General features: G+C 42.6%; 2 protein-coding genes across 3 annotated transcripts; both read left to right on the plus strand.

The window, feature by feature from the left end:
- The first annotated feature begins 5,453 nt into the window (after window positions 1–5,453).
- LOC147425487 (uncharacterized) lies at window positions 5,454–53,975 on the plus strand. Of its 2 annotated transcripts, none has more exons than XM_086499801.1 (4): window positions 5,454–5,610; window positions 5,703–5,806; window positions 6,763–6,817; window positions 53,601–53,975. In XM_086499801.1, exons 1-4 carry the CDS (start codon window positions 5,546–5,548, stop codon window positions 53,716–53,718), a joined length of 342 nt encoding a protein of 113 aa, XP_086355927.1. In that variant the 5' UTR covers window positions 5,454–5,545; the 3' UTR covers window positions 53,719–53,975. The 2 variants fall into 2 exon arrangements, with proteins under 2 accessions (XP_086355927.1, XP_086355929.1); XM_086499803.1 differs by having other exon boundaries at window positions 5,706–5,806.
- Window positions 7,383–13,985, plus strand: LOC147425488 (uncharacterized). The gene is made up of 2 exons (XM_086499398.1): window positions 7,383–7,592; window positions 13,301–13,985. Exons 1-2 carry the CDS (start codon window positions 7,383–7,385, stop codon window positions 13,982–13,984), a joined length of 894 nt encoding a protein of 297 aa, XP_086355524.1. The 3' UTR covers window position 13,985.
- Window positions 53,976–72,089: the final 18,114 nt, after the last annotated feature.

A 72,089-nucleotide genomic window follows, 5' to 3' on the forward strand; every position in this document is an offset into this window, starting at 1 on the left:
GAGTAGTGGAAAAAAAATATCCCCTCAAAATGCCAACCATACTTTGCTTCACCAACTCATTAATGAAATTCAACTCTATACAAGGCCATATAGAAGATTCTTGCTAGGACCTATGACTTTTGAAACATGCTATCATCGAAACCTCCTTTAAATCAATTTACTAGATCTTCTTTCCATGTGTTCCTTTTGTTTTTGCATTATGAGCATATCGACCTTGATTAGAAAATAGTATATTTGATGCTCTTGGTTGTAGTATAGTAGAATTAACAAGATACACATTTTTATAGTAGTCTTAAAATTATTGCTTCATTAGACTGTGTCCAAAGTTATCTCATAGGTATTGTGGTCCTTACACAATGTTCAAGAAGATAAGGAACATAGCCTACAAACTCCAACTACTACCGGAGACAAGGAAATAGACCCCTTTCATGTTAGTAAGCTTAAGGAAAGACTTACAGATTCCGATAATTTGGTTGTAGATGATTCAATACTCAAGAGCTTGAGAAAATACTAGACACTTAAGAAAAGAGAACTAGACATGTAATATATAAAGAGCGTTTGGTCAAATGGACAGATTCCTCTGAAGAGAGTTCTACATGGGAGCAAGTAAACACTCTTCAAAAAATATTTCCCAACATTAGGATTATTCCTTCCAATGAAATTGTTGAGGACGATATTGTTTTTAAGGGGCAAAGAATGTGATATATCCTATAATTTGGGCACACGGGCACACATACAAGAGACCTAGGGTCATAGCTTGCATGGGGACCATCTCTTAGAGTTGGATTGAGGCTCAAGTAATGATTATTTAATCCAGGTTTCATGTTTTTCCCATGCATAGGAAGACGAAGACCCACAAGCTATGAGAAGGGGCGATGAGGTGCTCTCGGTGTGTGTGTGTGTGTGTGTGCGTGCACGCACGTGCGTTTAACTCTCTGCTACATAGACAAGCTTCACATGCTACATGCCACAAGAGTCATTTCCAGACTTCTTATCAAATGATCAAAATCCAGCTAGTTGCCAAGAAAAGCTGACAACGGTTCTTAAAGACCGTTCTAGGTAAGCAACGTGCTTTTGACTATGAAGGTAAATAATTTATGTAGCAATTCCAAGTATCAATGGACCGTCAAGGAACTAATTACTCTTGCAAAAGTTGACAATATGCCCATAGGAAAAAGATTCAAAATATTTTATCTCAACTCGATCAATTGAGATGATTTCATTAGAACAAACTTCTATAAACATGAGAAAACTAAGTGTATAGCTAACCATATATCTGAAAAGGTTGCTTTATAGTGAAATCATTGGCACTCCAAACTAATGAGCAAGAGTTGAAGAGTCCTTTTTCTAGGTTTCATCTTCACACATAGCATGCTTGGGATGATTTTCGATGGACCGATCATGAAACTCTCTTTAAGTACATCATTTTTTTTGGCAGATTGTTTTTAGAAATGCTAGAAGATGTACTTGATCACATGCTTTAGTAAAAGTAGCTATATAAGCTAAAGTGTATAGTTTTATTTCTATGAGGCTATTCCTTTTTACAATGATGCCAAAAAGAGATTTTCTTTTAGAAGGTAGCTACAAGACTCTAACAAAAACCTCTCTCTGCGACCTTATATTTATCCAATAACTCTTACAATTCAATTATTTTTCTTTTTAAATCGAAGTTTAGAAACCAATATTCTAGACCACCATGTGCACTGACCTATCCCTTTAATAATATATAATGATAATTTTGTGTCAATTTTTTTCCATGTGCAATCTCAAATCAACATTTTTTTGCTTGATTCTTCATTCAATAATAATGGTGAATGGAAGCTATTGCTTTTAGACATGCTAACTCACAATCCTATCAAGGTCAATTAACGGATATGGTAGCATATTATTTTTTCTAGGAGTGGAAAGTGAAGATTTGCAAATGGAAGCCAAGATACTCAAAATGTGACTCTAAATCTCATACTGAGTTTGTTCCATATATCTTGGCAATTTTTGACATGCCATGGAGAACAACTTGCACCTATAAAGAGCTGGGTGATTAGTCATTATATGGATATAGAAGCATATAGCAAGTTTGTTATGCAATCTAGAAAAATGTAAGTGTTTCCATTAAAAAGGTAATTCATGTTTGCTATTGATTGTCCATACTTGGTAATGGCCAAATTGGACAAGTTTCAGCTTGAAGCAAGACAACTTTCAGCTAGCAATATGGATGAGTCTAGTTCCAACGTGAGTATCAAGACACTAGATTTGGAATATATTTTCAATGATGCTAAGAAAGTAGTAATTAATGAATTTAGGTTTGTGAATACACTCAGCCAATGAGGAGCTAACGAAGGTGTCAAACTACTTGTGACCATCATTCATAATTGATAATGATGCAAAGTTCTAAAAAATGGCCACCAACCTTGCAAGCCCTATCATATATTCAATACAATATGGAGGTTGACATAAATTCAATAACAGTGCTATTTTCAACACACTAGGGTACAATGATGATAGTCTAGATGATACTTTTACTTAATTTTTGAGATGGAGGTTGATCTGAATCACTTTGAGTATTTGATTGCTCATGATGAGGATGATGAACTAGTTTCAACCATCCAAATTACCTATTTAAAGAACGAGGCTAACTAGTGTGCTGTTGAACATGCTTTTATTTTTGCTCAAAGAAAAGGTGGTAACAACAATGTAGCCACTTCTCATGGTTCTTCAATGAGTTGCAAATCACTTGTTCCTAATGCTTCTGCTAGCAACACCTCGTATAAGACTTTTGGTGAAAAGAGCAAGAAGAATTTGACTTGCCATTATTACAAAGCTAATGATCACTTGATAAGTAGTGTCCTAAATTGAAGGCAAAAGCCAAGAGGAAAGAGGCTGGTTCCACTACAAGTGTAGCTATTATAGAATCTTCTGTGAAAGGAGATTGTGATGCTGATGTAGGTGCAGCAACAAATCCCAAATAATCAAGGGTTTATTACCACAAGAGGTAGACAAAGTAACATCAACAATGGTTATTTTGATCACGTAATTGCCATTAATGCATTGTTGAGTGTTGAAGGGGCAAGTGAGTGGCAAAATTTTGCAGCCTATGGCTAGTTTGAATTAAAAAATGAATGGCCACCAACCTCGCAATGATGTGATGATCATATATATTTTTTAGTCTGATTCAAGCAAGCAAGGATTGCCAATTCCATTGTGGACTTTAAGCAAGCAATATCCCTTGCTCGGAGAAGCACATCTTGGTACGCTACAAAGTTGCATACTTGAGAAGATCTAACAAAAAAGGGGGAGGGGGAGGGGGAGAGAGAGAGAGAGAGAGAGAGAGAGAGAGAGAGAGAGAGAGAGAGAGAGAGAGAGAGAGAGAGAGAGAGAGAGAGAGAGAGAGAGAGAGAGAGAGAGAATTATCATCCACGGAGGTCAGATATGTCCATGGGACCAAAAACAAACATTACAATGGTTTCGTCTAAGCAAATGTTGACGATATATATTAGTTAAGGATTGACGATCCATTGGGAGGGTAAAAAGAAAGGGAAAGGAAAAAAAAAACCTAGGGGGGGTCAGCTGTGGAGAGAGTTGATTTGGGATTTTGAAACTCTTGGATGATGGCTTTACCACCTCACGTGGCACATGCTTGTGTGTGTCATGGATCCAAGAAATGATTTCAGGCTCGATGTTGATAGGTTGAAGAATGTCATTGAATTTGGTGATTGCCGCTTCAAGAATGTCCTCGCTCGTGCACCATGGTGAGTGAAGTCCTCCAATTCTGACCTTAAGGCCAAGGGATTCTTGTAGTTTGCATTCTTGTAGTTTGCATTCTTGTAAAACTGCTTGTATTTTGGTGTCAATCTTCTCGTGTGTCGCTTCATGGGCTTCCTTCACTGCTTTGACAGTCTGAGTAAGGGAGGCTTCAATACCTTACGGTTTTGCATGTAGGGCTTGGCTCTCTATCTTCGTCTCCTCTAACTTAAGTAAGAGTTGCTCGAGTCACTCATTCTCTCCAATAAGTTCTTGAATCTAAGCTTCGAGAGCAGTAATCCTTGCTTCTTGGGACCTGCGGGATCCTTTCTAGGTGTAGTAACCACTGCGAGGAAGCTTTTGTGTGGGATTGGGGTGCCAAAGGAAGACATTCTGGCTCCCCTTTGAACAAAGTGTGAATGGGCTTGTTGTTGATTTCTCCAAACCTTCAAAGTGAGTGGAGTTCAACTCACTGTAGGCTTATATCTGAAAGATTGCACCATCTTTGTGAATGGCTTACAGTAATACTCTTCGAGCAACACAAGTGGTTGGGCAGAAGCGCGCAGGGGTGTAGTTGGCTGGCATGAGTAGAAGCGTGAGCAAGAAGGGACGGAGTTGGTTGTTAGTGCATCTGCAGTCAGGGGTAGAAGCGTGAGCATAGGGGATGGTTTTCAACTTGAGCAGAGGGGTGGGGCTGTATGTTAACGCCCCCCACAGGGCTGCCCTCGCCCAGAGGGGAGACATGCAGTACACAGACCCTAGGGTTAGAGAGAGAGAGAGAGAGAGAGAGAGAGAGAGAGAGAGAGAGAGAGAGAGAGAGAGAGAGAGAGAGAGAGAGAGAGAGAGAGAGAGAGAGAGAGAGAGAGAGAGAGAGAGAGAGAGAGAGAGAGAGAGAGAGAGCATATTGGGAGCTCTAGAGCCAGGGGATAAAGGAGATCATGGTAAGAGCAAGAGTCCTTGAGATAGTAGATATTTGAAGGCTGGTGTAATTACCAAGGATACTCACGAGTTGCTGATTGGTTTGTTGTTGTGGCTATTGGTGTATTGGCAACACAATGAAGTAAAAGTGAAGTGAACGACATCAAATCAACAAGAAATTTAGGTTTATCATTTTGTTTTTTATTTCCATGCCTATGTAGTAGAGTGGACTTGACTATAGGATGTGGCACAACTTTTATCTGTGGAGAGGGACCATGCCAACTCCCAATATACATTTGTTTGGTGCAAGATAAGAGTTTTTCAGTGATATTTAGAATTTTGACAAGATAAAAACTTTGATAGGATTTTTTCTGCGACACACCAGAGGGCCCACCGGGGGAGGTGCTTATCCCTTCCAAATATTAGCCATGTTACATGGTCGGGCAAGGGCCGTGTACCATCGGGCAAGAGCCACGTGTAGGCATCACCATAGCCACCTAATTGATGCACCACGTGCTGGGAACGACGGAGAGAACTCATAGCAACCAACTAGGAACCTCCTCCTCGGATGACCCACCCGAGGAGGAGGATGCACTCGAGTGTCCAAGGGCAAGAGCCCTAGCAACGTGAACACTAGGTGTCCCTCTAGAGTGTGACCCAAGGGGAGAGTTGAACCCACAACCCGTAAGTTGAGACCAACTCTTTAGGGACAACTGTGATAGTATTCTGGTAGGAATGAATTCAAATGAACACCATGCGAGACCAAGGAATGAATATTTTTGGCTCTATCTAAGTATTTGTAAAATGAAATAATTCAGCAAAAGCATGCATAATTACTCCAAGCAGTAATATATACGACAGCAAAGAACTTCAATCCTGCGGCATCGGCATGGACAAGGAGACCCCAAACGCGCATCGGGGCGCTCATACCAGAGTTGCTCGAGCTGCCCCAGAGTAAGCTTCTAACACACACACATCAGAGAGAGAGAGAGAGAGAGAGAGAGAGAGAGAGAGAGAGAGTGAGAGTGAGTGTATCTGCAATCCAGCAGTGACGAGTCTCAAGAGATTGCAGCCAAGTATAGGGGATACGAGAAAGAATATCTTCGCAGGATTAACCACAAATACTTCTCAGGAGCGACGCTTTCTGGAGGTATGCTCTATGTGAAGTATATACTACATTTGGTGCCCTTTATGCAGCTGTCTGATAATGCTTTATTTGTAACTTTCACATTGTACAAATTAAAGCATTTAGAAAACTTGCTTATGGATTGATCAATCCTTTAGCATCCGGGTCGCTAGAAGATAAAGCGATTGCCAGTTTTGTGTTTAGAGAAACATGGATTATGATGTTTTGTGCCAAGAAACTCAGTTCTAGTGTGATTTGTTACCACCTGTTTAGATTTGGTATTGATACTTGATGTAGTGTCCATTGCTCTGATTTTTAGAAAGGTGGGTTGCCCAATAGTGTGCCTTCCAACAAGAGTTCAGATTTTCGCTACATTAGACACAAGTAGATTTGAGTAAAGGTGGGTTGCCAATAGTGCGCCTTCCAACTAGAGTTCAGATTCCCCCTACACTAGACACAAGTAATCTTGATTACAATGGCATATACAAGGGAATCTAGCTAAACAAGGTACACTCTCTTATACCAAAAGTAAATTATCTCACATAACAATCACCTAATCTAGTGATCACAGGTGCACCAAGAAAAGGTTGATGGCCTATGGTCATGCATATGAAATAGCTCATTGACATGCTTCTTTTAGCAATGGTAACGGCTTCATGCTGCAAAATAGAAGGATTTTCCTAATGCTCAAAATGCATCGAGCTATTGACTAGCTGTTGCTCGTATGCTATATCCAACGGCTTTAAACCAAATTATTTATATAGAAATGCTATAAGGATTTCAAGGAGAAATCCTATTTTCTTGCTTTGCTCATTTGATTTTGGATTGTGAGGGCCAAGACATTGAGTACTTGTGCAATACTATGGAATCAAGTTCTTTGGGGGGCACTTTATGTGTAGAAAATAACATTTAGTTTTTTCGATATTTCATAGATTGTTAAGAAGTAAGGCGACATGCTTAATTAACTCTGGTTTATGCAGATCAAGTGTTTGAGAGTAGTGTTACAGTCGATGGCTTTGGCTTTAAAGAAAGCAAGTAGGTTCTTTTCCTTTTAAGAAATTAATCATGCTTAGCTTTGAAGGGATGACACCAATTTGATAGGTTTTGAATGTTGGTCATTTTTAGATGGCAAGTTTAGGAGGTTTGTGTTTGTTTGTGGTGGTGAGTGGAAGTAGCTCAAAAATTTATCTTGCTGATTTTTTAAGAAAAATCATTTTATGGAGAAATGTTATCTCTGTATTACCATGTACAAAGATTCCTAGAGATGCTAAATGAAGCCTGACTCATGGGGTGCACAAAACTGTATACATGATTATAAAACATAGTAGATGGCCTAAGCCTTGATCAAGCTATACATCAAGGTGGCTCATGCAATGAATATAGTAAGAGCCAGTGAGGTGGAGTAGATTGCCAATGTATCTGTCCTCTAGGATTCAAAAAACATAGCTAATTTGCATCAACTTCTAAGAAAAGCATGCCTTCGCTCCCCTACTTGAGGGACCAGAGCTGATCATATCCCACCAACTTTGAAGGGGAGTGGATAATATTGAGCAAGTTGTTACCGAGAACCTCCTGCAGAGCTGACAGTGCCGCATTGAGAATGTGGAGCAATGAGCCTTTTAACGTTCCACAATATGATGCTCCCTATCGTGGAAAATATCTCATCTCTGGACTGCGGATCACTCTGTCTGGTTATCTCCAGGATCATGGTCAAAGTGCCTATGTTAGCACGAGCACCGGATCTGTCTTCAAACCTCGTAAAATAGACGTGCTCATGGAAGGTTCATTATCTTGGTACTTTTTAATGTGGGTAAATCATTTTGTCGAGTTCAGATTCTTCTATCAGTTGTATAGTGTAAGCTGCAAAATGATAATAGAATTTGTAGCTTTTCTTGGGGAGCGGACTCCAGACCTGAAGACCAAGTGTTTTCTTCTAGAGGAGTCGTCATTGATTTGGCCATTGCAAGGCTGATCTGCAACCATCACCGATTTGGCCCATAGCCATGGACAAAGCTGAATATCTGCAAGTGATAGGTGCATTTGATATGCTTGTTGAAATTTCGCAAGAACCACTTGAGAAGATGTACGAGAGCTGTAGGATTTTTTGCTGCTTGTGAAGCTCTAGGTGGTTGACTTGTGCAAGGCTCCTAGGAGAGAGTGACTTGAGCAGATGGTCACATTGGTGCCATGGAACTTGGAAGGCATATGGAAGCAGGGCGACCCATAGCGGAGCAAAGGATGCAGAGAAACGAGTAAGACCACTGGCGCCTAGCAACTGGCAGAGTATGCAGGGCAGGTGGACACTTGGAAGGCCCATGCGTGGCACATGCAAGGCAGGTAGCTTTCCATGTGTGTCAACCATTGTTGCCAGGTCCATAGTACGAAATGTAAGAAACACGGTATTTAAAAAATTCAAAAATATAACCATATTTAATCAATCCAATGAAATTTCCTTTTAACATGGTTCAAAATACTCAACCTTATAGACACAATTAAGCAGAAAAAGTTACAAAGAACATGTCACGTGATGCATCTCATTGGCAACTGCTACCAATATGGTAAAATTTCGAGGTTCAAGCAAACACATGTTCATAGCTAGAGCATGCCACAAACTACAATCTCCACCATTTGAAATGATAGTCTGATACAACATAGAAAAAAAGATAGCTAAGCTATCAACCAATGAGCATTCAAATACTCAAAATAAGAACGATGTGACTCTCCAAAACGTACGAAATGATTGGGCGTAGATTTCCACGATAGAAACCCCTTTCAAGTAGAGTAGAGTTAAGGTATAGAAAACGTGTTTTATATAAAAGAAACGTTTCGTAAGTTTCATATGGGTATGAAACGCGTTTCTATGCAACACTGATGTCACTGTCAACTGGAGTCCATGCATAGCAGGTAGCAGTCCATGCAAGTCAATTGGAGTCCATGCATGGCAGGTGGCAGCCCATGCAAGTGCATGCATGGGAGGTTGCACTTCAAGCATGGCAAGTACCAGACGACGCTAGTAAAGGGTAGTTCAAGCATGGCAAGTACCATCCGACCCTAGTAAAGGGCAGTTCAAGCATGGCAGGTACCAGGCAACCCTAGTGAGGGGTAGTCGAGACTCGAAGCATGGCATGTGCACACAAATCTGCCATATTCAGCCAAGGCGACGCACACACAGAGACGAGGAACCGACCATTTGTCCAAAACAGCCCATTAGAGGCTTAGGCAGAAGAAGAAAGTGTAGACACTTGGCACTTGTGTATGACACACACACACACTACTCTATTTAAAGGGCTGAATTTAAGAATTAGCCAATGGAAGAGGCTTCTAGTCCGTTGACTCTCTCTCTAACAGGTCTTGAGTTCAACTCTCTTCGTCGGATAGATCTTTAAGGTCTCTTGGGATAGTTTCTTACGATGTTAAAATTCTCTTCTTCTCGGGTGTGTGTGCGCTAATAAAAAGAGGAAAATGGTATAACCTTTCTATCACCCAAGTGTGGTAGATTGGTTATGCCATTTCCCTCTTGAATAACAGGTCTTGAGCTCAACTCTCCTCGTCGGATAGATCTTTAAGTTCTCTTGGGAAAGTTTCCTACGATGTTAAAATTCTCTTCTTCTTCTCTCTCTCTCTCTCTCTCTCTCTCTGTGCTGGTAATTCTGTAAGTAATTCTGCTGGTGGCTAAACCGTGCATACAAGGTGCACCTTGCCTTCAAATATCGAAGGCAAAGCTGTGTGGGGGACACATTGCACTTGTGACGGTTACCATCATGCAAACCGTCAACATAGCCCCAATTGACACTTAGAATGGTGTCCATTGCATCTACGTCAACTTCTTTGCAAACAAACATTGTCGGTGTTTCCACAATCGGCAGAGAGCGGAATGCATGCACAAACAAATGGATGGGACAATGCCAAATGAGACCCACCGATCTGGTTGCCTTACTAAACTTTAGGGACCCTTGGAAATCTTGCAGCACCTTGCGCTTGAAAGAAAGCAAGGCCCAATGGTCTGGAGTTGGCTATTCTGCACTCTGCAATGAGGGTGTCTTCACGGCTTCTAACCTACCATAGCCTTGGCTTGACTTCGGTACCACGTACTTGTGGGAGTACATGAATATTCGCTGCTCGGTAAGTTTTTTCGACGAGACATTAGGAAACATAAGCTCCTCAATGTGAGCATGCACAACCATGAACGTGCCTGAGAGGCACTCAAGGGGCTGCTCCTCAACTAAGTTGGATCTTTACAAATGTCCTTAGTCAAATAAAATGATTGCATGTACGTTAAACATGATATATGCATGGGATAGCTAAACCACGAGGACTTACAATGAGGTGCAAATTGAGTTGAAGCTCTCTGCACGTGGATCTCAGCTGCACTGTACACGTGTTGCACGATGGCCACCATTCCAGACTTGGTTTCTTTGAATGCCAATAGTCTTCCCTTCCAATGGCGTTCCAGTACGCCTCGACATCGTACGCAATGAGGTGACATTGGACAATTGCATGTAGACCCATGAACCCTTATTGAATACCTGTGGGATCCATCCCCCCTCTGAATTTTTTGTGTTGTGCAACACAATCTCCTGTATCTCTGGTTTGGGCCGTTTATGCGTGTGAGCGGTGGACATGCTTGGGAAGTTGGGCTTAGGAAGGGATTGGGAATGGGTGGGAGGAAGGTGAGGGAGAGAAGTGGGCAAGGCTGTGGGCTATTGTGTGTGGGTACTGTGGAGAGAGAATGAGGAGTTGAGGGAAGGGTGAGGTGAGCTGCCTATGGTGGCTTTGACAATAGAGATAGAGAAAAAGGGGAGGAGTGAGAGGTAGAGAGGATAGTGGTGAGTTGTGGGCTATGGTGTGTGGGACTGTAGAGGGTTGATGGAGGTGTGAGAGAAGGGGAAGCTATGGAGAGAGGAAGAGAGTGGTGGAAAGCTTTTGGCTATGGCTTTCTTGACTGTAGAGAGAGAGTGGGAGGAGGGAGAAGAGGGAGAGTGTTGGAGAGAAAAGTAGTGATAGAGGGAGAGAAAAGTGGATTTTGGGGGGGGGGGGGGGGGGGGGGGGGAATTTGACTTTTTGAAGTTAGTATATGTTTTGGGACAGTTTTGGAGGCAAATGAGTCAATTTTGACACTTTTAAAAAATTTTCATTTTTTAGGGTTTTTAAGCCTGCGCATTTTTTCTTTTGGGGAGGTCCCTCCCTCTTTGAAGACACCTCTTTCTCCCTTTTACCCCCCCTCCCTCCCCTCTCTCTCTAAGAACCAACCATTGAAGAGGGAGACAATTAGGCTGCACCCCTATCATTCCTCCCCCTCTAGGTGATATTCCAAGGTGCACCTTGTATGCACGGTCTAAATCTTATGTGCGCACCGGCCAACATTTTGAAATGCTTTAGCATCGATGCCAAATCTATAGCTATAGTTAGCATTTTGAGATGCAAGATATGAGAGGGCTCTTGGGATATCACCTAAAGGGGGAGGAATGGTAGGGGTGCAGCTTAATTCTCCCCCTCTTCAATGCTTGGTTCTTAGAGAGTGGGGGGGGGGGGGGGGGAGGGCGGGTAAAAGGGAGAAAGAGGTGTCATGAAAGAGGGAGGGACCTCCCCAAAAGAAAAAATTCGCCGGCTTAAAAACCCTAAAAAATGATTTTTTTTTAAAAGTGTCAAAATTGATTCATTTGCCTCCAAAACTGTCCCAAAACATATACTAACTTCAAAAAGTCAAATTCCCCTCCCCCCCCCCCCTCTCCCCCCAAAATCCACTTTTCTCTCCCTCTATCACTACTTTTCTCTCCAACACTCTCCTTCTTCTCCCTCCTCCCATTCTCTCTCTATAGTCAAGAAAGCCATAGCCAAAAGCTTTCCACCACTCTCTTCCTCTCTCCATAGCTCTCCTTTCTCTCACACCTCCATCAACCCTCTAAAGTCCCACACTCCATAGTCCACAACTCACCACTATCCTCTCTACCTCTCACTCCTCTCCTCTTTCTCTATCTCTACTGTCAAAGCCACCATAGCCACCATAGCCACCATAGGCAGCTCACCTCACCCTCTCCTCAGCTCCTCATTCTCTCTCCACAATACCCACACACAATAGTCCACAGCCTTGCCCACTTCTCTCCCTCACCTTCCTCCCACCCATTCCCAATTCCTTCTTAAGCCAAACTTCCCAAGCATGTCCACCGCTAACACGCATAAACGGCCCAAACCAGAGATACAGGAGATTGTGTTGCACAACACAAAAAATTCAGAGGGGGGATGGATCCCATAGGTATTCAATAAGGGTTCATGGGTCTACATGCAATTGTCCAATGCTACCTCATTGCGTACGATGTTGAGGCGTACTGGAACGCCATTGGAAGGGAAGACTATTTGCATTCAAAGAAACCAAGTCTGGAATGGTGGCCATCGTGCAACACGTGTATAGTGCAGCTGAGATCCACCTGCAGAGAGCTTCAACTCAATTTGCACCTCATTGTAAGTCCTCATGGTTTAGCTATCCCATGCATATATCATGTTTAACGTGTATGCGATCATTTTGTTTGACTAAGGACATTTGTAAAGATGTTTTTCCATCCAGCTTAGTTGAGGAGCAACCGCTTGAGTGCCTCTCAGGCACGTTCATGGTTGTGCATGCTCACATTGGGGAGCTTATGTTTCCTAATGTCTCGTCGAAAAAACTTACCGAGCAGCGAATATTCATGTATTCCCACAAGTTTGTGGTACCGAAGTGAAGCCAAGGCTATGGTAGGTTAGAAGCCGTGGAGACATCCTCATTGCAGAGTGCAGAATGGCCAACTCCAGACCATTGGGCCTTGCTTTCTTTCAAGCGCAAGGTGCTGCAAGATTTCCAAGGGTCCCTAAAGTTTGGTAAGGCAACCAGATCGGTGGGTCTCAGTTGGTATTGTCCCATCCATTTGTTTGTGCATGCATTCCGCTCTCTGCCGATTGTGGAAACACCGACAATGTTTGTTTGCAAAGAAGTTGACGTAGATGCAATGGACACCATTCTAGGTGTCAATTGGGGCTATGTTGACGATTTGCATGATGGTGACCGTTACAAGTGCAATGTGTCTCCCACACAGCCTTGCCTTCGATATTTGAAGGCAAGGTGCACCTTGTTTGCACCTGTAAGTAATTCTGTTGGTGGCTATCAGGTCTCTCCTTCTTTTTTTAAGAATTTAGATTTATTATTGTTGTCCTAGTGCTATAACTGAGGGACCCCTCTTAATATTAAAAAAATGCTTTTCTCGAAGATGCTTGAAGAAAAGGTCGCATTACTTTTGATCCCCCAAAAAATACCCTTCTTACCTTGTGTGAAGATCAGATAAGCCTAACCAAGCTCGCGGATTTCTGCAGATCCGCCCCTTTCCCCTTTCTCTATCCTGTCCCATTCATGGCGCCCCCCCCCCCCCCCCCCCGCTCGCTCACCTCTCTCCATCGGCGTGGGTCTTTTGCGGCCCTCTGCTCTTCCTCACTCCTTACGACCTGTCCAGATTAACCTCTACTTACCCTTCACCCCTCTCTCATGTGCAGGTTACGGATAATTTGGATGCAGCTCTTTGCGCCTTGGGCTATGGCGAACTTACGCTTGCACCTTCTCCCATCATCCAAGGCCTGCTCTTATGCATAAAGGATTCCCTCTTCCACAACACCCTAACAGAATTGGATCGCTCTGCCTCAGCTTCGGACAGCCATACGGAGCTTCTCCTCCTCAATCTCTTGGACCTACCTGCATGGTTCAGGCTCTACTCACTAGCCCGGGAGAACCCCCGAAGTGCCATCCTACGGCTCAGAGAATTGGCTGCCAACCTAAAAATCATCATGGAGGAAGATGACAGAGAACAAAAGGAGTGGATGGAACACTCCCCAAACCTTATGAGAAGGTTTATGGAGAGCCATGGAAGAAAACTTCGCAACGACCCATTAGCCCGCCAAAGGAAAAGACACCTTCTCAATGGTTTTGATGAGATCTCTTTGTCGCCTCAGATGGAATCCTCTAGCTCTCTCATCCCCAATGATCTTGACGAAGAAGAGCAACAGCTTGCTAACCAAAGCTTCGCCATAAAATCATCCTCTCCATTCTCGGTCGCAAAGAAACCAATGGAAACCTACATTGGCCCTTACATCCCGGGCAGCTTCTTGGAACTTCTGTTGGGTGATGCTCACCACAAACCGTGGTCCCTTGGTAACTTAACTCTCATGGCCCCACTCTCTTAAGGTTTGCTCCTAACTTTACTCAATGGCAAGGATAAGCAAGTTTTGAAGATTGGATTACAACAAATACTAGATTCTAATTCTTCCAATCTCATTGAGAACTCTCTTATTGCTACACCTTTCACAATGTCATGCTTTGACACTAACCGCTGCAAAGCATCTTTTGGTTGCATCGTGGGTGTCAAGGGAGTAATCTCCACCACAGGCAGGGACACAAACTACACCACTCAAGTTTGGAACATTCACCATCCTTTTCTCAAATGTGGTTGTGACTATGTAGGCCAAGCCGAGCAAACCAAAGACGGGAATGTCTTATGGTTTGACCATGCACTGTGGATGATCATGAACCACCTCCTGGTTTTCTTCCCTAGCCAGAGCCTAAAATGCTCCACTATAGCTTTCCTCAGCTGGATTGAAAAAGAAGCCCAAGAAGCCATTAAAGCCATGCTTCTCCACCTTTTTTACAGGCAAAAGCTCAAGGAGGCTATCAAATTTGCTGTACTCTTCAACCAACAGGCCCCTACGGTTGGTCGCTCATTGGAAGTAGACAAATTTATCCACCAAGCAATTACTCCTCCTAGAGAAGCGGAAACCCGCACAAGGAAGAAACCTCGCTTGGAACCAGCCCGTCACAAAACAGAGGAAGAGGCCGCTATACCCTCACCCCACAAAGAACTCCCTCTTCCTCCTCTCAACCCAGATGGAACCCTCCTTCTGTGGAATCCTCTGCCAGCATCTTATCCCCCCAACCCTCCCCTTCCTTCCCGGCCTTCTCTTCTCAACCCCCTGCTCCTCCTGGCTGGTCACGGCCAGCTTTTAATCCCAGCTGCGCATCCTCTGCAAAGGCCCTACTCTATGATTGAGTGTTACCCGCCTTCCTCTGTCCAGTTTTGGAGCACAATACTCTTTCTCCTCTGTGCGTTTTCAGTTCAGCGCAGGCCTTTTTTTTGTATGATGCGCAGGCCTCGTTTTATTTATGTGCAGGCCTTGTTTTATTTATGCGCAGGCCTCTTTTCTTCAGATCCGAAAGTTCCCCCTTTCTTTGTTCGATGGTCTTAACAAACAATACGGCCATATCCTAACTTCCGACTTATCTCACTTTATTAGTCCCGCACTGCATAAAATTCTCTCGCATGGTTTAGGACATATCCCCACAAAACCACCGAATTTTCTTGAAGCTTTCTCGGAATTAGCCAACTTGATGGATCGCCTCGCTTCCCTCGGATGCATTCGCATCCCTCCTAACCTCTCTAGGGACTTCATTCTTCAAGCCCTCTATGGCTTTTGCTCCAACTTTTTACCTACTAAGAGGCAACACAATCCTCACCTGGAGGTTTCACTCGAACTTGCATCCCTCAAAGACCAGTTCTTTATTACCTACCTTGATAAGGCAGCCAATAACCCGGTCATCATTTGTAAACAACTTATCATCTCGGAGGCTAATAAACGACTTAAAAGCCCAGATTTTGAACCTTGGAATATGGATGTCTCTTCCACTCTATCACTTATCCAAGATGGCTTTTCTCCCCTCTTCACCTCGCTTCATCCTTCACTACCCTTCATTACGGCCTCTTACAAAACCCAAAAAAACTCATTTAGATGGCTTACATGTGGAGCTACTTGCTGCTATTCAGAAATTTCCCTATTAATGGCTTGTCTTCTGAAGTCTTGCTCACCTTTTTTAAAACAAAGAGCAAAAAACCTCAACCTTAAAGCCCTCCTTTGCCATAACCTACGCATCCAAGCTTGGTGGATAGTCGACTCTATATATGATTGTGTTCTCAATCTCCCTCATCAAGCGAACTCCCTCTATTCAGGAGATATCAAAAAATGCTACGAGAACATCTCCCATGATGGCCCACACGGCATCATAGCCCACATTACAAAACTCATCAAAACAGCCTTCTCCCTTCCTCATCTTTCATACATCTCCTTAAAAAAACTCCCAACCAGATGTTCAGAGGGTACTTGGTCAGCACACCCCTACAAATCAGGTCTATCATTTAATGAACAACAATTAATAGATCTTAATGCTTGGCTTATTAACATGTTCATCCAACACCAAGAGTCCGTCTACAGACAATCCAACGGAATCCCTATGGGACTTTCATGCTCCCCCCTCTGGTGTAACCTCTATCTCCACTCTTTAGAGTATGACTTTTTGGCCAACACTCTTAACTCCCCCAACCCTAAGCCAATCCTCTCCCAACTGGGAACCCCGTTCAGATACTTTGATGATATTCTTATCATCGACTCAAAAAACCCCCTCGTGTTTTTTGACAACCATCTCATCTACCCCGCTTCCCTCTCTATTGAAAGTGAAGTAGGCCAAAGCACAAAATTTCTTAACCTCCACCTTTCTATTCATAACAATCTCCTCATCAAGCATCTCTCCAAAAAAGAGGACAACCTCCCTTTTCACCCGATCAAATTTCTGCAAAGGGCAAGCAATAGACCTTCGGAATGGGCTCACAAAGTTATCCTATCCCAACTAAAACCCATTCTTTTTTGCAATTCATACCCATCTGAAGCCGCTCAGAACATTAAATCTCTCATTCAAGATTTTTGCAACAATGGCTTTGAAAAAGCCAGGTTATGGAGACTGGTTAGAAGGAACCTACAAAAGTTTATAATCTCTCCCTATACTTGTTCAATCCCGGAAGTCTTAGAGCACCTTAAAATTGGAGGGCACTCCCTAAGGAGTGCCCCCACTAGGCCCCCTAACTTAGAACTAAAGGAAATTAAATTCCTAGTGTGGGTGGAGGAGGGTCCCTCCCCTTTTTTCTCTTGCTCCATATACCCACTCATGGAAAACACCCCCTAAATTTTTACTTGGTTTTGGTACTCCTCTATCCCAACTCAATCTCCCCACTTTAAAGCACAAAGGCTGAACGTGAGATTTTCTTGGGACTAAAGAGATTCCCACCCCTTCAAATTTAAGATACCACTTGCATACCTGACCCCCCACTCAAAACCCCCCTACCTTGTAATGAGTACCCCCCTCTCTCCCCCCTTCCACGACTCAAAATAAACCTAACCTCTTTGGAGAGACCCAAGTTGAAGAGAATCTATATAAACGTCTTACTGTACAAACCTTTTTTTATTCACCACCTTTACACAAAGGCTGCTCACTTCCAAACAAGGATACCCATGGACCCCTCTAACCAGGTGTGATGTGTGTGTGTATATGTTCTTTTGTTTCCTTCTGTATAAGAGCTAGGGCGAAATCAATAACAAGTAGGAGCATCCTATGACACCTGCCTTCCACCTTATGGACTAACTTGACTGTTTTTTTTGTGGGTGATGGTGGCAGGTAACAGGACACTCCTCTCTCTACTTTTTATGCATGCTGGAAACTGCTACACCAATACTTCTTAACCTCCGTGTAACCTTGTTTGTTGCAAGAGCTAATACTGGCTCTCTTTGGATGAGATGAATTTACTATGGGTTTTTGCAAATTGACTCTTGTTCTGATTATGTTTGTTTAGAAAGTTAGAGAAAAAGTTATTTTTACCATCTACTCTCTCTCTCTCTCTCTCTCTCTCTCTCTCATGTATCACAGACTTCTTTAGAGTGGACACTAGGCAGCCAGAGGAGCAGCTACCACAGCAGGGCTCACATTCTCCTCACACCAGAGGCACGTTGATCGATCGAGCGACCGAGCTAGGGAGATATCGATGCCCACGACTACGGAGGACTACACAGCATCGACAGACACTGCATCAAAGGATTCGGATCACTTTGGTCCGAAATGCACGACGCCCGGTCAGACTATTGACCATGGAGGAGATTGATGAGATCCACCAGCGACCGATGATGGATCTCTTATGATTCAGCTCTTTTGAGGATTGTACACCTTGCTCATCTTGTATCAGCCTTTGTATGAGCTCTCACCCATTATATTCCCACACGCACACCCACATTGTGTTGTATTAGCCCCCAACCACTACTCTAATTCACATCTAGCAGTTAAGATTTTACTTTTTCACTTTACTTCATTTTATTTTTGTACCCAGACATTGTATTAGATCCACCAAGATTGTATTAGTTTGGCCTCATAGGTCATTTTGGCCTTTTGAAGACGTTTAATATAACATTTCATTTCATTCTCTCTCTCTCTCTCTCTCTCTCTCTCTCTCTCTCTCTCTCTCTCTCTCTCTCTCTCTCTCTCTCTGTGCTCTCACAGAAGCAGGGCGCCATCTCTCATGGGCACTGTATCGTAATACTTTACAAAAATAAAAGGAATACCGAAAGGGACGCCAATTGAGGGGCCAATACTGCGTAGGGGAGGAACTCCACCTCTCCATCGCTCATCTCTGTCTCTTAGTCTCTCTATCTCTCAAGTACTCTGTCTTATATCTACAGTATCAAAGTGGTGAATTTCTGGTTTTCAAAGCTGAAAATTTCTGTTTATGCTGTCCTGCACCGTTATTTCAACAATGGAGAATTCACGAGATCAACAAGATTGAGTTGGAGGAGAAGTATGATGAGGTGGAGATCTAGGTCAAAGACAATGATGGAAGAGTCTTTTGGTAGAAAAGATGATAGAGAGGCAGAAGCAGAATACCTATCGGCACAACTTACATCATGGGCTGTTCAGAAAGATTACAAGTTGACACCTTTTACACAACAAGTTGACATATCTTTTTCAAGGGGAAATCTCATAGAAGCATCCAAGGTTTAGGAAGGCTTCCTTTTTCTTAAAAGGGAATGCTCAGTAGGGGTGGTCAACACTCTTGTTGCAGACCAAGTTGCCAAAACTTGAGGTGAATTCAAGCAATTTTTTTGTCACGTGCACATCTAACCCTGGTGAGCTTGTACACAGGACCTGCATGTAGCGTAGTTGCATACCCTCTGATTGCACGAGTACAACCAGTGTTTGCTAGGTGTAGCCATTGGGGAGTATTCCCATTCAAGTCTATAGTATCAAGCCTAGGTATTCACCTGCATGTGAAGCACCTCTTATAAGCGAGTTCAATAACGTATTTGTAAGTGACATTTTAGCCAACAATTAGAATTGTGAGGTTTTTCTGAGCATTGCCCGACTCAACATGCATTTCCTATAAAGGTGACCCCCAAGGTCACCATTATGCAATAAGTCAGTATTCACAGTACCTCGTGAGCAGCCAGCCCCGCGGCACCTCTAGGATGGTGTTTTCCCATCAGCAAGACCTTCCATTACCTTGCGTTCTCCATCCGCACATCAGCTGTCACAAGACGGGCACCACGTGCCAATAGAAAAGAACATACTGAACAACTTTAAGCGCTTCACATAACAACTGAACTGAAAAAGATGCACGACACGAGATGGGGAGTGGCGAAGTTCCACCCCAAGAGAGAGCACTGGCCCCAAATGCTACCGCCCCTTTCGGTATTTCTTTATTATTGCTGATTCGCAAAGTACAACAGCTGGGGAGCACCTCCTCTACAATCTGCGCGTTGAAGAGTGCCAGAGAGGGTCCCCAAGGCTCATATTTAAAGGCCCAAAGCCTAAAAGCATCAAATATGAAAAGCCGACCCCAAAAAAACACTTCTCTAAAATTCTGGGATTTTTCTTAAAAATCTGCCGCGAATTGTGAAATGTCCGTAAAGTGCCACGTCATCATATTTTACTGTGCAAAGTCTTCTGAGTGTGTTTTGCTTTATTTTTAATGCCTTTTATGTCACTTGGGCCCCATCGGACAGGGTCCCGTAAGTAGGTGGGAACTATTCTTTAAAAATAGGCCTCTCGTCAAAACTTTGTAAGTCTATAAAACTTCTTCTTCTTCTTCTTCTGTTGCTTCTTCTTAGGATTTTGGCCCCTTGCCGGGATCTGAAGATTGACTCCGTTCTTCAGCGGCTTGACACTCAGTAGTTTGTGACATCCCCCCTTCTTGAAAGAAAGAAAGTAATTGTCTGCGATTACAACATATCTGCAAAACAACTCAAGCTAGCTCAAAAATTTCCAAGGGACAATCAATTTGCTCTTTTTTTTGTTAAGGGGTTGGCTTCTCCTTTCGGCTCTTTTGTTAAGGAGTTGGCTTCTCCTTTTGTCGGTCTATTCGTAGACCGTGCATGCCCAGTCACTTAGTGTAGATGCATAATTTGGTTGCACACAGCATGATCATCGGTATTCCCATCAGAATTCATCAGAATCAGATAGGGGAATCTTCCATTGCATTTAGCCTATTTTCCCTATTTTTGACATTTTTCACTTACTATTTTTAAGTGACTTCCCAACAAAAGTAGGTAGGGCAATTTTGCTAAGTTAATATATAAGCAACCCTAGACTAGCACTCTTGGGCAGATGAGCAAGGAGCACAACAGGCCCTCAGGCAGCACGTACCCCTTCTCTCTCAGCAAGAACCCCTCAAGCACCATCAACCCTAGCGTTTTTGGTCTCCATCAGCTTTCCCCCCTAGCCTTGGCAATTTCAGCCCAGATCATCGCCACACCTTCCACAGTCCCTGGCGTTTTCAGTTGCAGTGTCGCCGCAGTACCAGATCAGCCAGCGTTTTCACTAACGCTTCCCAATCAGCCAAGCGTTTTGCTAGCGTTTCCAGATCTGCCAGCGTTTTTGGTTTTCAGCCCATTCCGCAGTAGATGGTCAGCGTTTTCAGCCTTCAAGGACAGCAGCAGATTCAGCCCTAGACTCATGCAGAGTATCCTCATTTTCAGCCTTCAAAAACGCAGTCAAAACAGTCATTTTCAGCCACCGAAAACAGTCCCGGATTTCAGTTTGTAGCGTTTTTGGACAGCAGTTAGAAGACCACAGATTTCAGTCCTAAAGTCGTCGTCGTCATCCCCGTCGTCGTCACCGGCATAGTCCCAGGTTGCATCAGTCCATTGCATCATCATTGTACCACTTTGTGCAATCAATAAGTAGTCCACTCTCGCCGACGAGAGTGGGGCCTTTGGAGGAGGGTTTTACAACATCTCTGGTGTCGTATCTTTCTTCTCTCTTTCTCTCAGTCTCATTCACTTGCACGCACAGTGTCCATTCACTTTGTTGTGATCATAGCACTTTCCATTAAGAACGTAAGGCTCTACCTTCCATAAGACCAAAAGGAACCTTGAGCACAGTTCGGAGCACTCATCTTGAGCAAAGCGCAAACATTCATTCCGCTGCACCTAACATTGGTATCAGAGCTTTGGCAGTGTTCTGTATCACTCAAGGAAAGAACCACAAGATTTTTTTTTGCTTGTTGAGGTCGCACGAACCCAAGTTTGCTTGGGAGTGTCTATTCCTAATCGTGTTTTTTGAAGAATGACAGGAATCCCAGGGAAGAAGGGCTTGTCCAGCCTCCCCTTGTGTCTCTTTTCACTCATTGAGAGCGGACCGTGCACTTAGCGGCCGGCCAATCGACGTGAGGTGGGAAAAAGAAACCTTGGTGTGAGCGCAAGGTCGCCAAGGGGTGCACCCGCAGAAAAGAGTAGAACTCGGGTGAAGAGAAGATCCTTCTCAAACGCGATTTGCAAGCGAAAGAAAACCTCAAGAACCTCAACCTCAAGATCCTCAAGAACCCAAGTTCCTCGTGAACTTGAGAACCAAAGATCATAGTGCATGGTCGTCACCCGAAGCGGAATGGATACTTCGCATACAGGTGATGAGCATGAGAGAGGCAGCGAAGATTTTTCCCCACTAGGAGATTTTTTCGACCCTCCCTCTTCGCCATCTACGCCACGAGTTTTACTAACTCCTATGGAGATGATGGTCAAGTCGATGTTGGACATGATGGCACAACAACAAGAAACGAATCGAGTTGCGTTGACACAGCTCGCATTCAAAGCAGAACAACAAGAAGCTAAGGACCGTGAGCGCGACGAAAGAAACGCAAGACTAGCCGCACAACAAGAAGACAATCGCCTTGCTTTAGAACGCGAGCGCGAGGCACACAAAGAAAGAAAACAACAAAGAAAGGCGGAAGAGGCAGTACGAAGCGCGGCCTTGGAGATTGAGCGAGAGGCTCAAAGAGGACTACGAACTCAAGAATTGGTTCGACAGGTACTTGCCTCGAAGACTGAACCACCTAAAGATCGTGGGAGTTCATCAAGTGGCGCAAGCGACGACACGAATTCCAACAACCCGGTCACAGAGAAGTTGACTTTCAGTAAGTATGACGGTAAGATGGATGCTACGATTATTCATTCTTGGTTACATCAATTTAATGCTTATTTTGCGACAACTAAGAAGATAGGAAATAGCAAAGTTTTGACGGCAGCTATGTACCTTGCCGGTGATGCCATCAATTGGTACCACGCATGGCAAGAGGCACAGTTAGCCGCGCATCTAGAGGAAGCCGACGAATTCACGCCCCTCTTTTAGTTGGGCTGATTTCCAAGACAAGCTCAAGGCGCGGTTTATGCCACCTCAGTACCTCGCACGGTTGAAGGACGATTGGCGTGCTCTCAAGCAAAATGGTATACCAGTCATGTCTTTTTCTAATCGTGTTTTGCAGTTAGGCACTCAATTATGAAAATCGGATGATGAGCGCAAAGAGGCTTTTCTCTTTGGATTGGACGAGTATATCAAGTACGATGTCGAGGTACTCGATCCAATCGATCTCAACAAGGCGGTAGCGATTGCTCTCGCACAGGAGATGAAGCACAACAAGGGAAAGCCTAAGGAGAACAATACTTCCACAAGTACTTCGCAGACTTCTTAGAACCCTCAGAACGGTAAGAATGGTAACTCTTCTAACCAATCTTCCAACAGTCTCTCAGAAAAGAAATTTTCCAATGAATCTAAGGGTAAGGTTAACACAATTGCTAAACCTAAGCTTACTCCATATGAAAAGGTAGCATAAGGAATTGTAGGAGGATACATCACGTCGGAAGAGCAAAGCACTTATTCTAAGGAAGATGGTTGTTTTCATTGTTACATTAAGGGTCACATAAAAAGAACATGTCCTAAGCTTGAATCGAATGAACCTAAAGAATCCACAGAACCCACTTCCTCTGTCAATGCAATAAATGGTAACACGAGTGTGCCCCAAGTTTCTTATGACCCTCCCGTTGATGATTCTCTCATTAAATGTTATGGTCGTATGTCGGGGCAGCGTTTTGTCATATTGTTTGACCCAGATAGTATGCATGATGTGATCAGTCCCTCTCTTGTTGAGAGAGCCCGCCTCGAAGTTAGTCCGAGATCTCCTTTCAAGGTCTCTGGCTTTGTTCCCGGTATGGACGCTCTCATCACGGAGGAGTGCCTTGATGTGTTGTTTGCAATTCAACAAGCTGCCTTCACTAGAAGATTTGTTGTTTCTCCTCTCTCAGGCTGTGATATGATTTTGGGCATTCAATGGTTTCGTGATAATAACGCTCTCATTGATTTTGAAGCTAACATTTTAAATCTCAAAGTGATTCTCCTATTGTCATTCATGGAGAGGACATTGTTCATTCTCCATCTCTCATTGCTAATATGCAGGACAAGATTGAAAGGATTCAGGAGAAGGAGACTCTCTCAATCTCTTCTTCTCCAAAGCATGACACACAGGATTTGCATGATTGTGATCAACCAGAAAATGATTAATCATGTGGATAAGCTGATACCGACTCGTCAATCTCCTCCATATGATGATAATGATAAGCATGATGTTTTGCATGATCAAGATGTGATTTCTCACAAGCATGATGAGTTGCATGGAGATGATGTGATTGTTCACAAGGATGATGTGTTAGTGGATGCTTTTTCTAGCGAAGCTAACCTCGTTGTAGATTCGATCAATCACGAAGAACCGATCTTGACTTTCGAGTCAAGGTCCAAAGAACCCCCAAAGGACGATTCTATCATTCAGGAAAAACCGGTCTTGGCTCTTGAGCCTAGGTCCAAAGAGCCCTCACAGGAAGTATTATGTGTTCGCATGATTGATATGCACGCATTGTTTGAATGTTTCATTCGTGATCGTTTTGTGTATTTCAGTCAGCATCGTTATGTGATCCCTTTTCCTAGGCATGACATATTGTATGTTGAGCACATTTCTTTCATGGATGAGCATGAATGTATGCGGATTTTATGCGAATGTATGCGGTCCAGTCACTTTACATGGAATAGGTATGTTCATGGTTTTGTGTTGGAAATGGTTTCAGGAATTTTCAGCCATGGAGATTCTTGAAGAAGAAAGACGCATGACTCTCAACGAAGTTGAAGCATCGAAGGAGCCACAAAAGACTGTGTCGCTTTCGGCGGGGCCCAAAGAAGCAAGCGTTGCAGACCTTTATGAAGTTCAAGTACCGCACGACCCACACATCAGAGTGGGCTGGCGAAGAGTCCCTTCCAGGAGTCCGGATGTTATTGGCGATCTCCCTCGACGCCATACAGTTCGGTACCAGTACCTCACTTTGAAAAGGAGGGGATGTCACGTGACACATCCAACCCTATGTGTCTGTGGACAAGTTACAGCATGATCAGGGTTCAGTTAGTCCACTCAAGTCTAGATTAGAAATGATCTGGCACTTTTGTGAGTCTATTCGTAGACCGTGCATGTCTAGTCACTTAGTGTAGATGCATATCCTCTGGTTGCACACAACATGATCATCGGTATTCCCATCAAAATCCATCATAATCAGATAGCGGAATTTTCCAGTGCATTTAGCCTATTTTCCCTATTTTTGACATTTTTCACTTATTATTTTTAAGTGACTTCCCAACAAAAGTAGGTAGGGCAATTTTGCTAAGTTAATATATAAGCAACCCTAGACTAGCACTCTTGGGCAGATGAGAAAGGAGCACAACAGGCCCTCAAGCAGCAGGTACCTCTTCTCTCTCAGTAAGAACCCCTCAAGCACCATCAACCCTAGCGTTTTTGGTCTCCATCAGCATCCCCCCCTAGCCTTGGCGATTTCAGCCCAGATCATCGCCACACCTTCCACAGTCCCTGGCGTTTTTGGTTGCAGTGTCGCCGCAGTACCAGATCAGCCAGCGTTTTCACTAATGCTTCCCAATCAGCCCAGCGTTTTGCTAGCGTTTCTAGACCTGCCAGCATTTTTGGTTTTCAGCCCATTCCGCAGCAGATGGTCAGTGTTTTCAGCCTTCAAGGACAGCAGCAGATTCAGCCCTAGACTCATGCAGAGTATCCTCATTTTCAGCCTTCAAAAACGCAGCCAAAACAGTCATTTTCAGCCACCGAAAACAGTCCCAGATTTCAGCCCCTAGCGTTTTTGGACAGCAGTTAGAAGACCACAGATTTCAGCCCTAAAGTCGTCGTCGTCATCCCCGTCGTCGTCACCGGCATAGTCCTAGGTTGCATCAGTCCATTGCATCGTCATTGTACCACTTTGTGCAATCAATAAGTAGACCACTCTCGCGATGAGAGTGGGGCCTTCGGAGGAGGGTTTTACGTCTCTGGTGTCGTATCTCTCTTCTCTCTCTCTCTCTCAGTCTCATTCACTTGCACGCATAGTGTCCATTCACTTTGTTGTGATCATAGCACTTTCCATTAAGAACGGAAGGCTCTACCTTCCATAAGAACAAAAGGAACCTTGAGCACAGTTCGGAGCACTCATCTTGAGCAAAGCGCAAACATTCATTCCGCTGCACCTAACACTCTCTCTCTCTCTCTCTCTCTCTCTCTCACACAATATCATTCTCTTCTCTCTCTAGTCTGTTGCACATCTATCTCATGAAGTAAAAGGAATCCTCTCATGCACTAAAAGAAACCGTGAGTACTCACTGAGCACTCATCTTGAGTTATCACCATAAATCACTTCCGTTGCACATTACATGGGTATCTAGAGCTCTCAGATTGTGTATCAAAGAAGTTTTGTGTCCCTACCTGAGACTTATTAGCCTCTCCCGCCCTTAGTCCATCGCGCATCGGTCGTGCTCTCGTTTTCATCGCTTTGTCTTAAGGGCCATTAAGCCATAAAGAACCACATAATTTCTTTTGCTTGCTTGAGATTGCACATAACCCAAGACTACTTGGGGGTGTCGATCTCTCTAATCTATGTTTTTGAAGTGGCAGGTAACCCATTAAAGAATGGCTTGTCCAGCCTCCCCTCATTCCTCTTTTCCTTCCATTGAGATGAGACTTTGCACATTGTGGTAGACCAATTGACATGAGGTGGAAAAAAGCAACCTTGGTGTGAGTACAAGGCCGCCAAGGGGTGCACCCACAGGTAGGAGTTGAGCTTGGGTAAGAGAAATGCCGTCTTACACGCAGATTGCAAGCAATGCCAAATACCCCAAGAACCCATGTACTAAGGGCCCAACTACCCCAAGAACCCCAAGGACCAAAAATCTCAAGGACGGAAGTAGTATCCAGGAACCTCAAGTACCCCAAGAACCCAAGTACCCCAAGTACTCGGTGCATGGCCATCACAAGAAGCGGGATGGATATTCAGCACGAAGGTGATGAGAGTGGAATTGGAGAAGAAGAAATCCCTATACCAAGAGGACGGTTTCCGAATCCTCCTCCATCCCCATCGTCACCACGGATTGCACCAAACTCAGTGGAGGCTTTGATGAAGTCCATGGTGGAGTTGATGCTACAGCAGGAGTCTCAACGGGCCACAGTCGAAAGGGAAAGAATGGGTCTAGAGAGGGAATGCGAAGCTCTACATATATGTGCCGAAGGAAATAGGGTAGCTAAGGAGCAAGAGCGTGAGGCCCGGAGAGACCAACGCATGCAAGAGTTGGTCTCTCACTTCCTCTCCTCGAGGGTCAATCCTCCCAAGAGGCCGGCGAGCCATAACGTAGCCTAGGAAGAGACGAAGACTCCAACCACTGAGTCATTGAGAAGTTGACTTTAGTAAGTATGATGGTAAGATGTATGCTTTTGTGATGTATTCTTTGTTGCATCAATTTAATGCTTACACTGCGGACTTCCATCACCGCAGTACCTTGATCGATTGAAAGAGGATTGGAGAGAGCTAAAGAAAAGAGGCACTCCAGTTATGTCGTATTTTGGAGATAGGTATTCATTTGCGTAAATTGGATGAGGATCGCAAGGACACTTTCCTTTTTGACGAGTACATTAAATACGAAAGTCTTACGACCCACTGACTACAATGATGCCATCAGGATTGCTCTCGAGCAAGAAATGAAGCACAACAAAGGTAAGCCTAATGAAATTAAGTCCAGTACCCTGCAGAACAAATAGAATGTTAAGAACAATGGTAAGAACCATAGTACCTCTTCTTCTCAATCTTCCACTACACCAAGAGCAATGAACTCTTCACCTAACAATGATAATAAAGGGAAGGCTAAAACTCAGGAAACCCCGAAGCTGACACCTAATGAAAAGTCTTGAAGAACAAACCAAGTATGGAAAAGAAGGAAGATGTTTTAAGCGTCACATGAAAAGAGATTGTCCTAAGAAAGAACTCACAACCAAGTTTCTAACGATTGTCTCTCATGAAGTGTTATGATCATGTGAATAGTCAGTGCATTGTGATCTTGTTTGATCCTGGCAGTATGCATGATGTGATTAGTGATTCTCTTGTGAAGAGCGCACGTTTTGAAGTTATTCCAATGGATCCCATTGTGCTCTCTCGGTTTTACTCCTGTCATGCACTCCTCACTTACACATGAATAGTGCACATCTAGAAGCTATTCTAGTGGATCCCATTGTGCTCTCTCGGTTTTACTCCTGACATGCACTCCTCGCTTACGCATGAATATCCTCCTACAAGTCTCCGTTCAAGACATAGGTTTTCGTCGTAAGTTTGTTGTTTCTTCTTTGTTTGGTTGTGATATGATTTTTGGCATTAAGTGGTATCGTGAGATTGATCCACAAGTTAATTGGAAAGAAAACACCCTCACCATCACTCTCGATTGAGGGTGTTTCTCCTGTGGTCATCCGCGGTATGCAGAGTCTGTCTTTGTCAGTAATTTCTCACTCATGTTTTGAAGTGGATAAAACATAGTCGAGTAGCATCTCTCAGTACTCAGGCCAATAGTTTAAAAAAGAACCATTCAGTGCATGATAAGGAACCTCTCTCTATTATTCATTCTCCGAAGCATGAGAAGCATTTTTTGAATGGTAGAGATTGCAATGTCAGTATTGATCATCGAGCCCTCAAGTGGCTCCAATTTTTGCCTAGTGCATTTACGAGCAACCGTCAAGCTAGATGGTGAGAGACTTTTGAGCAATTTGGTGGTTTGATTGATTATGTTCCTAGTAAAGCACCTTCTTTGTGTGTTACCTTCTTTTAGGAAGGCCATTGCATGATGTACATGATTCACTCACGGATGAGCACAGAAGCATGAAGATCACTTTAGGAAAGGTAGAAAGTTTGCTTTCAGGGAATACATAATGTTTCACCATTGTTTGTTGTGTCAATACGTTTTGCACGCTTATTCATTGGCAGGACATAGTCTCAATACAAGCATTAGCACGATTGTCCATCAAGCATTGGTATTCCCTTTGTGGTTTGCCAGAGTCGACTGTTTTAGGTACAAAAGTCGAGTTTAGATCATATTTTTGGCAAGCACTCTTTGAAAAGTTTGGCACTCCATCACATTTTTCATATGCATTTCATCCACGGTCCATAGTCCATTGCCAATCATTAGAACGAATAAAGATATGTCTATGAATTTGTGGTTACGTAACTCATGGTCAATGCACACCATTTTTGTGTTTTTTGGTTGACGTTGTTTCAAGGATATCTCCCAAAGGAAATCCTTGAAGAGGACGAACCCAAGATTGTAGATGAAGTTGAAGACATGGAATCAAAACAATTGTTCTTATATTGCTTTCGGTGCGCCTCAAAGAAGCAAGCGCGATAGTCCTTTTTGAAGTTTAAGTATCGTGGAATTCATGCAGCAAAGTCGGCCGACGAAGATTTCTTTGCAGATTTCCTGGAGTTGTTGGCAGAGTTCACGGAAGCCATGCAGCTTGGTACCAGTACCTCACCTTGAAACGGGGGGGGATGTCATGTGCACATCTAACCCTATGTGTATGTGGACAAGCTCTAACTCATGTTTCTAGGGTTTAGGACAGCTTAGGAAGTGTTATGGCACCCTTATGAGCCTGAACGTAGGACTTGCATGCCCAAGCACTTTAGCGTAGTTGCATACTCTCTGATTGCACATGAGCACAACCAGTGTTTGCTGGGTGTAGGCATTGAGGAGTGTTCTCATTCAAGTCTGTAGTACCCAGCCTGGGTATTCACCTACATGTGAAGCCCCTCTTATAAGTGAGTTCATTAATTTATTTATAATTGACATTTTAGCCAGCAATTAGAATCGTGAGATTTTTCTAAGCATTGCCCGACCCAGCATGTATCTCCTATAAAGGTGACTCTCATGCAATAAGTTAGTACCCACAATACCTCATGAGCAGCCAGCCCCGTGGCACCTCCAGGATGGCGTTTTTCCATCAGCAGGACCTTCCATTACCTGCGTTCTCCATCAGCACATGAGCCCCAAGAGGCAAATGCCCTAGCGTTTTTGAAGCACATCCACCTGAGCAGATTCAGCTGTTTTCTGCCAGCAGATCATCTTCATCAGCACCCCTATCTCTCGCATCATCAGATCAGCCCCCAAGTTTTAGATTTAGGTCAAAAGCATTTGTGTTTTTTGTTTTCAACGAATACCCTCGTCAGTGTTTGCAGATCCAAATCCATTTCTCTAGTGTTTTCAATTTTCAGCCCTTACCCTGGCAGATCCAACTATCCACTGCACAAGTGCTTCGGTTTCAAGTGCCAGCTTAAATTATCTTTTTTGTATGCTGTTTGGAAGTTTCACAAAAATCCTATAAAACCTAGAGTTATAGCTGCTTCATGTAACACCTCTTTGACCGAGGTCTCCAAATGGCTTAGTTATTGTCTCAAAGCCATTTTGCCTAGCGTAAAGGAACTGTGGAAAAATCTACTAAAGAAAATAGATGTACCTACCGATTCAAGTTGGATTTTAAATGATTTAGTAGGTGTGAATCCTGTTATAAAGTTTTTGAACTCGTCAAGAAGCATTAAGGAGAAATCTTCTCCTTTGTGTCTTTAAACTTTTGACTTTACAATGCTATATACCAAGCTAAAGTTGGAGGACCTTAAATCCATAGTCAAGTCTCTTATTTCAAATGTTTTCGGATACAAGCTTCAGAAGGAAAGGTATAAGGCATTGCTAGTAGAAAAGTCAGCCTTGAACTTTGACTTCTTATGGTTAAAAAGTAAGAATGTAGTATACAAAGAAAGAAAGAGATTCACCAAGATTGTGGATGACTTTGACATCATGTCATGTGACACATCTAACCCTATGTGTACGTGGACAAGCTACTTCATGACACGGGTTCAGTTCAGTTAGATTAGGAAGTGATTTGGCACTTTTGTGAGTCTGTTCGCAGACCGTGCATGTCCAGACACTTAGAATAGATGCATATCCTCTGGTTGGACACAACATGATCATCAGATTTCCATCAGAACCCATCAGGAGCATTTTTACAGTGCATAGACCTATTTTCCGTATTTTAGCCAATTTTCACTTATTATTTTTAAGTGATTTTTGTTGGGAACTAGGTAGGGTAAATTTACCAAGCATGTATATAAGAAACCTAGCGCTAGCACTTTCTGGCAGAAGAGGCAGCAGGAACCAAGGTGCAATAGGCACCTTCTCAGCAAGACTCCCCCTACATCAGCAGATCTAGCGTTTTTGCATCTGAAGGCCTAGCGTTTTCATCCACAGCATCAGCCTAGCGTTTTGCACAACAGATCAGCCTGGTGACAGCAAGACACAACAAATTCCTCTAGCGTTTTTGCATCTGGACAAATTCAACCCCTAGCGTTTTTGCGTCAGCATGGCAGATCAGCGTTTTGCAGTTCCATCGCGACAAGATCACCTTTAGCACCAGCGTTTTCAGTTTTTAGTAGTTAGATCCCGCAATAGAAGTCCCGAACCTTGTAGATCTCACCTTCTCCCAGCAGATCCTCGCCGCACGGTCAGATCCAGCGTAGTTTGCAGATTCAGCCCGGAAAACGCAGATTTCAGCATGTGCATTTTCTGCGCGTCGTTGTCGCATCGTCGCCATCGACATGGTCATCGACATAGAGTCAGAATTCAGCAGATAAAGATTTGCAGATTTCAGCCCGTCTCGTCGTCGTCCTCATCGTCGGCAAGTCCAAAGCATTGTAGAGATTTGTGCAATCAATAGTAGACCGCTCTCGCCATAGAGAGTGGGGCCTTCGGAGAGGGTTTGACAACATTCTGGTGTTGTATTCTCTTCTTTCTCTATCTCTCAGTCTCATGCACCTTCATTCACAATGTTCATCACTTTGTTTGTGTCCATTGCACTCTCTCACTAAAGGAACGGAAGGCTCTCCCTTCCCTAAGTAAAAGGAACCTTGAGCACAGTTCGGAGCACTTATCTTGAGCAAAGTTCAACATGCACTTCCGTTGCACCTACATTGGTATCAGAGCTTTGGCAGTGTTCTGTATCACTCAAGGAAAGAACCACAAGAACCACAATTTTTTTTTTGCTTGTTGAGGTTGCACGTAACCCAAGTCCTCTTAGGCGTGTGGATTCCTAATCGTGTTTTTGAAGAGTTACAAGAATCCCAAAAAAAGAAGGGCTTGTCCAGCCTCCCCTTGTTTCTCTTTTCACTCATTGAGAGCGGACCGTGCACTTAGCGGCCGGCCAATCGACGTGAGGTGGAAAAAAGCAACCTTGGTGTGAGCGCAAGGCCGCCAAGGGGTGCGCCTGCGGAAAAGAGGAGCTCCGGTGAAGAGAAGATCCTTCTCTAACACAGATTGCAAGCTAAAGAAGAACCTCAAGAACCTCACGAACCTCAAGAACCTCAAGACGCTCAAGAACCTCAAGAACCCAAGAACCCAAGACCCACAAGAACCCAAGTTCTCGTGAACTTAAGAACCAAAGATCTCAGTGTATGGTCATCACCCGAAGCGGAATGGATACTTTGCATGAAGGGGATATAAACACATGTAGAGATTTATAAAAAACCGTTCAAGCATGGAGCACACTTGAAATACATTCAAACCAACCATGCTGAAATTATTGCACGCATGCACTTATATAGAAAATCATTTCATTCACGAAAAGAAAACAGCGTGAATACATCGTGCATAAAGAAAATATCCTCATTATTGGAGTGTGTTGACCAAACACAAGTAGGAGCACTACACTATTGAGGGGCAAAGAATGAAGTTCAACTTCAATAGTTGATTTGTAATTTGTAATTTTCATTTTTCAATTTGTGAGGACCTCAAACAACCCGCAATCACTCAATAGTGCCCAAAATTTTTAAAATCATGATGATTCTGGTATCCTAAGTTCCTTTGAGCCAATTTGAAGTTAATACATAAATTTCCCACCAGGAGGTTTTTCCGACCTTGCCTCTTCCCCATCTACGCCACGGTTTGCACCAAATCCTATGGAGGCTTTGATCAAGTCGATGATGGACATGATGTCACAACAACAAGAAGCGAATCGCGTTGCGATGGCACAACTAGAAAGAAAAGTAGAACGACAGGAAGCCGTGGAGCGTGAACGCCATAACAGACAAGAAACCTTGGATCGCGAAGAGTGCTTGGCAAACAAGGAACGAAAAGAAAGAAAAGCAGAAAGAAAGGCAGCTTTGGAGCGTGAGTGCGATCAAGCGCGCTTGGCGGCCGAAGCATGACAGACAGCTATTGAGGGTGAGCGTGAGCAATCGCGCTTGGCAGCCGAAGCAAGTCAGGCAGCTATTGAGCGTGAGCGTGAGCAAGCGCGCTTGGCGGCCGAAGAAAAACGAGTGGCCTTGGAGGCAGAGCGTGAGGTGGAGAGAGACATACGCATGCAAGAGTTGATCCGACAGGTTCTCACCTCAAAACCCGAGCCGACCAAAGATGTTGGTGGTTCGTTAAGTGGCGCAAGCCGAGATTTGGACTCCAACAACCCCGTCACCGAGAAGTTGACTTTCAGAGCCTCCCAGCTATAAATTCAGCGCTACCTTCTCTTGCATAAGGAAAGTGCACAGAAATGTGCCACTTGGCACAATTACATGCATTTTCCCGTTTCGGGGTTGCCGCCTAAAAATCTCTCGACCGGTTGCCCAGTTGACTTCGCGGCAGAGTTGTAAAGTGTTCCCTTGGTCATATTGAAGGTAATGACGCGAACACATTTCACGGCCCAAAATAGCAGTTCCCTAATTTTTAGGAGATGCTGCCGTTGGGCTTCCACTGGTCTTCTAACCATCTATCCTTATTGGGACCGCATCCAAAAGTGCAATGTGGCTCAACTGTCAGATACTTTCTGTTGGTGATCCCACCTTGACTTTATGCCTTTATTGAGTTCACTTCCTAGTATCCACCAACTTGCTAAGTGCGACGGGGAGACCTACACGATCTTGCATTGAGCCTAGACATCCTCTTACTATACGAATTCCAATGCCGACCACCTTCCCGTCTGCGCGTAAAACTACCGTTCACATTGGCCATACACGAACAACTAAGGTTAGCAATTGCCACGTCCTCATGACATAGTTAATAGCTGCCACGTCCTGGTGACAGCGCACCTAGAGGAAGCCGACGAAGACGCGTCCCTTTCCTTCAATTGGGCTGACTTCCAAGACAAGCTCAAGGCGTGGTTTATGCCACCATAGTACCTAGCGCGGTTGAAAGAGGATTGGTGCAATCTCAAGCAGAATGGTATTCCAGTCATGTCTTTTTCTAACCGTGTTTTGCAACTCGGCACCCAATTACTCAAATCGGATGATGAGCGCAAAGAGGCTTTCCTTTTTGGGTTGGACGAATATTTCAAGTTTAATGTAGAAGTCTTCGACCCCGCGGATCTCAACAAGGTGGTAGCAATTGCTCTCTCCTAAGAGATGAAGCACGACAAGGGAAAGCCTAAGGAAAACAAGACTTCACCAAGTACCACTCAGACTCCTCATAACGGTAAGAACGGTAAGAGCGGTAACTCTTCTAACCAATCTTCCAATAGTCTCTCATAAAAGAACTCTCCAAATGAACCTAAGGGTAAAGCTAACACAATTGCTAATCCTAAGCTCACTCCAGATGAAAATGCAGAACAAGGAATTTTAGGAGGATACATCATGTCTGAAGAACAAAGCATTTATTCTAAGAAAGGTCGTTGTTTTCATTGTCACATCAAGGGTCACATAAAAAGAACATGTCCTAAGCTTGAATCTAAGGAATCTAAAGAACCCACATAACCCACTTCCTCTGTCAATGCAATAAATGAGAACATGAGTGTGACCCAAGTTTCTCATGATCCTTCCATTGATAAGTCTCTTATTAAGTGTTATGGTCATGTGAAGGGTTAGCGTTTTGTCATATTGTTTGACCCAGGCAGTATGCATGATTTGATTAGCGACTCTTGTCGAAAGAGCCGGCTTAGAGGTTCGCAAGACATCTTCTTTCGAGGTGTCAGGCTTCTATGCCGGTATGGACTCTCTCATCACGCAAGAGTGCCTTGATGTTTTGTTCACTGTTCAACAAGTGTCCTTCCGCAGAAAATTTGTAGTCTCTCCTCTTTCAGGATGTGATATGCTTTTGGGCATTCGGTGGTTTCGTGAGCATAACCCTCTCATTGATTGGGCGGAAAATACGTTCACTTTCAATGCCAAAAGTGATTCTTCCCTTGTCATTCATGGAGAGCAAGTTGTTCATTCTTCATCTCTCATTTCTAATGTGCAGGCGAAGATTGAAAAGAATCAGGAGAAGAAGACTCTCAGTCTCTTCTTTTTCAAAGCTCGACACACATGATTTGCATGATAATGATAAGCATGATGATTTACATGATCAAGATGTGATTATTCACGAGCATGCTGATTTGCATGATCAAGATGTGATTATTCACGAGCATGATAATTTGCATGATAATGAGGTGATTGTTCACAAGGATGACGGTTTAGTTGATACTTTTTCTAGTGAAGCCAACCTCATTGCAGATTCGATCAATCATGAAGAACCAATCTTGGCTCTCGAGGCGAGGTCCAAAGAACCCCCACAGGAAGTATTATGTGTACGAGTGATTAGTCAACACGCATTGCTCGAGTGTTTCATTCGTGATGCTTTCCTGTATTTAGCGAAGGAATAGAATTTTTCCAGTCACTTTTCATGGAATCGGTATGTTTATGTTTTTGTGTTGGAAGTGGTTTCGGGAATTTTCATCTCGGGAGATTCTTGAAGAAGGTAGACGCATGACTGTAGACGAAGTTGAGGCATTGAAGGAGCCGCAGATGACTTTGTGTCGCTTTCGGCGCGGCCCAAAGAAGCAAGCGTTGCAGACCTTTATGAAGTTCAAGTATCGCATGACCCACGCATCAGAGTGGGACGGCGAAGAGTCCTTTCTAGGATTCCAGACGTTGTTGACGATCTCCCTCGACGCCATACAGTTTGGTACCAGTACCTCACTTTGAAAAGGAGGGGATGTCACGTGACACATCTAACCCTATGTGTACGTGGACAAGCTACTTCATGACACGGGTTCAGCTCAGTTAGATTAGGAAGTGATCTGGCACTTTTGTGAGTTTTTGTAGGCCGTGCATGTCCAGACACTTAGAATAGATGCATATCTTCTGGTTGCACACAGCATGATCATCAGATTTCCATAAGAACCCATCGGGAGCATTTTTACAGTGCATAGACCTATTTTCCGTATTTTAGCCAATTTTCACTTATTATTTTTAAGTGACTTTTGTTGGGAACTAAGTAGGGCAAATTTACCAAGCATGTATATAAGAAACCTAGCGCTAGCACTTTCTGGCAGAAGAGGCAGTAGGAACCAAGGTTCAATAGGCACCCTTCTCAGCAAGACTCCCCCCACATCAGCAGATCTAGCGTTTTTGCATCTGAAGGCCTAGCGTTTTCATCCACAACATCAGCCTAGCATTTTGCACAGCAGATCATCCTGGCGACAGCAAGACACAACAGATTCCCCTAGCGTTTTTGCATCTGGACAAATTCAGGCCCTAGCGTTTTTGCATCAACATGGCAGATCAACGTTTTGCAGTTCCATCGCGACGAGATCACCTTTAGCACCAGCGTTTTCAGTTTTCAGCAGTTAGATCCCGCAGTAGAAGTCCCGAACCTCGTAGATCTCACCTTCCCGTAGCTGATCCTCGCCGCACGGTCAGATCCAGCGTAGTTTGTAGATTCAGCCCGGAAAACACAGATTTCAGCATCTGCGTTTTCAGCGCGTCGTCGTCGCATCATCGCCATCGACATGGTCATCGACATAGAGTCAAAATTCAGCAGATAAAGATTTGCAGATTTCAGCCATTAGCATTTTCAGATTTCAGCCCATCTTGTCGGCAAGTCCAAAGCATTGTAGAGATTTGTGCAATCAATAGTAGACCGCTCTTGCCATAGAGAGTGGGGCCTTCGGAGGAGGGTTTTGACAACATTCTGGTGTCGTATTCTTCTCTCTCTATCTCTCAGTCTCATGCACCTTCATTCACAGTGTTCATCCACTTTGTTTGTGTCCATTGCACTCTCTCACTAAAGGAATGGAAGGCTCTCCCTTTCGTAAGTAAAAGGAACCTTGAGCACAATTCGGAGCACTCATCTTGAGCAAAGTTCAACATTCACTCCGCTGTACCTTACACATCATAGCTTGGTTAGATTTTTTTTGGAGAGTTTATATATAACCGTTGGTGACTCTTTTCAAGAAAACTATTGCACCAATTGTGTTGTTTTTCTACCTAATTTCTATCTTTTTACTGATGAGTTTGATTTTATGGAGCATCTTGTCCTTGCTAACACTTGCCCAATATTTTTGCACAAGTTATGTAATGTAAGACGCTTTGTAGATGATTTTTTTGTTCCTGACGTTCCTTCTTTTTGAGATTTTATGTGCTTGAATTCGAGTTCTATAGGTAGAGGAATTCATCCTAAGGAGTTTTGTGAAGTTAATTGTACCATAAACAGCGATTGTTGTGCCTTTTTAGACCTTAAGATTTTTCAAACTCCCTTGGGATTGAATGTCAGGTGCAGCGGAAGTGTTTATGGATTTAGCTCGGATCTAGTACACTGCACAAACACAAGGGACACTTTACTTCATTTGAAAGAATTGAACTAAACCGAATGAAAGAGAGAGAGAGAGAGAGAGAGAGAGAGAGAGAGAGAGAGACGATACCGAATGTCAGGTCCCAAACCCTCGAGCCTCGAGGGCCCCCTTGCTCTGTTGCCAGAGCAAGTACTTTCTTTATTCTTGCACAATGCTGATACAATGACTAAATGTTGAGATGCTGATGCTAATGGGTATTGATGCTAATGATAATGGGTACTGATGGTACTGCTGGGTACTGAGGTATTGAGGTATTGAGGTATTGAGAGGTTCTATGTCGACGGCAATGACGACGACAACGAGGTACTGATGGATCTTTCTCGACGACGATGTACTGATAGATCTATGTCGACGACGACGAGGTACTGATGGGTCTATGTCAATGACGATGATGTCGACGACGAGGTACTGATGGGTCTATGTTGATGATGATGATGACCACGACGAGGTTCTTGATGGGTTCTGTGGATCCTTTTGTTGACTCTTGAGCCAAGGCACAAGGGGTACTAGGTGCTGGGGTAACTTTGTCGACGACGACGCTAAGGCTGAATGCCGGATTCTACAGGCGTTGTCGATGGCTAAGGATCTGCAACCACGACGAGGTTAGGGCTGAAATTTATTGGTGCTTCAAAGCTGAAAACGCTGGCTGTCTTGGCTGAAAACGCTGATCATGATGGGCTGAAAACACTAGTGAGAAGGGGCTGAAACGCTAGGTGCTGGCATGCGATTCCAAGTCTGCATGTTGTTTTGGTGTTGTTGCCTCTTTTGCCAAATCCTAGTGCCCAAACGCTCCTTATATAGGAGGGAAAGGCTGGGTCGAGCAGGAGACAGCCCCACGACCTTGCAAATTATAAGCTGAAAAATAACTTATTAAAAGATAGCATGCTAAGAGGTGGTTCACACGCGGCAAATTACCTACATGTTGAAATGCTATCCTAATCTCCCATGCTAGACTATAGCAGAAGCATGTCCATGTAGCGCAAGTGAAGTGCGCACGTGACATCCCTCCCTGTTAAAGGTGAGGTACAACTGTCGAACTTCTATCTATGGATACTTTTCTGTACTGCTGATGCTGACTGCTTCTGATGCATGTGGATGCATAAACTGATGAAAACTCCTCCAAACTGGTGGATACTGCGAATGCAGGTCTGGTGCGATGTAAACACAGACCATACGAGTTGCTGGGTAGCCTTACGTCTGTTGCAGAGTACCAGCCTTGTGACTGTCGCAGAGTATAGCCTTCATGCGAACAAGTACTGACCACTCGAATACTAAATAGTCCTATTGTAAAAACATTGCGGATGAAACTGAAAGGTAAGGGTGCTTGGAGGTATTTCCAAAGGCGGAAGTGGATGCAAGCTACATGCGAATGCGAATGCAGAAGAGGGTTAGGGATCCTTTCTCCAACTCCTTCCATATCCGCGTACGAGGCAAGAAAATCTTGATACTCAAGATTTGGGTTATCGTGCATCCAATGTCGTTCTTCCTTCAAAGACATGGCAATAAAGATGGGACCTAATAAATCCATGATCGGGACTGGAAGATTCTTTCAGGAAAAAAACTGGGAGAGGTTCCTGGGGTTCCTGGTTCTGCTTGGGTTCTTGATGGTTCTTGGTGAGTCTTGGGTTCTTGAGGTTCTTCCCTTGAGTTCGCGAACCCGAAGCGCACGCAGAGCTCTGATACCAATGTCAGGTGCAGCGGAAGTGTTTATGGATTTAGCTCGGATCTAGGACTTTGCACAAACACAAGGGACACTTTACTGCATTTGAAAGAACTGAATTGAATTGAGAGAGAGAGAGAGAGAGAGAGAGAGAGAGAGAGAGAGAGAGAGAGAGAGAGAGAGAGAGAGAGAGAGAGAGAGAGAGAGAGAGAGAGAGAGAGAGAGAATAAACGACACTAAATGTTGGGTTCCAAACTCTCAAGGGCCCCTTGCTCTGTTGCTAGAGCAAGTACTTTCTTTATTCTTGCACAATGTTGATACAATGACTAAATGCTGAGATGCTGATGCTAATAGGTACTGATGCTACTGATGGTACTGCGGGGTACGGAGAGGTTCAATGTCGACGGCAATGACGAGGTACTGATGGGTCTATGTTGATGACGATGATGTCAACGACGAGGTACTGATGGGTCTATGTCGACGACGACGACGACGAGGTTCTTGATGAGTTTTGTGGATCCTTATGCCGAGCCAAGGCACAAGGGGCACTAGGTGCTGGGGTACTGTGTCGACGAGGACGATGAGGATGTCAGTGACGACTGAATGCCCGAATCTGCTAGCGACGTCGATGGCTAAGGATCTGCAACCACGACGAGGCTAGGGCTGAAATCTGCTGGCGCTACAAAGCTGAAAACGCTGGCTGTCTTGGCTGAAAACACTGAGATGATGGGCTGAAAACGCTGGTGAGAAGGGGCTGAAAACGCTAGGTGCTGGCGTGCGATTCCAAGTCTGCACGTTCCTCTGCTACTGCTGCCTCTTCTGCAAAATCCTAGCGCCCAAAGGCTCCTTATATAGGGGGTCGAGCAGGGACAGGGACAGAGACAGCCCTACTACCTTGCAAATTATAAGTTGAAATAACTTATTAAAAATAGCATGCTAAGAGGTGGTTCACATGCGGCAAATTACCTACATGTTGTCCTAATGACTCATGCTAGAGTGTAGTAGAAGCATGTCCATGTAGCGCAAGTGAAGTGCACACGTGACATCGGAAGTAGATATCTATCTTGAACCAGATTATGCCAATCTAATTATCATATGTATGCCTCACATTTCTTCGAACATTTCGCTTTCAGCTAAGTACGATGTCATTTGCTCTCAACTAATTACGTTTTCTTGTCTTTGTTCTAGTAAATCTGCTTTTGTTGTTCACTCCTGCCATCTTATTTCTTTACTTGTTGAGAAAGGATACTCATTCAAAAGAATCATGAAAAATGTTAGTTCATTTTTGCATCGTAGTAAGTTTATTTTCAATGTTTTTTCCTTTGGAATGTTCAAGATAACCAATAATAATTTCAATAAAAGTGGGGAGCTTAAAAGCCCACTTATCGTTTGACTTAGTCACACACGATTTTGATGTTTTAATCTCTAGCGCTTCTAGTATTTTTTGCTCTAGCTTGACAAATGCTAGCCTTTATCATGGCTGAGTATGCCCATCACCTCTAGAGGGTGATAGAAACTCAGCTCGTTGGTTTTATAGAGTACGTTCAAAGCATGAATGACCTCTATACAAACCTGCATCTACTCTTGGGCACTAATGACGTGAGTAGGGATGTCATAGCTATTGTCCAAGCTATGCATGATAAGGTGATAATCGTATACTTCCTGTTTGGACAAGCAGCGAAGTTGAGGTCACATATTGTCAAGTTTGGATCTTTGTTCTTCTTGATATCTAGGATTAAGTCTTTGAGATGTCTTATCCTTTTAGTTTAAAGTTGAGTACTTGTTTCAAGTTTTGGCCAAGTAAGCAACTTCACCTTAATTTTTTATTTTTTTTTGCAAGAAAAAGATCCTTCAATTAGTTAAGAAAAACTGCCCATGGGGCTACAAACCTCCTCTACTAGAGAGGGCTACATCAAAAGCATGGGGAGACTCTCCCAGTGAGTAAACAAATTATGTACAATGAGACTAAATCACAAAATGGGAGGAGGAAAGAGCCACACAGGTGGCTGATAGTGCCATCTGGGCACACCCTGGACCATGGTGGTGAAGGACCTTAGGCGCCAGAGTTGCAGGAAAGCCTCTCTGCGCTCGCACATGCGGTCGGAGCTGCCCTGAAGTCTCTCGAACTGACCCCCTGAGAGTATGGATCAACTCCAGCCAAAAGTCACGAACAGTCTCCGCCGATGGAACAGAGCGAGCCTTGAAGATGCGGAAGCAACGGGCCCGCCAAATGAACCAGAGTGTCAGGCCATAGACAAGCTCCCAACACACCTCTCTCTTATTGCACCACTCCTGGGGGGTAAGCTCTGTAGCAGGCTAAAGTGTAGGTCGACCCTCCTGGATCACTATCATCCTGCTGGTGGTAGACAGCTCAAACTGGAGCGTCGGGCCCATGAGGGTGGACCAGGCAACAACACCCCAAGTGTACTGTCGCACTGTGGAAAGAGTTGGCATCAGCGGAAGAACTCGAAGCCAAACCTGCTGTGCCATGGGGCAGTCCCACAGATAGTGACGCTGACTCTCCAAAGGATGGTCACAAGGTGCACAAGCTGTCGAGGCTCGAAAGGCCACTATGTACCAGCTAGCTCCTCGCTGCTGTAGCTCTGTGTGCAACTAGCCACCGCAACAAAGTGACTCGCCTTGGTTGTCTGGAGTCCCAGAACCGCTCCCAAAAGCTTGACAAGAACTCAGCTGTGAGATCCTCCTCCTGCCAATGAAGTGCTGCAGCAGGACGAGCCTCTCTCCGTGCTGCCAGTATGTGATGCCCCAATCGAACAATGTACCGAAAGAAAAGGAGCCCAGGGTGGTCGGTTGAAGAGAAGGGGTCTCTCGAAAACCACTCTACAGAGTCCCACTGCACTCGTGCCAGAGGGCAGCTCTCCCAAGCCCAAAGCCTCCAGTGGCCTGTCTCAAGATTTGCTGGGTCAGGATCTGTGACACAATTCCTTCCACAGATGCCTACTATTCATGTCCTCTGAAAACAACACTCTGCAACCTGTGGAGCCTCTACTGAGACTCTGTGTAGTCGACCCTCGCCTTGGATCTCAAAGAACATGGGGGGTACAGACTCCGAACAAGCACGAATTGCGATGAGGACCTCCAGTTCCGTGAAGGCCCCCATCCATCTGGGAGTTGCTGTCTCTAGAGGGGTGAGCCACTCAGTTGGTAAAGCTTCTGTAATGTCTTGGCACATGCTCTGCACCCCTCTCATGTCTCCTAGCTGGATGCTTTGTACCTTCTCTGGCAAACCTGAAAACTGAAGCCAGTCACCGAGAGTGCGGGCTCGGCCCTCTGCCATGGGACCCCAAGAAACATGAGGCCTACTACCAACCAAGTGGCCTCTCTGAGTGCTAAACCACGGGGTTCCAAACAAGGGGCTGTCTCAAGCGCTCTTCCGTGCAAGTGGGCTGGTGCTGCTCCAGATCAGCCAGCGTTTTTGCATCTGCATCAGCCTGGCGACAACAAAGGACAGATTAGCACTAGCATTAGTGGTTTGCATCGGCAGATCCACAGCGTGTTTGCAGCAGGACCCATTTTCAGCCCTAGCGTTTTTGGTTTGCAGATCAGCCTCAACGTTTTCAGCCCTAGACTCAGCGTTTTCAGTTTTCAACAGTCAGTTTCCGCTGTAGAACCCCCAAACCTCGTAGATCTCACCTTCCCGCAGCAGCAGATCCTCGCCGCACGGTCAGATCCATTGAAGTTTGTAGTTTCAGCCCGGAAAACGTAGATTTCAGCATCTGCGTTTTCAGCGCGTCGTCGTCGCATCGTCGCCATCGACATCGTCATCGACATAGAGTCAAAATTCAGCAGATAAAGATTTGCAGATTTCAGCCCGTCTCGTCGTCGTCCTCATCGTCGGCGGCAAGTCTAAAGCATTGTAGAGATTTGTGCAATCAATAGTAGACCGCTCTCGCCATAGAGAGTGGGGCCTTTGGAGGAGGGTTTGACAACATTCTGGTGTTGTATTCTCTTCTTTCTCTATTTCTCAATCTCATGCACCTTCATTCACAATGTTCATCACTTTGTTTGTGTCCATTGCACTCTCTCACTAAAGGAACAGAAGGCTCTCCCTTCCCTAAGTAAAAGGAACCTTGAGCACAGTTCGGAGCACTCATCTTGAGCAAAGTTCAACATTCACTTCCGCTGCACATTACATTGGTATCAGAGCTTTGGCAGTGTTCGGTATCACTCAAGGAAAGAACCACATTTTTTTTTTTTGCTTGTTGCAGTCGCACGTAACCCAAGTCCTCTTGGGCATGTCGATTCTTAATCGTGTTTTTAAAGAGTGACAGGAATCCCAAGAAAAAAGGGCTTGTCTAGCCTCTCCTTGTGCCTCTTTTCACTCATTGAGAGGGACCGTGCACTTAGCGGCCGGCCAATCGACGTGAGATGGGAGAAAGCAACCTTGGTGTGAGCGCAAGGCCGCCAAGGGGTGCGCCTGCGGAAAAGAGCAGAACTCGGGTGAAGAGAAGATCTTTCTCTAACACAGATTGCAAGCAAAAGAAGAACCGCAAGAACCTCAAGACCCTCAAGAACCGCAAGAACCTCTAGACGAAGTGGAAGCATTGAAGATGACTTTGTGTCACTTTTGGCGCAGCCCAAAGAAGAAGACTTTGCAGACCTTTATGAAGTTTAAGTATCGCATGACCCACACATCAGAGTGGGCCGGCGAAGAGTCCTTTCCAGGATTCCGGATGTTATTGGCGATCTTCCTCGACGCCATACAATTCGGTACCAGTACGTCACTTTGAAAAGGAGGGGATGTCACGTGACACATCCAACCCTATGTGTCCGTGGACAAGCTACAGCATGACCAAGGTTCAGTTCAGTCAAGTCAGTCTAGAATAGGAAGTGATCTGGCACTTTTGTGAGTCTGTTCGTCGCAGAGCGTGCATGTCCAGACACTTAGATTAGATGCATATCCTCTGGTTGCACATAGCATGATCATCAGATTTCCATCAGAACCCATCAGGAGAATTTTTACAGTGCATAGGCCTATTTTCCCTATTTTAGCCAATTTTCAGTGATTATTTTTAAGTGACTTTTGTTGGGAACTAGGTAGGGCAAATTTACTAAGTTTGTATATATAGAAACCTAGCGCTAGCACTTTCTGGCAGAAGAGGCAGCAGTAGCACCTTGCTCACAGGCAACTTCTCAGTAGGACCCCAAGTTTTTCTAGCGTTTTTGCATCACAGCAGAAGAGCTAGCGTTTTTGGACAAGAACCCAGATTAGCCAGCGTTTTTGCATCTGCATTAGCATGACGACAGCAAAGGACAGATCAGCACTAGCGTTAGTGGTTTGCAGTGGCAGATCCACAGCGTGTTTGCAGCAGGACCCATTTTCAGCCCTAGCGTTTTTGGTTTGTAGATCAACCTCAGCGTTTTTGCAGATCTTCGCGACGGAATCAGCCCTAGACTCGGCGTTTTCAGTTTTCAGCTGTCAGTTTCCGCAGTAGAACCCCCAAACCTCGCAGATCTCACCTTCCCGCAGCAGATCCTCGCCGCACAGTTTGATCCATTGAAGTTTGCAGTTTCAGCCCGGAAAATGTAGATTTCAGCATCTGCGTTTTCAGCGCGTCGTCGTCACATTGTCGCCATCGACATCGTCATCGACATAGAGTCAGAATTCAGCAGATAAAGATTTGCAGATTTCAGCCCGTCTCGTCGTCGTCCTCATCGTCGTTGACATCGTCGGCAAGTCCGAAGCATCGTAGAGATTTGTGCAATCAATAGTAGACCGCTCTCGCCATAGAGAGTGGAGCCTTCGGAGGAGGGTTTGACAACATTCCGGTGTCGTATTCTCTTCTCTCTCTATCTCTCAGTCTCATGCACCTTCATTCACAGTGTTCATCACTTTGTTTGTGTCCATTGCACTCTCTCACTAAAGGAACGAAAGGCTCTCCCTTCCCTAAGTAAAAGGAACCTTGAGCACAGTTCGGAGCACTCATCTTGAGCAAAGTTCAACATGCATTTCCGTTGCACCTTACATCCAATCCTGTCAGAGGGGTCCTCCAACATGTTGAAGTCCCCTCCCAACACACCACTGCTGTGCATGCGGCAAACACTCAACAACATGAGGCCAGAACTCTGCTCATGCACTTGCCACATGCTCATGCACTTGCCACATTGGGCGCATATATGTTCAAGAAATCCATAAGCAACCCTGAACCCGCATAGTAATCCACTGAGCTCTACCTGGCACAATAATACCTCTGCCCACAATGGCCTACTGCCAAGAATCCGCAATAGTCATACATATCCCTCCCTGGATACCTCCAGCTCCAAATGCAGCTGACCAAAATGTCTCATAGCGACCACGCAAAATTTGACCACATTGTCTAATGCGGCTCTCACAAAGATGATGCTCCTGTAGTGTAACAGTATTGGACTATGAACATTGAGAATAGCGGAATTTAGAGAACTGTAGTGAGCATTTTTATGAGAATACTTTGAGAAAATAGAGAGAGAACTTGATTAGAGGTAGCAATATAACCATTGTACTTAATTAGCTTGGCATGAACAATACTTTGCAAGAGACAAAATTAGAGAACTTGACAACAGTTGAGGATCGGATTTATGTGGAGCCGGTCCCCCCTCTAAAAGACTTTTGTATTATAGCTTCTCCTATAGAGAGAGACTTGGTACAATGCAAGCTTTGTGTTCCTTGGGACCTTGATGGTGCAATGAAGATAGAGAGCTTCATGCACCACAATTATGCCCGTGACTTAATCTAATCTGGGTGAAATGAAGTTGGCCTTGGCTCCTCCATCAAAGAAGATGAGGGCTTCTTGATCTCGTACTTTGCCCCATGGGCGGCAAAGTTATGTGCTTCTCTTCATCTGATCTGGTTCGGTCCCCACACAATCTGGTACCAGTCCTGATTTCATCTTTCCTTTTCTGCGGCGTTCTTGGTTGCTCTGGAACTGTCTGGCCTATCTTCTGATTGTCCTTTGTGTGCCTTTTTGGGGCACTGTGCGGCAATATGCCCTTGTTCTCCACAATCAAAACACTTGCCTTCTTTGAGATACTTTGATTTCTAGTCCTCCATCAAACGGGGACGAGTATCTTTCTTCTGCTGTTTCCTTCTGTTGTCATTGGTCAAATTTTGTCCGGTCCTTGATGTCAAGTGTTGAACTGTTGGGATAAGTCAGGTTACCCGAATGCATAGCAAACCCTTGCTTAGCACGTCCCATCAATTGCTGGATGGATTCGGACTTCTGTAGTAGACAGTAATCTTGAATCTCTTTACAAGAAAACCGCTCGATTTGTTGCTTAAAACTGATCTTTTGAAGGAAGAGGCAGGTAGAAAAGAATCCCAAATCTTTCACAGTATAGATCCAAAGTGTCTCCCTTGGTCATCCGAAGATGATTCCAAGCTGTAATCACATCACGTTCGTACTCCTGAGTGAGTTAAGAGGAAATGAAAAGTCGCTTGAATTTAAGCAACTTGGTCGGTGCTTCTTTTCTGAAGAGAAGAGTAAATCACCATGTCCGTGCATTTCCTTTCAGATAAGATGCCGTCCTAAGCTTTGAGTGCTGTGAGTAGTGCCCTCCAGAAAAAGCTATGTTAAATTGCTGAATGAAGGAAAGGACTTTGTGGGTATCTCTAAACCCTGAAAAGGTATCAAATTTGACTGCTTGTCCACCTTCCTTGAATTCTTCTAGGTCTTCAGTGGCTTGACACGTCAGCAGTTTGTGATAGTACAACTGCTGGAGAGCTCTTCTCTGCTTCCGCACGCACGAGAATGCCATATTGAGGCCCCAAGGCTTGTATTTAAATGCCCGTGGCCTAAAAAAGCAACTGCCTTGAAAGTTGTTCTCAAAAGCACTCAAACCCAAAAGACTATTGCTCATGAGGCTTTTTTGCGATTTCCGGCCCATCTGTTTGCTTGCACATTTTGGGACACTTTTTCCAGGCATATGTATTGTTAGCCACATCAGCACTTTTTAGGGTTGCTTCGGTCCAGCCGGTTTTGTCCATTGCAGGGTTCCATTATGGTCTAACTCCGTTGGGGTCATGTTATGTCTCTAGTAACAAAGAGGATAGCCCTTGGAGAGGGTTGTGTTGGGATCCCAGTATGGTGTCATTGTCTTATGTCACTATCTGCTCCTTGGATCTGTCTCTAACTCATCCGTAAATGGAAAAGAACATTCTCTACGTAGAAGGAACCAAGTTAAGAAAGTGTAACAGACTTCAACACTCCAAGTCAAGAATCAATCGCGACAGCACCAAATAACCACTTCAAAACAATTCACAGATCACAATAGATTTGCACTGGCCCGGCGGAGTTCCGTGCCTAGAGATATTGGCCCCAAAGACTGGTGCCCCTTTCGGTATTTCTTTTTGTATTAATCAGTTCAAAGTACAAGAGAGTGGCTCGGGTTTCACTCTCAGACTCTGCGTCCAGATGCTCTCAGAAGTGAAGGCCCAAACCACTTACTTAAATGTTTACAAGGGATGCCAAAAGCAAAGCCCCAAAATCTTCAAATCAAAAGGAACCTCTCTCTCACAGAGAGTCAAAACTTGAAAGCAAAAGCATTCTCTCTCTCTTTCTCATTGCGCAGAGAAAAAGTAAGATTTGCGTCGCTCAAAACAATTTTTTTTTTCCGCCTCCGTGATTTCCAGAAATTAGGGTTTCTGGTAGAAATTAAGGTTTGCAAGAATTTTAGGGTTTCTACTGTCTGTAGCCATGTCATCACTTTGTGACATACCCCCCTCTTGAAAGCATTGTAATCAACCGCGATTATGCTTGCAAAACCGACAAAAGCCCTAAACCGTCTTAGCAGACACTGATTGTTAGTACCTACATACTAGGAACACACATCTAGCTCATGTACAAAATCGACAGTCACATCATACGACATCACAGGACATCACATGACATTCAACATTCATTCGGATCTTAGACCATGATTTATCGGCAATGTAGCCAGCAATCACATCTAGGCCAATCGGGACCTCATCGATGTCCGATTCACTAACCCCTATTGCAACCATGTCTATTCGAGATCAATCAGACCAAAATGCTGCAGTCATTTCGTCTTTCAGTTCCTGCACTCAAAAGAAGTCAAGAACAAATCAATATCATTATCAGGAATTCCATTTCATAAAGTGATCCAGCAGAATACTGTCAGCTCTCAGTATCCCTGAAGCTCAAGGAGACATTAGTGGCTTTAGTATCAAAATCAAGGCATCTGTTGACAAAGGAGCGGAGTAACTCCCCTCTTGTGCATCCCACTGCACCAGATCTTCAGCCAAGCTAAATTTCTGGGTTCCGTTTGGAGTAGACTATGCTAAGCCAAAATATTGAGGTAAAGTTTCACAATCCGAGGAGTATCTGCTAGGTCCTCCTCCTCCATCCACTTCGCATCAAATGCAGGAAAGTTCTTGAACTTAACCAAGAACCGCCTTCGGACTTTATCTTTCTTTGTATCCTTACGTGCCAAATCTGTTCAGGAACAAGGATCTCCTCGTTTTCTTCCACTTAGGGTTGCTTATCAAGCTTCCCATCATGAGGCACATCACCTTTAAAAGGTTTCAAGAGACTCACATGGAATGCATTGTGAATCCTCCAAGTATCTGGCAGTTTCAATTGGAAGGAGACATCATTTATCTTTTCAGTGATATGGAAAGGTCCGTAGTATCGCATACTAAGCTTTGGAAAAAGCCTCTCCTTTCCCTTTTTCTTTCGTAGGCGTGCCTTCTCAAAACGTAAGAGCACCCAATCATCCTCCTTCAATTTCACGTCACGACGATGGCGATCCGCTGCCTTTTTCTGTCATTTTTGAGACTTCTACAAAGTCTCGTGAACCTTGGCGAAAGCCGTATCCAAATCTAGCGAATATTCATCCACTTCAAATATCTAATCTTTCGTGCTCAGGAAGGATGGAACCTTCGCAGCACTCTCAACAATCTCAAATGGCGTCTTCCCCGTTGAAGAGTGTATCGTGTTATTGTAGGCAAATTCCACCAAAGGTAAGTTCTTTTCCCATTGAGTCTTCTGATCCGAGATACAAGACTTCAATAAATCTAAAACCACTGAATTGGCAATCTCAGATTGCCCGTCAGTCTGCAAGTGGAACGATGACGAGAACTGCAACCGCGTGCCAATGCTCTCCCAAATTGCCTTCCCAAACAAACTCATAAATCTGGGGTCTCTGTCGGAGACAATCGTCTCAGACGTGCCATGTAATCGGAAAATCATCGTGATCATTCTGTGTTCTCGGGAGATCGAAAATGACATCCATTGCAATACTTTCCCAGGGGTGGGTGGGTATGGGTAAAGGCTGTAACAATCCCTGTGCCTTATGCTTGTCAAACTTGACCTTCTGGCATACTGCGCACAAACTCTTCCATATCCTTTTTGAGTCTCGGCCAAAAGAAGTATCTCTCTACCCCTTCATGGTGGTAGCAATGCCGCGGTGACCCGTAAAAGGTGGACGATGGCATTCAGTTGTAACCTTTTCCCGCAACGGCTGGGTAACGCACAACATAGTCTTTCTCATCAAGTAGCCATCCCGAAGGGAGTATCCAGCTACTGTCTCCCCATCTCGTATCCGTGTGAAAATATCTGCAAAATTTGTATCTGTGGCATACTGATCGACCATATCCTCGAAGCTCTTATGATGTATCGCGGAAATAGCCAGAACCAACGGCTTTCGAGACAAAGCATCTGCCACCACATTCTTCTGTCCCTGCACATGGACAATCTGGAAATGAAACTGTGACAAGATGTTCGCCCACCACATCTGCTTTTCTCAAAGCTGCTTCTGTGACAAGAAGAAGCGCAAACTCTGAAGGTCTGTAAAGACAGTAAAATCCGCTCCGAGTAGGTAATGCCGCCACTGAGTAAGAGCATGGATAACCACCAAAAGCTCTTTCTCATAAATCTGTGTTGTCATCTCCGGCCTAGAGAACAATTGGCTCTCGTAAGCAATGACATGGCCTTCTTGCATCAAGACCGCACCCAGACTTCGACCATAAGCATCACAAAATACTTCAAATGACTTCTGCAAGTCCGACAAAGTCAAATATGGTCCTGTAGTCAATTTCTCTTTCAATGTCTGAAAGCCAGTCACCTCTGTGGATCCCCACGAGAAAGGGACTCCTTTTTGTATCAAGATATGCAAAGGGGAATCAACCTCTGCAAACTTTCGTATGAACCGTGTGTAGTACGAACATAGTCCCAAGAAGCTTTCAACTTCATGGACATTCTTCAAATCGGGCCAATCACGGATAGCTGAGACAAAGTGTCCCAAAAAAAAAAGTATCTCTGAAGCATATGATCTCGGTGTTCTGCTTCATTCTTGGAGAAAACAATGATATCATCAAAGAAAGTGCCAACAAATAGCCTGTACTCTTGAAAAATCCTGTCCATCATCCGGTTAAATGTCGCAGGAGCATTGGTTAAGCCAAAAGGCATCACCAAAAACTCAAATAACCCAAAAGTTGTCCGAAAGGCTGTCTTCTAGATGTCTCCCGGCGCGATTCGGAACTGATGATATCCACTCTTCAAGTCAATCCTGCTAAAGCACGAGGATCCCTGTAACCTGTCGAGTATATCATCGATTCTAGGAATCGGAAATTTGTTCTTGATGGTGATTTTGTTGAGAGCGCTATAATCGATGCACATTCTCCAAGATCCGTCTTTCTTCAAATCCAACAACAGTGGAGAGCAATACGGTGAAGTACTATGCTGGACAAGACCCTTTTCCAAGAGGTCTTTCACTTGGTTCATAATCTTTTCAGTCTGTACTCGGCTCACACGGTAAGGTGGCCGGTTCGATGGTGTGCTTCAAGGTATCAGATCAATGGTATAATCTTCAGGTCCTCTGAAAAACAATCGACATGAGTGTGGAGAAAAATCTTGGCGTTCTTTTGATCAGGTCAAAACATATTCAACCTTTATCCATCATTCAGTTCTCTCCCAAAAGAATGAGTAAGAAACTGAAGTTCATCAAGTACAATCTCTAAGCCCTTCATTTATCAAAGTCGCTTTCTCGGCCCGGTAGTCAACCACGGCGTAGTTCTTGTGGTACCAAGGGATCCTGTCATTGCAAACGAAGTTTGCCAATGCTCGGTGTAATGGCAACATCCCATCCGGGTGCCAGTCGAACTACCTCCGCCTGTGGCGTCAATCTGTCGGGCATAATTTCCAAATCGAGCCGCCAATTCCAAGTGAAAAGAAGTTGGCCTTGGCTCCTTCAAAAGAGCTTCCTGATCCTTCACTTTGTAAAAAGCGGCAAAGTTTGTACTTTCATTCATTAGATTCGGTGCAGATCCCACGCCATGTGGTACCAGTTCTGCTTTTCTATCTGCCTTTTCTGCCACGTTCCTCAACTGCTCTCGAACTCTCAGGTTTGTCGTCGTCTTTATCATTCTGTTCTTTCTATGCCTTTTTAGGGCACTTCGCGGAGATATGTCCATGTTTCCCGTATCCAAAGCACTTCCCCTCTCTGATGAAGCGAGCTCTCTCCTCAAGAGTAAGCTTGGGTCGTGCATCCTTTTTCTCTGGATTGTTCTTTTTCTTTCCACTTTCATTCCCAGAAGTTTGTTCGGCTCGTTGTGTCATGGCCTCATCTGTGGGGTAGGTCAGACTGCCAGAGCGAATGGAAAAGCCCCGCTTTGCATGACTCATCAACTCCTGAATAGAAGCTGATTTCTGTTCCAAGCAGTGATCTCGGATCTCTGTAGGTAGATCCAAGGTAAACCGCTCAATCTGTTCTCTGAACGAGATCTTCTTGAATGAAGAGGCGGGTAGGAAAGAGCTCCAGAATCTTTCATAGTAAGCATTGATTGTATCTTTCTTGGTCATCCGAAGATGGTTCCAAGCAGCTCGTATATCTCGTTCATATTCTTGCGTCAACCAAGAAGAAATAAAAAGCTTTTTGAATTTCAGCCATTTAACTGGCGCAGTCTTGTTTAAAAGAAGCGTGGACCGCCAAGTACGAGCATTCCCCTTTTGGTAAGAGGTAGCTCTCCGAATCTTGGAGTGCTCTAAATAGCGTCCTCCCGTGAAAGCAATGTCAAACTACTGTATAAATGACAAAGCCTTCGAAGCATCTGAGTATCCTGAAAAAGTATCAAACTTGATTGAGTGGCCACTTTCCTTAAACTCTCGGACTTTCTTGCTTTTATCTTCGAGAAAGTCATACTGGTTGGCTTTGTAAAAATTCTTCTTGTTTGCATATAAGTTTTCATCATCAGAATCTGAGTTGTCTGTAGACGAGTCCTCAATAAAACTGTCAGTCTCTGGGCGAGATATAGCCTTCTTTGCCTTTTTCTTGCCCTTTGTTTCTTGCTTCGCTTTTTATCTTTTCTGTCTTATTCGCTCGAATCTGAAGAGCTAGAAGAACTGTCAGATGAAGAAGAAGAAGAAGAAGAACTGGGTACGCCTTCAAATCGAATACGCTTCTTCTGTTTCTTTGCCTTGTCAAAAGTCGACTGACAACCCAAATATCCCGGGAAGTCAGTGCTTTTCTTCTGCTTTTTGCCGTGCTTTTTGGCTTTTTTTTGTGCGTCAAAAAGCTGAGCAATCCGTGCATCAACCAAAGAAGTCTTGCTTATATATTTTGCCAATTTCGGATCCTTCGCAAAACTGAGCATCATCTTTGTTGCATCGCCGATCAATTGACGACGCTTCATCTCTCTTTGCTCCGCCTGAGTAGGCCGAGGCGGGCCATACTCTCTGTCAGAATCTTCGTTGTGATCCCTGCCCGCATCTCCAGATGCAGAGGGAGTTGACTGATCCTTGCGTGAAGCCATAGGTGCCGCGGAAAAAAATAATAATTGGGGATCGGATTTCCCGTAGAAGAGAAATCGGCCGTGCTTGGATACCACTGTAACAGACTTGGACACTCCAAGTCAAGAATCAATCGCGACAACACCAAATAACCACTTCAAAACAATTCACAGATCACAATAGATTTGCACTGGCCTGGCAGAGTTCCGTGCCTAGAGATATTGGCCCCAGAGACTGGCACCCCTTTCGGTATTTCTTTTTGTATTAATCAGTTTAAAATACAAGAGAGTGGCTCGGGTTTCACTCTCAGACTCTGCGTCCAGATGCTCTGGAGTCTCAGAAGTGAAGGCCCAAACCACTTATTTAAATGTTTACAAGGGATGCCAAAAGCATAGCCCCAAATGCTTCAAATCAAAAGCAACTCCACCTCCGCGATTTTCGGAAATTAGGGTTTACAGGATTTTTAGGGTTTTTGGCAGAAATTAGGGTTTCTGCTGTCCGTAGCCACGTCATCACTTTGTGACAGAAAGGGATTGTGTTTGTGCGATATTTGGTCTCTGCCACCTCTATCATTCGCTGCAGAAGTTGTTGCTCTTCCAAATTGTGCCTATGCAGCCTCTAGCTTCTTCGTTAATCATTAAGAAACTAATATGCTCAGAGGAGCAATCCTTGAACCAATTTGCAGACATGAAGACATCGCTCAAAGGGGCTTTCCTTCTAAGTGAGTGGGAGCATAGATTCATCCACCTTAGTCTGCAATGCGTATTTTCTGAGTAGGTTTACTTGAGACGGTATACAGTTGCATTCAAATCACTTACGCCTATTTTCTTGTGAGAGACAGTGCTTGTGAAGGGAGTCGTCTATGCACTGCTAATTGAGTCAGCTACTTATCGTGTGCATCCCTTGCAGTATTGTAAGATTTCACATGTGATTGGGGATTGCTGAGATAATAAAGAAATTTTGATGAAGTTTGCACAAAGTAAGGGTTACTTTTCTCACATGTTATTGCTTAAAGAAAGTGTGAAGCTACTTTCTTTTATAATTTAAGGTGAAATAAAAGAGATTTTGAAGGGTTTTCACATTCAAATGTTGAATTTCCTGCAACATGGACCTTGTGAACCTTGGACAAGTTAGAAGGTTTACCTTTCTGTTTGATTTGCAAGTGGTAATCATTTGACCCCTTTATTTAGGATGACTAGGAACAGGGGTCTTTTAGTCTTAAGAGCCATAGGGTCTGTTGTTTTGATGGTATATTGTCTTTCTTGTTCGTTTAGGATTGCACCACTGAAGAAGTTTGTGGAGGGACCAAGCATTTGTGAAGAACATGGAAGGGGTAGTGTAGCAGACACTGCACCAGGGTTGTCTAAGAAGAATGGTGCCAAAAAGAGCTGAGCCCAAACCCTGATCATAAATGATCTATCCTTCTTTACATGCCTGAACATTGTTCTCTCTAAGACTGGGCTGTTCCCTCTAATATAAACCAATTTTTGACTTTTTGTTCCCACAACATGTTAAATATATGGCAAGAAAAAGCCTCAAAAGACAACTGTGGCCTTGCATTGGACTTTGTTCCCTCACTATGCAACTCATCGATGAAAGAAGCATTTATTCGCACTAATGCCACTTTTGCTTTCAGAAGAAACAATAAACTATGTGTTACCTTGGTCCTTTTTATCATTTCTAATTCATTTTTGCCAAATTGGACATTTTGTCCTTTTTTTACGATCTTTCTTTGCGCCAAGGCGGCTTCTCAATAAATCAAATAACCATTGCTACTTTAAATTGGAGACATGGCCTTTTGAGTCAAGGCATCATGCATTTTGAAACTAGAAATTTCATATATGGACTTGTATTGTGAAGGCTGTCTCTCATATACAGAAATGGTTAACCCCAAGGGGCTTGCCTTGGCTACTGGTATCAATCCATAACAGTTCTGGCTATCTGAAACAAGCCTTCATTCAAAAGGGAGTTAGGCATACATTCGACTCTTGCATGTGAAGTGATTTCAATCTTCTTTGGTGTTTTAGTTTGTAGGTGGGTCTTTTCATTTAGGAGCTTCATATGGGTCCTTTTCAGTTTCTTTGTTTTAGAGCACCAATATGACCATCACCTTGTTAGTGTCCATGTTCCCATTAGAGAAAATAAACACTCATGCAGTTTTCATGCGCTTACATACGCCACCATATTTTGGCAAATCGACCTTTACGTCTTGACACAGCATACGCATACTATTTATGAATGTTCAACAAATTCCATCATTCATTATCGAGATAGATTTGTCGGGAGAATGTGCTGGTATTTTGAGCAAAGCAAGCTGTTCAATTGTAGTTTATTTGTCTAACTTAGACTTTTGGACATTAGAGTGAACGTTGCAATTGCACCTAAGATGTGCTTGGATGATGGGATGGGAGGTTGTACTACATAGGTTCACAAATCTTCGGTACAGTTTTGAAAACTCTCTAAAGTGTGTACAAGTTTGAGGAAAATTGAAAGCATTGCTCTGGCTGTGTGGGATCTTAAGGATTTGAAGTCTATCATGCAATCCCTTTTATTTTGCAAAATTAGAGCAAAGAGGTTTCCATAACAAGATTAAGATTCCTAGCCAATGTTAAACAAGGCCATACTACAAAAAATGTACCTTGTGTTGGCGTCTCCACTTTGTAGCCTTTGATTTGTGAAGCTACATTTTCTGAGAGGGGTAAAGAAAATTTAAGTAAAAACTCTTGAGATGCTACAGTATTATGCTTGCTATTATGAAGAAATGTCAGTGCATGCGCTAAAAATTAATAGCGATGCACACCATGCACCCTCAAACACCATAATTTGTGCTTGATTCAATGATTAAACAAACAAAAAATTTGAACTTAGCTCTTGTTGCACGTGGTTACATAATATGCAACATATGATGTGTCCCTTCAAGCTTTGAGACCAATTAAAGGCTTTGGCTCATCATGTTGTCTACGGATGTACTATCACGAGAGGGGATTGAAGCATGGCTCTCCACCTAGTCGTAGAGCGAATGAATGGTCCATCCATATTATTGTCGGATTAAATGTAGTGATGTATCTACACCCCACTAGCCAAAACGATGTGTACATCCAAGTGCCCTCACCTTGGAACTCTTGGCATGCACACCACAGCACCCTAGGGGTGGACTAAGTGCCTAGGCAACCTTGAATACCCACAAATGGTCATGTAAAATGTAGACTCGTAGTTGGTGGAAGTTATTGATTTGGTGAATCCAAAGCATGTGTTTCTCCTAATAAGAAAAGCCAACCTTTTGGGTATTGTCATCACTAGGATAAGCGATTCTATATACCAATAAGTCCCATGGGACTTGGAGCATATTGGCTAGCCAGTATGAAACCAAGAATCACACATGGATTTGGAACTTGCGACGATTGAGAGACTTGATAAATTCAAGAAGGTAGAAACTGAATCTTCAAATACAAATGGCTATTGTCATGCGGCCATCTCTCTTGAGGATTTGGTACAAAGTTTCATTAGAATGCTTTTGGCAAAATGTGACGGCACTATTTCAGCACTTGTTATCGGGTTTCATAGAATGTTCGTTGGTTTTGATGAGTGAGTATTATATTAGTTGAGGAGGAGCTACATCTTCAAACCAAAAAGTGTTGGGGTGATGTTGCATTCACTACTACTAGTGCAAAAGGTTATGGGATGCTTCTTTAGATTGTTCAAAGAAGAAACCTAAGGAAAAGAATTTTATGGGTAATCATTACTATTGTGACAAGAAGGGTCATCTTGTACAAGACTATAGAAGAGGAAGAAAGCAAACAAGAAGAATTGCAGAGTGAATGCTTCTTAGGAGAAAAATAAGTTAGCCAACAACGCTAAGGCATAACTTGAGCTAGGGGTGTATATTGAAGAGGTGTGATCATCACCAAAAACTCTCATTTTTTATGATTTTGGATTCTAGATATGTATCTCTTTGAAGCCTATACAAAGGCTCTATTTGCAACAATAGGTGAAGGAAAAAATCTCAAATGTACTATACGTCTCACAAATAAACAAGAACTCTCTCTCAATTGCTACAACCACCAATTGTGTTTTCAAAGTATTCTTCAAATTAAAAAGAGCCAGTACCTTCGATTCCAAAGGCACTATGAAATAAGACCTCCCTACATACGGTCTTGTGCCATGAGCTCTTTTCCAAGGGAGATGACACCTCATAGAAGAAATTTTTTAATGACTTGTTGCACCTTAACATATTCATAAGTTAGCATTGGGGCAATGGAAATAGGTTGATAGCACATTGAATAATGGCAAAAATTCCTCTAATCAAGCTGATCCTATACCCAATTGTACTTTGTTGAATGGTTGATCATGTAGAACTATATCTACCACTCCTCCTTTTATTGTTGCCTTCAAAGTTTATGAATACCTTGCATTCTTTTGGCATTTAGTATTGTATTCCATGCAGATAATATCAAACGCCCTTACATAAGATCGTTGACTATTTCAAAAATGGTAGATTTCACCCTTCTAGAAGAAACTGGCTACTTGATGGGTTATTAGTTCAATACTAATAATGTTGAGCTCTCAATAAGGTTATATATCTACAAGGTCTAAATGGGCAATATAAACGTACAACTTCAAAACAACACCTTGTCTGAAAACAAGCAACAAGAGCTTCAAGCTTTAGTGTATGTGTTTATCATTGGCTTGTGCTTTATGTTTGCCATCCAGCTCTTAGTTTGCCCATTTTTCTTTCTTTGCTGCATTGTTAGGTGGTTTTTTTCCATCACAAACAAAATTTAGAACTATATATGACTTTCATTAGAACCTTATTATCACTATATTGCATACTGATCAAGTCTTTGCCCTGGGTTGTGGGGACTCTTTAAAGATACTATATAATTGTCATAAGAATTCATGGGAGAATACCCACACGTCCATTCTCTCGAGTCATACTTGTCTCTGGTAACATTTATATCCCCAAAGTGAGTAGAAAAGCTTGCTCATGGATTACATTCTTAGACATTCCAATTATTTGATCAATGTAAAGTGGTTCTTATTTTCAGATATCAATTCTCTCAATGATTTAAACTTATTTGTTTTTTATTTTCTTGCTAGATCTCTAAAATGTGAGAAATATTTTAGATATAGTATCAGATGCATCTAATTAGACATACTTGTTTTAGATATACTATCAGATGCATCTAACCAGACATCCTTATTTTGTAAATCGATTGTGTATATTGCTATGTCATCTACAAAGTGTTATTGCATCCTAGCTCAAGACATAGGATTGTCCAATAGAAAGTGTTATGTCATCTAGACAGTGTTATTGCATCCTATCTCAAGACATAGGCTTGTATTGCTATGTCATCTAGAAATTGTTATTGTATCCTATCTCAAGACATAGGCTTGTATTCAAACTCAATAGTATAATGTTCACCCTAACTAGGGTGTTGCAAACTTATATTCTTAACAAGTAAAGCACATAGATGAATTATGAAAATATGAAACAATGGATATCGTGGTTGTAAGTCTTTCTTTATTCGAACTTAAACACTTTACAAGTCAACTTAGTAGCAATTGTGTTGTAGTTTATGCTATATATAGTTCAAGGTCACATGTATATAGGTTTGTCAATTTAGATAGTGTACATTTTTCATCCTAGTATAGATTCATCAGTTTAAGCACCATTAACGTTATAGTGCTGATTCGTTGATGCAACACAACCTTAGTGCGAACTCGCTGGTTGAGGTGGCACAACCTTAGTGCAGATTTGATGGTTTAGGGAGCATGAGCTTAGTGAAGGTTTTTAGATTTAGCCAGCATGGTCATAATGTAAATTCACCAATTTAAGCAACACGACCTTGATATTGCTTGTCAATTTAGGTAGCATGTCCACTTGGTGTCATTTGGCAAGTTTAGGCAACATCAACTATTAAACCATATTATAGTGGTTGGAACTTTAGGCTTAGTGTGGTTTTGTTAATTCGGGGTAGATTATAGAAATACTTATTGAATGATGTATATTTGTGTTTGTTTTTTAGTGATGATGGACTCAAGATTATTAGATGATTATTGTGATCGATGATCTTTTAATGGTATGGGACACTAGAATATGCAGTATGTTGGCAACTCAAGGTATAAGATTAGATTGCTTAAGTTTTTATGAAATTTTTGATGTATTATTATATCCTTGATATGCATTTTAACTATTGTTTATATACTTATAGATTATTAACACAACAATTGAGGGATTTTTCTTTGTTAAAGAGGGAGTATATTATGGTAATTGTAATATGTTACTAAATGTAATTATTTTTGATGTTGACATGTGACCTTGGATCTCCACCATTGGATTGTCACTATGATCAAACATCTCACATTGGATGCACACAGAGAAGATTATGTTATTTTTACCTAGTACCCTTCTTTATCTTTATGATCTCTACTTTGTAACCTCTCTCACACTAATAAATTATAGGTCTCACATGGGTTCATTGAGGGAACCATGTAGAGGCAGTAGCCTTTTGCCCTAGTCTCTATTTGCTCTCTCTAGCTATCATCTCGTCTCTTTCAAGCATGTGTAGTACTTTAATTAGAAAGGTGTGCATTCTCATTCTCACTATGACTCTCTCTAAGACTTGCCATGGAGTTTGTGTAACAATCATTGTTGCAGGTAAATATGCACAGATGTGCTCTTTCATATATGCCATATTTTTGTGTGTTTGTAGGGCATTGCATGTTGAAGATAAGTTAGCCCTAGATTGATGGGTGTATATACAATGCACGGGAAAAAAAACCTCCTAGTTAGGGAAAAAATGCCCCGACGGTCCTAAGTGTGTTCACATATATCACTACCACATATGTATGGCAACAAATCCCCCCCTGGGAGTGATTCAGTGAACGAGGGCACCTAGTGTAAAGGGAAGTGCCATGCCCAAAGGACATGATCAATCCACAAAGGGGTGTAAGCCCAAAGCTTTGCGGAAATCTTCGAGCTTCTCAATCACGATGTAATGCCTTTGTGAAAAGTTGTGCAAGGTTGTCCTATGTCGGCACATAAGCCAAGTTGATCTCTCTTGCTAAGAGTCTCTCTCTGACATACTGGTAATGTACCTCAATGTGCTTTGTGTGAGCATGAAAAACTAGTTTCCTTGCAACTACCAATGCACTCTTACTGTCAATGTAGTTGATGTTGGGAATGTCCTGTCCAACACCCAAATCAACTAGAAGGTGTGTGAGCCATACACAGTGAACCATAGTTGTGATGAAGATTTCCTTGTACTCAACCTCACAATTGGAAGTGTCCACAATAGGTTGCTTCTTGCTCAACCATGATACGCATGAACTATTGAGCATGAAACAAAAACCACTCGTGGATACTTGCATGTCATAACAACCAGCCCAATGTGACTTCAAAAAAGCATTAAATTTGGCGGCAATGATCCCTCCTTGGGATAAAACAAGCCAAGATGTGAAGTGTCACTCAAGTAGCGAAAAATCCTCTTGACAGTTTGCCAATGCTTAGGCCCTGGGCTATGCATAAATTTGCTGACTTGTGAGATTGCAAATTGAATATTGGGCCTAGTATTGCATACATAAATAAGACATCCAACATTAGTCTTGTAAAGAGTGACATCGGCAAGATCACCAGAATCATGAAAACTCAATTTCTAACCTATTTCCATGGGAGTAGCAATAGGTTTGCAATCCTCAAGCCCAAACTTACATAGTAATGTTTTATGTAGCGTGTTTGACACAAGGAAATATCACCATCGCACTACTTGGATTGTATGCCCAAGTAATGATGCAAAATCCCCAAGTCTTTCATCTTGAAAGTGGAATTCAAATTAGATCTAAATTCAGCAACATGTGTCCCATTCGGGCCAGTAATCAACAAATCATCCGCATATAGAACAACGATGAGAAATACATCACCCTCACACTTTAATACAAAGTGCTTTCTGTTACGAAAGCCTCGTTAAACCAAATGAGTGTCAACTTTCTCATACCAAGCACAAGGAGACTGCTTCCATAAACTAGAACCAGCCAAAGCATAACAATCTGCTGATACATAAGATGCATTGCGAGAACTTCAATGAGTATGACTAGACATAGGTGCATCCAATTTACTATCACACAAAGTATGCACCGACCATTTTGAAATACCTCTAGTCTTCTCATTCTCAACCCTTTCCATATCAAGTACATCATGTACATTTGCATCAGTAATAGGCTGACCCGTAGCAAGTGATTGCAACTCGCTGAAGAACCATAAGAAGTGGCTACATTGTTGTTACCACCTTTTCTTTGAGCAACAATAAAAGCCTGTTCAACTGCACACTATTTAGCCCCGTTCTTTAAATAGGTAGTTTGGATGGTTGAAACTAGTTCATCATCCTCGTCATGAGCAATCAAATACTCAAAGTGATTCAGATCAACCTCCATCCCACAAATTAAATAAAATTATCATCTAGACTATCATCATTGTACCCTGGTGTGTTCAAAATAGCACTATTATTGAATTTATGTCAACCTCCATATTCTATTGAATATATGATAGGGCTTGCAAGGTTGATGGCCATTTTTTAGAACTTTGCATTATTATCAATTCTGAATGATGATCACAAGTAGTTTGACACCTTCATTAGCTCCTCATGGCTAGAGTGTCTTCACAAAGCTAAATTCATTAATTACTTTCTTAGCATCATTGAAAATATATTCCAAATCTAGTATCTTGATACTCGCGTTGGAACTAGACTCATCCATATTGCTAGTTGAAAGTTGTCTTGCTTCAAGCTGAAACTTGTCCAATTTGGCCATTACCAAGTATGGACAATCAATAGCAAGCACGAATTACCTTTTTAATGGCAACATTTACATTTTTCTCGATCACATAACAAACTTGCTATATGCTTCTATATCCATATAATGACTAATCACCCAGCTCTTCATAAGTGCAACTTGTTCTCCATGGCATGTCAAAAATTGCCAAGATATCTGGAACAAACTCACTATGAGATTTAGAGTCACATTTTGCGTAGCTTGGCTTCCATTTGCAAATCTTCACTTTCCACTCCTAGAAAAATAATATGCTACCATATCCGTTAATTGACCTTGATAGGATTGTGAGTTAGCATGTCTAAAATTAATGGCTTCCATTCACCATTGTTATTGAATGAAGAATCAAGCAAAAAATTGCTGATTTCAGATTGCACATGGAAAAAAATTGACACAAAATTATCATTATATATTATTAGAGGAATAGATCAGTGCACATGGTGGTCTAGAATATTGGTTTCTAAACTTATTCTTAAAAAGAAAAATAATTGAATTGTAAGAGTTATTAGATAAATATAAGGTCACAGAGAGGTTTTTGTTAGAGTCTTGTACCTTCTAAGAGAAAATCCTTTTTTGGCATCATTGTAAAAAGGAATAGCCTCATAGAAATAAAAACTATACATTTTAGCTTATATAGCTACTTTTACTAAAGCATGTGATCAAGTTGATGTACTTAAAGAGAGTGTCATGATCGGTCCATCAAAAATCATCCCAAGCATGCTATGTGTGAAGATGAAACCTGGAAAAAGGGCTCTCCAACTCTTGCTCATTTGTTTGGAGTGCCAATGATCTTACTAGAAAGCAACCTTTTCAGATATATGGTTAGCTATACACTTAGTTTTCTCATGTTTATAGAAGTTTTTTCTAATGAAATCATCTCAATTGATCGAGTTGAGATAAAGTATTTCGAATTTTTTTCCTATAGGCATATTGTCAACTTTTGCAAGGGTAATTAATTCCTTGACGGTACATTGATACTTGAAAGTGCTACATAAATTATTTACCTTCATAGTCAAAAGAATGTTGCTTACCTAGAGCGGTCTTTAAGAACCTTTGTCAGCTTTTCTCGGCAACTAGCTGGATTTTGATCATTTGATAAAAAGTTTGGAAATGACTCTTGTGGCATGTAGTATGTGAAGCTTGTCTATGCAACAGAGAGTTTAACACACGCGCGTGCACACACACACACACACACACACACACACACACACACACACACACACACACACACACACACACACACACACACACTTGGTCACATCATCTGACCATGTTAACTAGTTCTAGTTACACTAACTCTACCTATTGGTAATGCTACCTAAACTATGGATATAGCTGATAGTTTACCCAACACACTTATGGCAATTAACTAATCCTTTGACTCTATTACTGCATGAGTAAAAATAGCCTACTCTTAGCATAAAGTTCTCCACCTTGAGTTTGAAATTACTATATTGAGATTTTCTTGTTGCTGGCTCACTATGCTGGCTTAAAGTGAGATCTCTTCTAACTGTACTGTAACCATAGGAGGAATTGAAAGAATTCAAGTGGTGGTGTAGTGATAGTGGTTTTATTGGTTTCCTTTGGGACCCACTTCTTTGTGATCACTGGTAGTTTCAATGATGGTGCTTGTTTGGGAACCCATACTTGTCCCTACCTCGTTTGTGTTTGAGGAGACTTATTTGGGATCCACCTTGTCTTTGTGTGATTCAACAACGCTCTTTGCTTCAATCCTTGTACGCTTGGTTGGGGATGAGATTCAAACTTTGGGAGTTGATACTGTAACCGTTTTGGAATCCAAATAAATTCCTGACCTCTTTGTGCTTGAATCGACTTCTTTGGAACCCAAATCTGATTTGTTGCGAAAGCTTGCAACTTTGTGAATTTCTTAGCCGTTCTTACAGACTTCAAGTGTTTTCCTTGTGGTGTTGGATCTTGTGAATTTTCATCAGAGATCTTCATCTTCTTGATCCATACTTGCTTTTGGCCGAGCTGGCTCTCTGGTATCCAGATTTCTCAAACTTTTTAGTTCTAACTTGTTGTTCTTTGCTTTTGGCATTCCTTGGTTGTTACAGAAGCAGCTAGTGAGGGTGATGACTTGAGTTCCTGGTAGGGGATGTCATAAGAATCATCGTTGTCACTACTATCCTCAACAAGGTTGACTTCTGGCACTTTTCCTTGGTGGTTTGGCTGGTTAGGGAAAGCTACTATTTGTTTGCTCTTGGATTGTTGTTTCTGGAATGATTTTTCTAGCCAATTGATTAGAGCGTTGATAGCTTGTTGATATGGTTGTGTTCTTCTTGGCTGAGTCTTTTCTTCCTATATAGGAGCTACACATGAGTATGCTTGTTGCAGCTGCATCACCACCGGGGATTTTGGAATCCACTCCAGATGCATTTTATTCTTGTAGCACTGACATTGGTTCCTAGGTCTTTGATCTGGACAATCATAAAGCAATGCATTAGTTGAAGTGTCTTTTATGTCACCTACTGGGTTGTCTAGTTTCCATTTTCTACATCTTCTTGAAGCTCCAAGAATGTTCTACGGAGTCATAGAACTTGTCTTTTGATTTGTGACATTCCTTTGTTTGGTCTTTATCTCGGGAACCTATTGATGCTTGGTTCTCTTTGTTTTCTTGGATCACACTCACTACAAAGGAACGACATCATAGCCATCTTTATCACAAAACTTTGTTGTTGGACCATTTTGAATAGCGCACACATCTAGAGTAGCCAAGATGTGTTCCCATTCGTGTGGCTCTAAAGCTTCCTCAGGAAATTCTGAGATATAATCCTTATCTTCAATTGCCCTTTCTTGGATGCATTCCTCCCGCTTTAAGCTTCCGCATTACAAAGCTCCACACATCCACAGTTCTTTAGGCTTACCTAGCCATGCTGTAAGTTTTGATACTGCTATTGTAGCAAAATTAAACTCCTCCATAGGGGTTCGGTTCACATCCTTGTAACTATGGTCCTTAACATTAATTCTCTTCATGGTTTCCATATGTCTTAGATAGATATGGTAATAACTCCAATCTTTGACCATTTTCAGTTGTCGCATGAATGGTCTTCCTAGAATGATATCATAGTTGTTATTCTTTCCAAAATCAACAATAGCAAATGTATGCTCATACTCAATGCCGCAAGAAGTAACAACTACTTTTTCTAGCAATCCTATGGGCCTTTTTGTGTGTCCGTCTGTAAACTGTAAATTCATTTTGGTAGCCCTCAATGCTATTTTTCCCCATTTTTTCCAAATCTCTTTTGTTACAATAGCAACGCCAACTCCACTGTCAAGGATTGCCATGGTTTTTACACCTTGGAATTCCACAGGAAGAGTGGTGTTCCCATCTTCTCCCTCATAGTACTCTCCAACCTTGTTTAATGGCACTGGCCTAGTGTTTAGCTGAGGCATTTCAAGCTCTTTGATGCCTTCCTCAATTTGAGTCATTTGTTATTTTATGCCAAATTTGTCTAGGCATTTTTCCATAGTAGTCCACATGTTTGGTCTTATCCTGAGCAACTCGGCTAACATAATCATACATGTGACTGGGGAAGATAGAATATCTATTAACCCTTTTGAATAGATGACCTTGTTGGAAGAGAGTCTCTATGATGGGACTACAATAACATCTGACTTGGCCTCGTGCTCTCCCATATAGGACGGTAGTGTTCTTAGCAAATGGGGTTGACTGTCCATAGACTGGACAGATACTTGGTCTCCCTAATACGATTGCACTTTTAGATTCATTTGAGATCCAGTCTCAATTTCCTCTATTGGTGGAAGAAACACTCATCTCCCATCATCGATGTGGTTTACTCATCTGCTTAGCTCACTTGCTTCATTGGTCTCCCTGACTTGTTTACACAATGGCATCTAATGGCTCATTAAGCTTCTTGACCAACATTGATCCTCCTGAATTAGCACTTCTCGGTCTCTCTTATGTGGATGGTTCTTTTGGAGGTTGAGACGTCTGCATAAGAGGAGGTGCAACCCTCTTTCCTCATGTTGTCTTATCTTATCTTTAGCTTGGGTAAGCTCATCAACTAGGGATTTTTGCTCTCATTCCCTGCGTGCCTTCATCCTAGCCTTTCTAGCTTTCCAACTATTCCGTTTACTCTTGGTTTTTTAACTAGACGTGTCGGTCTTTGGTTCACTCATCTCTGGATTGGCATCAATTTTCATTTTCTCTGTCTCTAGATTCTCCTCAGGTTCCTTTTGAGCTTGCACTCTCGTAGCTACTTGAACTGGTACGAAATTTTTATTTTTTGAGCTACTGAGCAGCTGAACATTTCCTAAGACATTTGTTGTGATCTTTCTGATTTGGTTTGGGTTTTTTGAACAACTAAGAATCAAGTGAATGACACCGCAATCAAGACAATAGGCATTCACTTGAGTGATCTCCGTTTGAGGACATTGCTTGACCCGGTGGTAGTCACTGCTTTTGTAACAATGTGCCTCTGGTTGAGGAGCTTCTTCTTGCATTTCCTCTTGGCTGTAAACAGGCTCTGACCTAGCTAAGCCTCTATTCACAATGAACCGCAATGTCCTTTCATCCATCTCATACCTTCTTTCTTCAGGTCAAAATGTAGGAGGTGGAGGTTGTACTGGTCTCACCACTTCATGTGTTTCCCTCATCTTTTGTCGCTTTGAAGGGTAGTACCCACTTTGGTTGTCATAATACATTGTAGTTGGTACTAGCATGTATTTAATAGATGTTTCCCTCATCAGCATGTATCTCATGTCTACAGGCATTCTAGCACTTGGCAATGGAGGTTGTTGTCCTAAGATAGGTTGTGGTCTTGAAACTCCTACTAGACCTGGTGCATTCCGCGTAACGTATCTAGGTGGAGTAGGTGCTACTAGAACAGGTTGTACATACCTATCCCCACCATTTTTCATGCTATAGTAACACTCTTCCCTCGTATGGTTTGTCCATTTCCTCTCAATTTTGCACCACTTAGGCTCCCCTAAATCACACTTTACAAGAGGAGTTAACCTCTTGACCATTTCGTCGATAATTTTTTTTTAATCCATAGATGTTGTTGGATTTGTTGCAATGGACTCAGTCATCTTGAATCACTGTGTTGAGAGGATGTGTCATCATCTTGACTCTTACAATCCTTTTTTTAATATTCGTCACTATTATCCACCAGATTAAGAGCTTCTTTGATCAATTTGTTTAGCGTCGGGCTCCTCATATGCAGATCCTTCTAAAGACCCACATGTCTCATTCCATGGATAAAGATCAGCATCAACCATGCCTACATAGGAAGTTCCGCTCTTGAACTTAACATTGACGTATCTCTTGAGACGTAATGCCACTTTGCGTATTGATTCACCCTCTTTCTGTTTTAATCTATGAATTTGCGAGATCGTATCATGAGCTATGCCTTTCAAAGGATGGTCTGAACCATCCTTTGGAGACTTTGAACGCTGCAATAATTCAGCAATTCAGACTCAACAAATTTGCTAAATCTGACTCAACATACAAAATCCCATCAACACTGTTGATGCGACGATCCAATTTTGGGTGATGGGCTACGACATTCACCCAACTACCATGAAAATAAGCACACTGCTTGTCATTTATCTAAGCACAATAGCAACAACCTTGCTTTACATGCTACCCACCGTTAAATTGCTGCTCTTTCAGTACACTAAAGCAGGATTATATGACCTTGCCCTAAGTCATTGTGGAGAATTGATACTAGAGAAATAACTAAAAAAACAATTGCAGATGGAGCATGAAGCGTCTTACTGGCACTCACGCCTGTTATAACATGCCAAAGGAGGTGTGTTTTTCTCTCTTGAATTGTTAAGTACATCTCCTCCCCCCCCCCCGATCGCGTGCATTGCATCCTTTAATAATTGAATTGTCTTTTGGCTAACCTCTATGATGGATCAAATGTTGCATCGGAGAAGTTATATCCAACACCATTTACTTAGATGCTCGTATTTTAATTCTATTGTAGTCCAAGGTGAAGAATCTATTGCTTGTTTTGTGGAATCAGGAGTCATATAATGAGAAACTTATACACTTGTCTTCATACGTATTGTAGCTTGTGTGCAAGCACATTGTTAGAAAAGCACATAGGACCTCCAACCACCCAGTTGCCACTCTATAGTGGTGTCTGTTGATGTGGCATCACAATTTTGGGTGGCAGGCTACGACATTCACCAGCATTTGTTGGAGGGAGCTTATTACATAAGATTAGGGAATCCAACACAAAGTTAATAGAGAGAGATTTTTCAATAAATTTGCCCAACGGTCCATTTTCCATAAAAAGCTCCCTCCCCTACTCCTTTTCTTCTTGCCATACCAAATTTTGCATAAGACTTATCTCCATCATGTCATCTTCAACAGTTGGTAGTGCTAACAATTTTGATGCAATTTTTTTAAACTCCTCTTCATGGATCAATGACTTTTGCTTTATCAACACACTCTCCAACTTTTTGTTTCTATTTGGACCAACTCTTCTAGCTTTGTCAACTGCTTTTCTTGAACATATTGTTCCTCTTGTAAATTTTTTGTCTTTAATGTCAACCATGGCTTCTTAATGACTCGCTCAATCTGCTCATGGATAGCCTTCCAAACCACTTTCTTATATTGACTAACTCATTCTTTAGCAAACCCAGGTCTACCTCAGCCATCGAGACTACAGCCACATCCTTAATATTCTAGGATTCCAAATGATTGAGTTTTCTTTTCAACATCTTCTTGCTAGAAAATTCTGGACGGCCAACATTGCCAAATATAAATCCACTAATGCCAGCAAGTCATCGATACATAATTTGAACATGTACACCGATTTCTCGCTTCTTACCAGTAACTCATTCTTCTATTTTTGACTCTACTGTTGTTATTCTTGCATGGATTTTGCAGACTCTCTATTTCATCAAACTTTCCCTTAATCACTCCTTGAAGCAGAGGGGTTTGGCTTCTTTTGTTTTGAAGCATCTTCAACCCCTCTATTTGCTGCTCCCTTTGGTACACAAATTTCCCAGAATACTACAAGGCTAACAACACTTTCAAAGTTGTTGATTCACCCTCGGCTCCCTTTGTTGGTGTCTCTGACTCATGTTGGATTTCCTTGCTTATCCTCATCACATCTTCAATGAGAGGTGTCACCAATCTTAGGCTCACGATCTGCTTCTTGGACCAAAGCTAGAATCTAACACCCAAATTTAGTGAGTCTTTTACCTCTATAGCTTCCATCTGGAAATATCCTACGAGTCTTCTATGTTGACCAATGCGCCAATGTCCCTTTGTCCGACTTTCCCTCCAACAATGGACACTTAGCTACTCATTGTCCTCTGAGGCTTGGTGGGCCTACAAATTGTGAATTAATTAGCTTGTGCCTAAAAAAGCTACTAGGTAGGGTCCTACCTTGTACTTGGTCTTAGTCTTCCCATAAACTTCAATCTCCCATCTAATTCTTTCATAAAGATGGTGAATCCAACTGACCAATACCCCACTCTGCGATGCTTGCAAGGGTGCATAAGCCTCCTGACTTATGTAATCAAACTTGATTAGAAAGCACATATTTTTTTTCCAAATACCATTTTAACTAAGTTTTCATAATATTTTATAAGCTCTTGAGCTAATAAATTTGTAGCCACTAGTATGTTGCATGTCTCTTTAGCACAAGGTTTAAATGGTCCAACAAAGTCTAAACCACATTTTTGACATGGTTCAAGGGGTAATTGTGGAGTGAGAGGCATCCTGTCTCAATAACATGGTCCTCCTACTTGTAGGTAGAGTCCACATCGGTTGGCATACTTGTGAGAGTCTTTGATAATGTTTGGCAACCATAACCCAAAATGTAGGATCTTTCTTATCTTTATTCTTGCTATTTTGCCTCAAAAATGTCCTCCTACAATGCCAAAATGAGCTTCTTGCAAAACTACTTTTTGCTCCTCCTCTGGCACACATCTCTTGATGATATGGTCTATGACCTTCTTGTATAATGTCCCCATAATCACCAAGAATGGCTTGCTTTCAATGCAAACTTGCTCATGTGATTTGCACTAAGTTGAGGTGATAGAGTTCCATCAGTGAGGACGCCATCTCTAGTCATCCCAAGAATCTAGTGGTATTCTACTACTATAACAATCAATCTCTAGTAGATCATCATTGATGCCTTTTGTTGGCTCACCATTTTCAATATTTCTCAAGAAATCTACAATGGCATGTTCTTTGTTTGGGGTATGCACTATGACAAAGTCAAACACCTGTAGCGTATCCATTTGAGTAACCTTCCATGCAACTATGTCTTTTTGATCAAGTAGAGTAGCTCTTTGCAATCTACATGGAAGATGACCTTGTTTCCTAGCAGATAATGCCTAATTTATTATGAAAAAATAATGCCCAATGCTTCCCTCTCAGTTACACTATAGTTCTTCTCTGCATTGGTCATTAGTATGCTTGCATAATTAACTAGTCTCTACCAACCCTATTGCTTTTGTTGCATCAATATTGTTCCAATAAGTATATCTAATGCATCAACAAGAACATGAAATGGTAGTGTCCATTCTAGGGTTAACTACTAACATTTTATTGAGTATATCACATGCCTTGGCTTGAGCTAGTCCAACTTGATTAAATGTGAAAATAGGGTAGAATTATCAACAAGGTACCTTATACCTACCCAAAAGTCTTTGTAGCTTGAAGTTTCTTAGTGGGGGTACTCTCTGTATAGCATCAACTCTCTTTGGATTGATTTCTAGTCCTTCCTTTGAGATTACACGGCCCCACAACATGTCTCCCAACATTGTTCTTGCACACTTAAAGGGGTTAAGAGACATCCTAAATTCCTTGCATCTCTCAAAACATAGCCTCAAATGCTCTAGGTGTTGGCTCTTAGTTCCATACACACTGAAGTAATTAACAAACATTTTCATAAAATCATCAATGTAAGGCTCAAAGTGTTTGAGAGCGCTTTTGAGTCCATTGTACGTATATTGTAGTTGAGGCAATTGTCATGCTCCTTCTTTTGCTAATTTCATTGTTTGCTTCATATGTCTAATCTACAAATTTCTCTCTTCCATCATAGTAAAAAGGGTGTGGGTTGGAAACGCTTGGTGGTTTAGTAGTCTGTTGAGCCCTACTCCTTGTTAAATATACATGGCAAGATTTTCTAGATGGTTTCTTTTGACATGCATTACATACACACACTTCGTTTGTCTGCATCTATCAACAGACATGGCCTCAAGGGTGTTGAACTTGCAGGATCACCCTTGAGGCCATGTCAACACACATGGCCTCAAGGGTGTTGGACTTGCAAGATCACCACTGTGTATCTAGTGCACATAATTAGATACTAAATGCTTGCCCAACAACGTTAATCATTCTGCTACACATCTACTGCAGGCATACTAATAGCATAAGGATGATAGAAAATCAACATAATCAAGAAGTAGGATCATGAGAAACATTCTCTTCATTCATTTGCTAACATGAAATACAAAATGCTTCATATAGGTTGCAAGGGCTAAATAAATAGCTGGTGCACTTACAATTGGTCTTTCAATAGAGTTGCTATAAAATCACATACTAGCTCAATGTGAAATAATTACTTACCATGTGTAAGGCTCAAAATAGTTCGCCTCTATTAAGTGTTCAACGGTATACGGTTAACAACTACGTTTGTACTAAATAGGTGTTCCACTAAAGAATTTCAGTCTATCATGGCAAGACACCATGTATTGGTCAATTGTGTGTGTTTGGTTCCTTGGAATATGCATTGTTGATTGAGCAACGTCGTAATAAATATGATGATACACTGTGAAAGGTAGTTCTATTGGTCACAATCTAGAAAGCCAAGGTTATAGGTAGTATCATCCATGAACAAAGTGTATCTTGATTAATTGAGATGTTGTTTTTGTGGAAATGCAGTTCACTCCTTGTTAGCATGTATCAACAGTCAAATATGAGCTTATAAAATGTATATGATACATTTTTTTCCCTTGTATAATGGTGGAAACACAAATGTAAGTCGAGGCACATATGTAGCCTATGTAGGATTCAAATGATGTCATAGATCAGCCATTTTTTAGTGCATGATGAGATAGGGTTGAAAATGAGTAGCTTATATATATGCAAAATGAAATCCATGCATGATAATAAATTGAATGCACCTTTGTCTAATCGTAGTTGTTCAAGTTCTTAGCTTGCCGTTTATGCATCAACTTTTTATGCTTTGGTTGTGCTTGTATGTATGATGAGGAAGAACCTTGGTCATTTCTTGCATCACAAAACTCAAAAAGTTGGTTGGCTACAATGCAATCTAAGAATGATGCTATTGTGAAGAATTTCACATGGTCTTTGCATGATTTTTCTGCTAGGAAAAATACTATTGGTATTGAGTGGGTTTTCAAGTTGAAATGTAAGCCTGATGGTGGTGTTGACCATTACAAGACTTGTGGAAAAAGGGTATGTTGAAGAGAAGGGCTTTGATTTTGATGAGCCTTTTGTTGCTACTAGATGTAGGATTTGTGCATTAGTGGCTCATAATGGTTAGAATGAAGATCAATTGGACATAAATTTTCATTTTTGAAAGTTAATTTGAGAGAGGAAGTATGTATTGCAACTTCGTGATTTTGTTAAAATGGGGCAAGAAAACAAGGTGTGGTTTGAAGCATGCTCCATGTTCTTGGAATGAAGATAATCATCTAGAATGGTCTGAATGAGAGCACTTTGTATGTCACGCATGCAAATGATGCATATATTATCATTGTGCTCTATGTTTTTTACATGCTACTTGTCATGCCAAGGGTAGGACTAGGAGGGCACGACCCTGGCAAAGTGTCAGACACACTTGCAATATATGGGTCTATATATAGCTAGGAGCCAGAGGGACAGGGGCCTATACATAGGACAGTTGGGTGGTTATTTGCAAGCCCGTATTGCCTCATTCTTACACTAGTCTTAGACCTCA

Source organism: Adiantum capillus-veneris, chromosome 25 (assembly GCF_014529385.1).
Source record: "Adiantum capillus-veneris isolate H3 chromosome 25, ASM1452938v2, whole genome shotgun sequence".
Classification (NCBI taxonomy): Eukaryota; Viridiplantae; Streptophyta; class Polypodiopsida; order Polypodiales; family Pteridaceae; genus Adiantum; species Adiantum capillus-veneris.

Bases quoted from the DNA above. Each gene is read 5' to 3' on its own strand.
- LOC147425487 (XM_086499801.1), top strand. From the start codon at position 5,546: ATGGACAAGGAGACCCCAAACGCGCATCGGGGCGCTCATACCAGAGTT. The intron at 5,611-5,702 runs GTAAGCTTCTAA...TCTGCAATCCAG, and splicing joins GTTGCTCGAGCTGCCCCAGA to CAGTGACGAGTCTCAAGAGA. The intron at 6,818-53,600 runs GTAGGTTCTTTT...TTGTTCGTTTAG, and splicing joins TTTGGCTTTAAAGAAAGCAA to GATTGCACCACTGAAGAAGT.
- LOC147425488 (XM_086499398.1), top strand. From the start codon at position 7,383: ATGTGGAGCAATGAGCCTTTTAACGTTCCACAATATGATGCTCCCTAT. The intron at 7,593-13,300 runs GTAAATCATTTT...TCTCATGTGCAG, and splicing joins CTTGGTACTTTTTAATGTGG to GTTACGGATAATTTGGATGC.